The sequence below is a fragment of the Acanthochromis polyacanthus genome, chromosome 1 (assembly GCF_021347895.1).
Source record: "Acanthochromis polyacanthus isolate Apoly-LR-REF ecotype Palm Island chromosome 1, KAUST_Apoly_ChrSc, whole genome shotgun sequence".
Lineage (NCBI taxonomy): Eukaryota > Metazoa > Chordata > Actinopteri > Pomacentridae > Acanthochromis > Acanthochromis polyacanthus.
Genome location: NC_067113.1, coordinates 10,389,464 through 10,461,552, shown reverse-complemented (window position 1 = coordinate 10,461,552; position 72,089 = coordinate 10,389,464). Strand labels below are relative to the sequence as shown.

The following is a 72,089-nucleotide window of genomic DNA, read 5'->3' as shown; positions in this document are numbered from 1 at the left end:
TCAGTTCAAACAGGTATGCAGTCAAAAGGAAAAAGGATGCTTCAACATCGCAAAAAAAAGGCTGCAGATTACTGTTAAAAACAAGCAAAAAAAAGGATGGTGCCAGGGTCTGGGACAAAGCTCATTACTGTGTATACTGTAAAAAGGCTCAATTGAAGATAGCCAGACATCTAGAAAGAAAGCATAGTGATGAACAAGATGTTGGCTATGCTTTTAGTTTCCCAGTTGGCTCCAAACAAAGGAAGATACTGATAGAAGGCCTTCGTAAACAAGGGTGACTGGGAACACAATCTTAGTGTCTTAGAGGATGGATGTGGTGAAATTGTAACATGGAAACAGCCCTCCGGAAAGGTAGACATAGAGAGCTACCTACCATTGTCAACACTGTTATGCAATGTCAAGAGGACTGAGCTCTGGAGACATGAGAAGTCATGTAGAGAACGGAAAGAGGAAAGACAAAAAAGGCAAAAGAGCAAGAGTACAAAAATCTTCCTCACATTCTAATTCCAGTCAGAGAATCATGCAATGGAGTACAAAAGATCATTCACTCTATGCTACAGGATCGTGTAACCTGTCATATCAGGACTGATGAGATGATTTGTGCATATGGAGATGCATTATTTGCAAAAAAGGGCCGTGAAGGACTCTCAGCACAGATACATTGCAACAAAAGCTGAGAGAAACTGGGACGGTTTGTGTTGGCTGCCAAGGAGATTGACAAGCATGTCAGAGGTCTTAAAGACATTTGTGATCCAGCAAATTTTCAACTGGCAATTAAAGCAGCTAGGCGTGTGTCAAACTACGATGCAAGCAAGAACGAATATGGAAAGCCATCTACAGCTGTTAAAATTGGTTTTTCACTCAAAGGGGCAACTGAGGCCTGGATAGGCCACTGCTTGATGAATGTCTGATGTCAAAACTGAGAATAAGGCAAAAAAGTTCAAGGAGTTGCTGGAGAACTCGTGGTCCACTTACGTGGCAACTAATGCTCACAGCACAATGGAGCAACGGAGGTGGAACAGAGAAGACAATGTACCTCTGACAGAGGATGTAGTGACTCTACAGAACTACCTGAGGAAAGCTGAGGATGAGGCAAAGGCAGAGTTGACAGAGCATGCGAGTACTACAGCATACAGAAAGTTAAGTGAGAGCCTTCTTGCACAAATAATCGTGTTCAATAAGAAGCGTGAAGGAGAAGCATCACGTTTAACTCTCGAGACATATCTAAAAGCAGACACTGGCCCTGTGAATAAGGACATATATTGAGACTCTGTCGCCTGTGGAAAAACAACTGAAGCCAACAGGCTGACACGTTTGGTGACACGTGGAAAGAGAGGGAGAAAGGTCCCCATCCTACTTCTTGAGCGCACAAAAGCTTCGCTTGACTTCCTGATTGAAAAACGAAGGGAAGTTGGCATACTTGAGGAGAATCCATTTCTGTTTGCAAGGCTTGGTACAACAACCAATCTTCGTGGGTGTGACTGCCTCAGAAAATATGCAGAAGAGAGCAAAGCCAAAACCCATGAACTGCTGAGGTCAACAAAGTTAAGGAAAGCATGTTGCTACCCTATGCCAGCTTCTTGACCTCAACAATCAGGAACTTGAGCAAGTTGCTCGTTTTATGGGACACGATATAAGAGTCCACTGCGGAGTATTATCGGCAGACAGATAAAACATTCCAAGTGGCCAAGATTGGCAAACTTCTGTTTGCAATGGACATGGAGCACAGTCACTGAAAGGGAAGAGTCTGCAAACACTGGACTCTGTTATCAGTGGTATGTGAATTAATATTAATACAATTTTAAAAGTCATCACTCTTCCAACTACACTGTCTTCTGTCTGTCTTTCTGTCTGTCTCCGTCTCTCTGTCTTTCTGTCCACTGTGTGTATTTGTTGTATCTTTCTGCATAGTTTGACTTTCATTTCATTGTAAAAATAAGTTTACTAATTTCCTACTGTGAATATTTTCATAGGCAAAGGACATGCAGCCAGCCCAGCCAAAGGTCTGAAAGGTGTCAGAAAGAGAAGGACGTCAGATACAGGCAGACAACGGGAAGCTTATGATGGTATGCAACAAAAATCACATCAGTGTCACATTAGGAATAGGGATGTCAGCGTCATAGTGTTAATGCTTGTGATTGATTTGCAAACCTTGAATATTTTTTTTTCAAATTAATCATATTCAGGGCTGCACAGTGGAATTGTGGTTTGCACTTTCGCCTTGCAGCAAAGATCCCCGGTTCAAATCCCGGCCTGGGCCTGGATCTTTTCTGCATGGAGTTTGCATGTTCTCCCTGTGCATGCGTGGGTTTTCTCCGGGTACTCCGGCTTCCTCCACAGTCCAAAAACATGCTGAGGTTAATTGGTTACTCTAAATTGTCCATAGGTGTGAATGTGATTGTGTGGTCTGTATATGTAGCCCTGGACAGACTGGTGACCTGTCAGGGTGTCCCCTGCCTTCACCCGAGTCAGCTGGGATTAGGCTCCAGCACCCCCTGCGACCCCTAGTGAGGAGAAAGTGGTGTATAGAGGATGGTATGGATAATCATATAAGTTTCACCTAAAATTTACCAGATGTTCTTGTTCCGACAAATATCTGTTAAAACACCAATAGGTCCCAGTTAGCAGTGCAACCTCTGACAACTGAACCAATACTTTCCATAGTAACGGTACACAAAAGCACTACATACATGGCGTACGTCCACTCTAAGCGGGTTTTTTAATGCGATTTTTTTTTTTTTTTCATAGCATCTTTTTTCATTTGACAGCTAATTAAGATTTCTGTCTGTCTGAGCTCACAGTTGAAATTCAGCTACCATGCATGCTTGAGCATGTTTGTTAAAAATAAGAAATGGAACAAATTATTTGCTTGACTGAGCTGAGGTTTGAAGGTTTTCTGTACATGTACAGTTTTTCAGAAAAACTTAGACATGTTCTGAATGATTGTCTATATGGTATGTTTCTAATATATGCTTCATCAGATGGAAACAGCTACTCCACCACAAGTTCATCAGCTCAGAGGCACAAGAAGACTGTCACAAGACTTAGACATGATGGAGATGATGATGACTCTGGTAATTCAAGGCACAACTAACACAAGTGAAGAGTCTCGAAACTGAGCTTGGTATTTACATGGTACAAATGTCATTTTTCACAGATGGAGAGGTGCCACATTCAGCTGCAGCAAGGTCACTTGCAAAAAGACAATGGCAGAAGGAAAGAAGAAAACATGATGAAGATGATGGTGGTGCTGATGATGGTGATCGGAAAGATGACAACACCAGTGAAGGCACTGAAACACAGGTAACACTCTGTGTGACTTGAATCTTCTTTCACTGCACCATTGTCAAGATTCTGAGATGTAAGCAATTTCATTTGACTGAAACATCATCTTGCACAGTTGGAGAGTTGCAAGAAGGCACCAACAGAGAGCCACAAAAGATGACTACAGCAAAAGAAAAACGTGATGATGACAGTGATGATGACGGTGATGTGAGTGATGGCAAGGCTGGTCCAGGCACTGAAACACAGGTAATGTTTTTTGTCTGACTTGGACCTTATTTCACTGTAGTATTGGCATATTCCTTACAGATGTAAGGACTTCAACTCTATCAAAACATGTTCTTGTATAGATGGCGTGGTGCACCAGGAGACAGGTGGAAGACCACCTGTTAAGCAAACAAAGAGAACTACAGAAAAACATGATGATAATGATGATGGTAAGTCTGTAACATTGGCACGAATGAAGTGTTCTAAATCAGAGTTCAGTATTTTTACTTCGTCTTTTTTGGTTTTCACATTCCAAAATATCAGCAGTCAAATACAAATGTGTATCCTCAAAGCATATACATCCAAACTTTAAAATACTGTACAGTCTAAACATTATGGAGTTATCGTCCCTCCCACCAGCCTTCTCTACTGTTATTGTTTGTAATACGCAAGTGTCAGCAATCAGTATGGTTGAGTTTTGCATTTTTATGGTGGTAATGACATCTTTTACAGATAGACAGGAGCCACACTCAACTTTAGGAAGCTCAGCTGTTGACCAACCAAAGAGAACTGCAACCACAAGGCAAGCTGATGGTGACGATGAAGATAGCAGTGACTCTGAGTATGGTAAGCAGAAGCAAAAATCTCATTCTGTTAAGGTTCAGTCCTTTTTTTTTTTTTTTTATTATTAATCTGGTCCTCTTAAACGTGCAGAGAGGCTACACTTGACGAAATGGTGTAGTTTTGTCTTCACCTCACTACTGGTAATGTTGTCTTGAACAAGGTTTACTGATCTTGGTCTAGTGAGTCAGCTCTACTGTTAATATGCATGAAGTAAATTGTAAGACCTTGTAGAACAGTTATCTCTTACCATGTTTACATACAGTGGGTACAGAAAGTATTCAGACCCCTTGAAATTTTTCACTCTGTGTCATTGCAGCCATTTGCCAAAATCAAAAAGGTTCATTTTATTTCTCAGTAATGTACACTCAGCACCCCATCTTGACAGAAAAAACAGAAATGTAGAAATTTTTGCAAATTTATTAAAAAAGAAAAACTGAAATATCACATGGTCAGAAGTGTTCAGACCCTTTGCAGCGACATTCATATTTAACTCACATGCTGTCCATTTCTTCTGATCCTCCTCGAGATGGTTCTGCTTCTTTATTGGAGTCCAGCTGTGTTTAATTAAACTGATTGGACTTGATTAGGAAAGGCACACACCTGTCTATATAAGACCTTACAGCTTACAGTGCATGTCAGAGCAAATGAGAATCATGAGGTGGAAGGAACTGCCCAAGGAGCTCAGAGACAGAATTGTGGCAAGGCACAGATCTGGACAAGGTTACAAAAGAATTTCTGCAGCACTCAAGGTTCCTCAGAGCACAGTGGCCTCCATAATCCTCAAATGGAAGAAGTTTGGGACGACCACAACTCTTCCTAGACCTGGCCGTCCAGCCAAACTGAGCAATGGTGGGAGAAGAGCCTTGGTGAGAGAGGTAAAGAAGAACCCAAAGATCACTGTGGCTGAGCTCCAGAGATGCAGTCGGGAGATAGGAGAAAGTTCCACAAAGTCAACTATCACTGCAGCCCTCCACCAGTCGGGGCTTTATGGCAGAGTGGCCCGACGGAAGCCTCTCCTCAGTGCAAGACACATGAAAGCCCGCATAGAGTTTGCCAAAAAACACATGAAGGACTCCCAGACTATGAGAAATAAGATTCTCTGGTCTGATGAGACCAAGATTGAACTTTTTGGTGTTAATTCTAAGCGGTATGTGTGGAGAAAACCAGGCACTGCTCATCACCTGCCCAATACAATCCCTACAGTGAAACATGGTGGTGGGAGCATCATGCTGTGGGGGTGTTTTCAGCTGCAGGGACAGGACGACTGGTTGCAATTGAAGGAAGGACGAATGCTGCCAAGTACAGAGATATCCTGGAGGAAAACGTCTTCCAGAGTGCTCAGGACCTCAGACTGGGCCGAAGGTTCACCTTTCAACAGGCCAATGACCCTAAGCACACAGCTAAAATAACAAAGGAGTGGCTTCAGAACAGCTCTGTGACCGTTCTTGACTGGCCCAGCCAGAGCCCTGACCTAAACCCCTTTTTTTTTTCTTTTTTTTTTTTCTCCCCCCTTTCTGACCTAAACCCAATTGAGCATCTCTGGAGAGACCTCAAAATGGCTGTCCACCAACGTTCACCATCCAACCTGACAGAACTGGAGAGGATCTGCAAGGAAGAATGGCAGAGGATCCCCAAATCCAGGTGTGAAAAACTTGTTGCGTGATTCCCAATAAGACTCATGGCTGTAGGAGCTGAAAAGGGAGCTTCTACTCAATACTAAGCACAGGGTCTGAATACTTCTGACCATGAGATATTTCAGTTTTTCTTTTCTAATAAATTTGCAAAACTTTCTACATTTCTTTTTTTTCTGTCAAGATGGGGTGCTGAGAAATAAAATAAACTTTTTTGATTTTGGCAAATGGCTGCAATGACACAGAGTGTGGAAAAATTTCAAGGGGTCTGAATGCTTTCCATACCCACTGTAAATACAAAAAAGTCATCTACCTTTGCCTAGCAATTTTCAAATTTTGCATTTTTAATGAAAGATTTGATTTGTTTTCACATCTTTTGAACATAAATGACCAAAAACCTATATTGACAAAGGAAGTGGCCTTCAGAGGAGTTTCTGAAGCAGAAAATTTACAGCTAATGGCCAGTAGTGAAATTATGCATGTACAATTGTTTAAACAAGGTAAAATTTAAAAACTACTAATTAGTGTTGTCACGATACTGGATTTCTAACTTCGACATTCGATACGATTTTCGATACCACGCAACCATAAGATCTCTGTCCAAAATGTTTTCTTTTTATTTAAAGAAAATGACAGAACAAACTGTAGTGCACGTTTTCACATTTCATTCAGTCTATTTAGTCCTTAGTAGTACAAATAAAATATCAAAAAATCAAATAAAAGATGTGCAATCTGTCTGTACTTTCAACAGTTTCCAGTTCCAACTATAATACAGTCAGAAAGTTAAGTATGTTTAATGGATGAAGATTTCACACAAATCCCTGAAGCAGTAACAATGCTCAAATTCAAAACAAATACAAAAAGCCTTAAGGCAGGCCAGGCATTTAAGTTCAAGTAAAAATAAAAGCAGCACAGTCTTCTATTTTCAAGTAACAGTCAAGTGCAAGTAGTACACTACAAAAAAATTATGAACTGTCTGGACTCTGGAACTGGAGTAATACTAATGATAACTATTCTCTCTCACAACAACAGTGTGCAATTTGTGCATGCAATAATAATTAAGAAATGAAAAATATATCAAGGAGGTAGTGTGCTTATCACAGTAGTGTGCTTATTCAAAAGCTTCAGATTGTCACACATTCAAAAGGCAGTTATGGCACTTTTTACAGAAATTGAAAAAACAGGGAAAAGGAAATCAGTGCAATCTTAAGCATTTTTAAATTCAAGTACAAAAACTTCTGTAGCTACTAGCTAGATTTTCTTTTGCTTTCCTTCTGGCCCTCTCAGATTTTTAGCTTGGAACACCAACATGTCAATGTGCTCCTCTGTAAGTTGTGCCCTTCTTGGACTGCAAATGAGCCCAGATGTACTAAATACACGCTCTGCTGCTCGACTTGAAGCAGAGATGCACAAATACTTCTTAGCAAAGTGGGCAAGGTGAGGTAGCAATTTATCATTTTCTCCCCACCATTTGAGTGGGTCCTTTTTTTCTTCAGGGATTCTTTCATACATCATGAACTCTTTTTTTAGAGTCCTACAGTGGCTTCCTCCTCATCTACGACATTATGACATTTTTACCCCCCTGTATGCTGAATAGCAGTCCCTTCAGATCTGTTTTCTTTTTCTTTGATGGCTGAGGGAATTCTGGAGGAGGTTGTGCTTGTGAACTTGGGCCTTGGCCTGTTGGCAGACTTTCTACTGCATTGCCAAGAGTTTGTTTTACCTCTTCTTTCATAGTAACAAAACTGTCCTTGAATCGTGGGTCAAGAAACGTGCCTATGTTCAGTAGTAGCTGCAGACTCTGCTTCTCATATCTTTGTTTGAGATCCCCTCCAATAGCTTCTTTAATTTGACATTTTAGGTTACTGTCACTTTCCTCAACTGTCAAATGATTGAATATCTTCCAATATAGGGGAAGGACAGCGGAGAGAGTGATATGATTTTCACCACTAAGTGCATCGGTGTAACCACTGAGGGGGCTCAATACCTCTTGCACTGCCTGAAGAGCTTCAATGTCCTCATCTCTGGGTATGAGGTACCATTTTTTCCGATCCTCAGCTAGAACTGCACAGACTGCTTGCTGTTGCTCTAAGAATCTTTCCACCATTTGATATGTTGAGTCCCAGCGCGTGGGCTCATCGTGGATCAATTTGTGCTCTTCTAGCTTCAAATCTTTTTGTTTTCCCTTTAACTTTCGATACATCTTTGGAGACCTGCTGAACACAGAAACAGTCTTTCTTAATCTGGACAGTACTTCAGGTACACGGCTTGTATTCAGGCCCTTGTTAACAGCAAGGTGAATGTTGTGGCCAAAACAGGGGACCCATGTGAAGGCCTCCTCAAATGCGTTCTTATTATTTGAGACATTATCTGTAGTTATACCGGCCATGTTCGACATGTCCAGCTTCCATGTTTCTTGTACCATCTCCTCCAATGCCTCCTTCAAGCTGTCCCCTGTGTGATCCGAGTGCATCCCAGCACAGCCCAAGCACCAGCTCTGCATCTTCCAGGAGTCTCTTATGAACTGTAGAGTTACTGCCATGAAACAGGAGTTGGCCCTGCTGGTCCATAGGTCAGTGGTGCAGGAAAAGAAGTGATTCCCCTGAAGACTGTCTGTGACAGTATTTTTTTTATTTCATTGTACAGGGCTGGGATTTCAGTGTACATGAAATAATTACGTGATGGAAGGGAATATTTATTGTTTAACTGCTGAAGAAGCTGTTGGAACCCAGGCTTCTCTACAGTGTAAACAGGGACCTGGTCCATGCAAATGTAAGTCGCTACAGCTCTGTTGAGCCTCTTGACCTCTCGAGAGTCTTTGTCATAAGGCCTTTGTCGTTTCAAGGCTTCTACAATATTTAGCTGTGACGGTGATGGACAGTGACTGGCTGCACGTTGAGATTCAGACACCTCAGGATCTGTCTTGCGCTGAAAGAAATATAACAATCTATTTTTAGAAGTTTTATAAACTGATTTTTTTGCTTTGAATCAGGCTTTTATAATAACTATTATCTATCTATCTATTAATCTTAGAAATAAACCAAAGTAGTATACATTTAAGTAAAGTAGTGATGTACTTCACTACACTACTTTACTTTTGTGTACTTTGGTTTATTTCTTAGAAGATTAATTGAGATGACAAAGTTATTTTAAAGGCCTGATTCAAAGAGAATAACTTAGATTGGTTGATATGAATAGAAAATAAGATGATGCAGTTAACTTAGACTATGGTAAAAAGGAATTAACTTAGTGTTGTGGCTCGCAGGTTACAGCATTTAAGTTGTTAGTTTGAATCAGGCCTTTATAATGACTTATCAATTTAACTTAGAAATAAATAAAAGTAAAGTAGTGAAGCACAACAGCATCGAAGTTAGTTTCTTTTTTTATCATAGTTGTCGTTCAGTATAGCCTTCTTTAACCCTTTCCTCAGGTTAAATCAGGACCAGCTCTCCGTTTAAAGGGTCAGATTCTATCTGCCTATTAGTTTTCCACCTAACAGGTTTCAGCAGAATAATTAAGCTGGTGTCGAGGAATACTCGCCTAGGTCCTAACTGTCTTCTTCCAAACGTCTTACCCCTCTTACTCCAATAAATACTCTCTTACTAAGCAGCCCACCTAAGTAGTAGAATTGATTTATTGACCACGTTTGTTAACGACAGCTTTCCTCTTAAAACTGTGGCACTTGTTGATATTCCTAGGTTCGTTTTAGAGGTTTGGAAAACTAACCTCAGGGGTAATGTTTAATTAACTAGTTGGATTAAAGTAACCTTTAAGAACCATTAGATTTAATGCACACAATCAACTTAACTTTTTACCACTATGCAGAATAGGTGAATCATAATCATTTCATTAGACTTCTCTTTAAATGTAATATAGCGTTTTATTAAGCAAGTTTTAGCAGGGGCACAGCATTATTCATGATTAAACAATTTAATTATTTCTGATTATTTCTAACTTAACTAAATTAAACTAAGCTGAGCGTACCTAAGAATCTTCTCTAATTAGTAAATTTAGGAGAGAGAGCGGACAACCAGGCCTTAGCTGCCACGCCCGGTCTTGACCTGCGTCTAGTTGAACTCCTCCGTGGACCAGCAGACTCGGTACGAAGTCTTCTTTGTGGATGGAGGGTGTTCTTCCTAGGCAGGGGGAGTGGAGAGGTCCCGATAGCCAATCGCTGGTCTGGCAGTTATCTTTTGTAGCAACTGGAACACAAGTGCAGGCGTCTCAGCTGTCTTCTCAGTCGGATGGTGGTGGTGGAAAGCCCCCGTCTCATCAGGCTGTGGTGGGTCACTGGGTCCTCCAGCCCCTGGAGTGGAGCAGCCCTCTGCTGCTGCCTCCTGCGCCTCTCTGGATGCCATGGGTGCTTGCCTCTCTTCATCTCTTTGGACAACTGCAGACCTCTCAGGACTCTCCGTCTGGCAGAGTGTGGTCCTCGCTTGTTGAACAAAGTCAGACAAAGACTTTGCCTCCAACGATGTTCTCAGCGAACTCTGGAGCCTAAGTCCTGCGTTGTCTTCACGTCTCTTGGGCAAAAGGGTCCGGTGTCGACTCTTCAGAACTTTGGCAATGCTCCCCGGCAGCTCCGGCGAGCAGCATCTCTCCCCTCCGGGGGAGAACTCCGAATTCAGTGTCTGTGTCTCTGGGTTTTATACCCTAGCTCGACTTCAGCTTAGCACATACACATTTCTACACACAATTCTAACTAGTAGGTACGCCCAGGTGATTAATTCATAGGTTTAAGACACAACCTTCTTCCTATCACGCATACATCATTCTTTCCATCTTTTCTGTTAACACATCCACTTGTTACACACAGTTCAGTTGTCATGACAATGTAGGCATGAGCCCATCCTGTCATCCTGTGGAAACTCCAAGTTCCTCATTTCTGAGGAGACTTCTGCTTTTCCCATCCTGTCTGCATACAGCTCAGAACAGCACAGATTACTTCCATTCAAAACTCAACTTAGTTACACTGAATCACTTCTTTAAATCATTTTTCTTAGCATGATCAAATAACTTATTTTAAATCATTCTCTTCTATAGCAATCATCATTTTCAGAATATATATCAGCCTATTAAAATCATTCTTGCATCAAGCATAAGCATAATCATGTGGTTAACTTATAGTGTTTCTCATTTTAACTTTTCATTGGTTTGCTTAAAGCTTTTATTTAGGTGGTGGTTGCTCCTGGGATCTCAAATAACTAGGCCCCACTTGACATAGTCTACTCCTACATCATCTTGGTTTCTATTCATATTACAAACGTTTACTGAGCTCGCGGGCCGATTTTAATGACTCATTTAAGCTACCAACCTCTTTAAATTCCTTGTACAGGTCCGGGTGTTTGTCCTGGAGGTGTGCTGCATGGTTGCTTGTGTTGGCTCCCTTTGTCGGTACAATTCGATTGCATCGCTTGCATCTCAGCTTGTTTGTGTCCTTTGGCTGTCCGTGTTCATCGGGTTCATAACCAAAGTATTTCCACACAGCACTTCTGGCGTTTCTTTTGTCAATTAAAACGGGTGGCGAAGGTCCTGTACATGCCATTGCCATCTTGATTTACATACCATTTACTCGTTTACATACCGCAAAAATAGTAGCGAGTGAGCGAGTCGCGAGCACCTAGCACGCAGCAGTAGCAGCACTCACATGGTGCGTGGAGACAGGGGAGGGGCAGCAGCGTGTGTGCTGTGCACGGGTGGCGCTGTTTTGTGACCAACGGGAGAGGTACGGTATATGGGAAAATTCATATTGAATCGTTTTTAGTTCATAATTATCGATGTTTATCGATAAATCGATATTTTTGACAACACTACTACTAATACATGCCTAAACATAAAGGTTGCTACGTCCATAAAACCTGTCTGAGGCTCATGCTCTTATGCATTATTGACCTTGTTGTAAAACTGCACCTACTTTATCACTATTTTACCATATGCCTGTGTTCTTTAACAGATGAAAAGGACAGAAAAGGATGTGTTAAGAGGCCAAAGAAAGCTGTACATAAACGAAAGCATCAAGGCGATGATGACTGGGGTGAGTTCATGCAATAAATTGAAATGAGAAGCGCTAAATGCAAAATGTTATGTATTTTCATTATACTAACATTCCATCTCTCTCAGATGGAGAGGACAGACAGACTAATGCCACCAGATCCCCTCAGAAGGGCCGAAAGAAGACTGCAGTTACAAGAGAACGCAGTGATGTTGGTAAGATGAATTAGACGAATTTCTGTTAAGTAGATGTGAGATAGAAGATAAAAGTAAGTGGGACTTACTGCACAAGTCACTGTGACTTGCAGTTGAAAGGATTGGTGGTTAAAGTGGTGTTACAGTGTCTATACTCAATTGAAACATTAACTTAAATTTCTGTTGTATAACAATTTCTGTGAAAAGGTAATTAATTGGTGTTACAGTAACAGTGACTGTAAATTAAGCCAACTTAGAAATAAGTGTCTAACCAACAAGAGATATTTAAACTTTCCCAAATTAAATCAGTTTTGTTATGTGGACTTTAAGAATACATTTACAGGTTGCATATTTTACATTTGGCATTTCAATAAATATCTGTAGTTATAAAATAATACATTTAAATTCAAACAAAAAAACAGAAACTGCAATGAGAAAATGTATTGTGTTGAATAATAATCACCCCATATGTTCGCTCTGACACCACCACAGCTTTTCAGACTTTGACTATAGCATCTAAACATTGTCAGTCAGTATAGCCTTCTTTAACCCTTTCCTCAGGTTAATTCAGGACCAGCTCTCCGTTTAAAGGGTTAGATTCTATCTGCCTATTAGTATTCCACTTAACAGGTTTCAGCAGAATAATTAAGCTGGTGTCGAGGAATACTCGCCTAGGTCCTAACTGTCTTCTTCCAAATATCTTACCCCTCTTACTTCAATAAATACTCTCTCACTAAGCAGCCCTCCTAAGTAGTAGAATTGATTTATTGATCACGTTTGTTAACGACAGCTTTTCCTCTTAAAACTGTGGCACTTGGTGGTATTCCTAGGTTCGTTTTAGAGGTTTGGAAAACTAACCCCAGGGGTAATGTTTAAATGACTAGTTGGATTAAAGTAACCTTTAAGAACCATTAGATTTAATGCACACAATCAACTTAACTTTTTACCACTATGCAGAATAGGTGAATCATAATAATTTCATTAGGCTTCTCTTTAAATGCAATATAATGTTTTATTAAGCAATTACTAGCAGGGGCACAGCATTAATACATGATTAAACAATTTAATTATTCCTGATTATTTCTAACTTAACTAAACTAAGCTGAGCGTACCTAAGAATCTTCTCTAATTAGTAAATTTAGGAGAGAGAGTGGACAGTGTGACCACCGCTGTTTCACCCAGTCTTGACCTGCGTCTAGGAGAGCCACTCGATCGACCAGTAGACTCGGTACGAAGTCTTCTTTATGGGCGGAGGGTGTTCTTCCTAGGCAGGGGGAGTGGAGAGGTCCCAAAAGCCAATTGTTGGTCTGGCAGTTATCTTGGTTGCTCCTGGGATCTCAAATAACTAGGCCCCACTTGACAACATGAATATCAAGTGATAGTGGGTTATTTGTAGAGGGATCGGTCACTGGTCCTCACACACACACTCGGAGACAGATCTCTCCTCTGGATCAAAAATAGCAAAAATGTATCTCAGAGCAGTGTCTTAAGCAGAAGCAGACTTTGTAATGGAGTGAACAAAATAATGTTTTAATAGACAACCAGGTTCCATAAGCCAACGACAACATCAGCTTAACATTAAAAAGAAAACATAACTTACTGGATACATTGAGGACGCTGGAAATAGATGAAAGGGGGCTGTTTTTATTCATGTATATATTACTTATTTTGATAGAGAATGGCCTATGAGTGAATGCTGTCGTTTAAACAGCTGATGAGCTGATCCTCCCTCTGCTCTGGCCAGGTATCTGTCGTAGTCACAGTTTGTGTGTCTCTTCCTTTTTTTGTCTTCTCTGCTGTAATGAAGCGGAGCATACAGAATACTAATACTAAACAATAGAAAAGCAAGTGCAATGCATAGAACTAGACTTTTAACTATTAATCAGTGTACACAGAACTATTTGTAAACTATTCGGGTTAATCAGTCATTCTGAGTTATACATCTAAGCATCTAACAACAAATTTGCCTCTTCAAGCTTTTATTTTAGATGTAAATATTGTAGCAAACATATGAACCTATCTGTATTCTGTTAATGCATAAACAGGCAGCATGGTCACTGTGGTGCTTTTTTTCCCATTCATGTTAGCATGAGGTTTGCACAAGCTTAGAATGTGAGGCGGTAGCATTATCTCAAGTGTACAGCCCCTCACTGGTGCTTTATTTCAGTATCTGTAAAGTTGATGTTGACAGTTGGTCCTAACTAAATATACCCCGAATATTTGGTCGTTTAACCAGCTATTTTTACTTGCTTGGTAACACGTAGCATTTCCTGTATCTGCTTCACAATAGAAGCCTTCCTCTTGTTCAGAGATGTAAAGCTTTTAATAGTAGTAACTTTATGGGTTTGCTTCAGCAAGAATTTCAACACCTCTGAAACGGCTGACAGGGATCAAACTGTGGTAATTTAAGACTGATGGGAAAGTATGGACAGAAACTAATCCCACCACTCGGTTACAAATCAAATGCAGGCGAAAGGAAACATCTTTCTACCTTATTCGAAAAACGGAGTGCAACCTTTCTGCTGAAATTATCTGAAGAAATGTCGGGGGGTCAAGTGGGCTCACAGATGTGCAGTCTGATGTGTCTGAATCTTCTTTGGGGTTTAATGGCTGCTTGCATTTTATTACTGCCACCTTCTGCATGTAAGAATGATCTGGATCCTAATTTAAATGTTTATAGATCAAACAGCACATTAATATTTGTGACAGACAAGGAGAGACACAATTATATGGACTTCGGTAGAAAAATAGTGAACAAATACACGAATCATCCCTTGAGTGTACTTGTAAGGTGTCCTTTAAGTCAACTGAGATGTTTTTATGTTGGCGCTTAAAATCAATGCAACTTTTATATTTTTTATTCTGTTACTGTTATTAGTCAATCAAGGCAGGGTTCAGATGGCAATACAACATCGATAAAGTCTCAGTTTATTATCAACACAACTGCTAATAAGCTCATTTTGTTTTTTGTTTTATAGATGCTCCAGAAGTGGAAGTTGAGAAACGAGGTAAGAGACCCTGGAATGACCAGGAGAGGACTGCAGTCAAACGACACCTTGGCAAGTTCATCGCACTGAAGAAGGTTCCAGCCAAGCGGGACTGCCTGCTGTGTATTGACAAAGAGTGTCCAGCCCTAAGAGCGCGGACATGGAAAGACGTGAAATATTTTATTTACAATGAAATTGTTAAAATCAAGAGAAAGCTTGCATTCTGAATTAACAGAATACAACAGAGGGAGGAAACTGAGATGAGGGGCTGGAATTAGGGAGAGAAGAGGGAGAGAGTAAGAGGGTAATTATTCCTGTCTTTTAATGGCTTCGTTATTGTCTGTTCATATGTTCATTTGTTAGACACTTTAGCCATGCCCTACAGCACAGCAATTTTTTTTTTCCATGATAATTTGTGTTGAGCAGGCACTGACACCTGCCGTTTATTACCTTTCAGAAAGATGTCTCAGGATACACCTGGATGTTCTATATTGTTCAGCGCTTGATTTAGACGGTCGCGGCGAGCGCCGGGAATCATGGGAGGTTGATGACATCATACAAAGTGGCTGCCCCCATGAAGAAAACATGATAGGCGGTTCAGCTCGATCGAGCGCTCGATTTAGACGGTCGCCAGGTCGCCATTTGTTTATAGTCGCAAATGGCGACCGTCTAAATTGAGCACTCGATCGAGCTGAACCGCCTATCATGTTTTCTTCATGGGGGCAGCCACTTTGTATGATGTCATCAACCTCTCATGATTCCCGGTGCTCGCCACGACCTGGCGACCGTCTAAATTGAGCGCTGTTGTTCTTTGAAACTGCTGCATTTTGAATTGATGCAGTAAGTTAATATCTACTGCACTTTGCACAACTGAAGTCTTGTAACTGGAGTATTTGGTTGCAAAGACCGGGTATTAAATAATCCAGTGTTCACCAGTTGGAGCTATTGTTGTTCATTGTGGATTGAGTCAGCCATGTTTGCGTTTAACACTGCAGAAAAGGAATAGCTTTCTGAAAAAGAAGCATACACTTCTGAAGTAGACATTCGATTTATTATAAAAGGTGTCTCCAGTTTGGCCTACTATTCTAATTCTGCTTTACATAGATAAATCACACTGAATCGATCTGACTTAAAAAGAAATTGTGCTATCTTTCAAACTGAATAGATAAAATTAGGTTTAGTTGTTACCTTAATGTCTTAAGAAAATCAACATTCTATGGTTTATCTTTTGACAGCCAAACTGGCAATAAAACAAACACTTCTCCCTACTGAAATAAGTAATTTGCTCTTTAATAAATAATATTTTCAATAAATGAAACTGCCCTGTTAATGGTGATAACATCTTTTGTAAATTTAACATTTGTCAATACAAATTTACATTACTAATTATTCAGTAAATGGAAACATCATCCTAGTTGACCTACTTTAAATCATGAAAAACCCAAAGCCAGTGCCTGGTCCTCACTCAGCTGGTTCAAAACTTTTTTCTAAATGTTGGTGTTAAATGAAATCTAAGGCAGTGTGTTGGATAAGGGCACCACATAGTGGCCAAAAGTAGTTGTTTCATGTTTCTACATCTAACAGAACTGGTGGTTCTCACTCTGTGGGCCTTTTCACTCGGTCCTCACTATGCAGCAAGTACAGGAATGTGTGTGTGTGTGTGTGTGTGTGTGTGTGTGTGTGTGTGTGTGTGTGTGTGTGTGTGTGTGTGTGAGAGAGAGAGTGAGAGTGAGAGAGAGATGCCTGTCACTGGAGATGTACTTACTCTGCATCTCCTCTGAATTCCCTGTTGGACCCACAGTCCACAGTGAGGGGCAGAGACACACACACACACACACACACACACACACACACACACACACACACTGAGCTGTGTAAAAGCTGTCAGGCCTGCAGCCATACCATGCACTGCAGGGTGCATACTGAAGAGCAGTGCAGTGTTGCAGTGAAGCATGGATTCTCTACACCTCCCCTGTGGTTTGTGCATGTGTGTGTGCGAATGTGAGTGAGAGACCGACAGCAAGCGAGAGAGAAAGTACGCACAATGAGCAGATATGGAAAGAGAGCGTAAAGAAGAAGGCAAAATGATTGTTAGTGGTGCTATTTGCTCTTTCACAGTCCAGGTTAAAAGCCGGCCGTCTGCTGGTAGAAAGACGTGAACTCAGCGTCATGAAAACACGGTAGCCAGACAGACAACAATCCTGATCAGACAGACAACAATCCTGATCAGACATCACCTGACCAGGAACAGTCTTTTTATTCCACCTATTTAACAGATTTTGCAGTGCCGTAATGATAGGGTAGCCAAGGTAAACCATTATTCAGATGCCTTTTCCGTCATATTTTATTCACATATTCAAATATGGCGGTATTATGCAGAAAGTGTTGCCTATTAAGAATATTGTATTTCACATTCAAATGCGGGCCATTATGCAAAAGATGTCAGCTGTTCTTGAAACAGTAGTGTTCCATATGCCACTGTTGATTTGAGGGTGACCTTTTGAACCCCGCTACTGTCAAATCGATCATCTGTAACCTTTTCCTGCGCGCCGAGTCCCCCCTCCTCAGAAGACATGAACCAGACATCATACTGTAACTCTCATAATGGTGTGGTCGCGACCTTATGCAGACCTTGAAATTATAGAGTAGAAATGAGCAAGAATACCTTAAGATTTACGACACCGGCCCATCACCCTGCCTGCGATGCCTGTCGGTCTTTACAGTACACGTGTGCAGTTATAATCATAAATGTGGTGAAGTTATAGCTTGTGTTTCTTGAGTTTTTTATTACTTGATTACAGACAAAAGTAGAAACAATTGAAGTTTGTTTTTTGTTTGTTTTTTTAAGGAAATGAAATGACAGTTGCTGCTAACCTTTTATCAGCTTCACAGAGCTATCTAATTAAGATGATATTAGCGTTGAGCTGTTTTCAGAGACCCTAAAGTGGTCTTCAATATGTACTTGGTGGTTGCACGCGGGCAACATTGCTGTAGAAAAATTAATAAATAGAGTAAAACTGCTTACTGTTACTGCTCTGACTTTTGGTAAGTCCTAAACTAAGACATCTTTCATTACAATTGGGTCCAGATGACAGAAGTTTTTTTAAGCTAAGGTGTGATGTACTTTTTCTCTTTTTGATTTTTTGGAGCACTTCATGCTAACCGTGATGATCTACCCCATCATTTAGGTTGCTTGATGTAATGATCCCTTACTTTTTTGCATGGGCAGACTCCTTCTCTCCCTCTTTCCCTCCCTCCACCTGCCTGCCTCCCATCTTTCTTTCTCTGCCAGCTCCATCTCAAAGCCAGGCTTTAATTTTGATCAGCGATGAAATGATTGCTCTCCTCTTTCGATTTTTCTTTTCTCCCCCTCCCTTCCCACCGCAGTTGTCATAGAAACAGAGAAGTGTGTGTGTGTGTGTGTGTGTGTGTGTGTGTGTGTGTGTGTGTGTGTGTGTGTGTGTGTGTGTGTGAGAGAGAGAGAGAGAGTTTGTGTGGGACTGTGAGCGTCTGTGTTCCAGTCGATCCCCTCAGCAGAGAGATTTATCACCCAGAGTAAGCCAGGCGGGTGTGTGTGTGTGTGTGTGAGACGGCCAAATGTGTGCTAGCCTGTCTACCTTTGTAGCTTTCTTCTTGCACACCTTTATCTTTTTTCTGTATTTACACACAGAAATAGTATTTGAGAGTGTGTTTTCCTAGTTTTATGTTTGTATCTGCTTGCGCCTAACAGTGTGTGTAATAGGTCCCCTGTCCCCTCATCAGCCCCCCATCACACACACTTGCTCTCAGACTAGCTGGCTGGATGACTTTAGATTGAGTGCGTTTGGTGGCTTAGGCCGACCACAGCTCTAATCCTCTGCACTCGTACCAACGTAAACACACACTTGCACACACACACACATGGAGTCCCAGGTCTCTCCACTATTAGCCTGGGCCCAGGGAGTGTTTGCGTGTCGCTGTGTGTGTGCGTGCTTGGAGGGGATTGCTCAGAGACACCAGAGAGGGAAAGAGTGAAACTAACCCAATTTCCTGCTCCATTTCCTTTTCACGCGGCGGGTGCGTCCCATTCCACAGTGGGCCGGGCTGAACAGCAGCCACCCTACAGCCCGGGGTCACGCCTTTTACCTCAGAGTCACACTCAGGAGTGGGAGGGAGCACTGTAAATAAATCATGTGCCCCAGCTCCAAATTACACATGAAATTGCAATTTGAGTTAAATTGAAGTTCACCAAAAGTTCTACGTTGACTGAAATGAGAATGCTTCTGTTTGATAAGTGAGATTTGGATGCATTGTAATTATTCTCATCAATCGATCAATCAATCAGGTGATCCTTTCTCTCCATCTGATCTTTTTCTTTTTGAATTGTGGCTGTTGATTGTTCTGTGTGTCGCCATGATGTCAGTCCCTCTGTCATTTTCATTCTCTGTCTGCCTCGTCCTCACTTTACATTCATTTTCCCAGTTGTGATAATATATTCCAGGGTCTCTTTCCTCATGATCTGTCCAAAAAATGTTGCTTGCTGTTTCCTAATTTTGTTCAGTGGTGTATAATTTATGTTGAGTAATTTTAAAACATTTTCACTGCTTATTCTGTCCGTATCAGATATACGTAGCATCTGTAAAGCCATATCTCTACTGCAGTCATTCTGTTTGAGATTTTATTATTTGTGTTCCAAGATAGGGCTGCACGGTGGTGTAGTGGTTAGCACGTTCACCTTGCAGCGAGAAGATCCCTGGTTCACGTCCTGACTTTCCCGGGATCTTTCTGCATGGAGTCTCCATGTTCTCCCTGTACATGTGTGGGTTTTCTCCAGGTTCTCCGGCTTCCTCCCACAGTCCAGAAATGTGCTGAGGTTAATTGATAACTCTAAATTGGCCGTAGGTGTGAATGTGAGTGTGATTGTTTGTCTCTGTGTGTAGCCTTACAATAGACTGGTGACCTGTCCAGGTGTCCTCTGCCTTCGCCCGAGTCAGCTGGGATAGGCTCCAGCACCCCATGACCGTGATGAGAATTAAGCGGTGTATAGAGAATGGATGGATGTTCCAAGATAGGCTGTGGCAGCTGAGAGCCCTTATACAGATGCTAATTGCTATTTTCTTATTTTTCTCAGTATATTTTTCATTTTCATAAATGCTGTTCTTGCCATTTCTGCTCCACATCTGATGTCTGTTTCACTCATCCCATCTGATGTCATCCATGAGCCGAGACATCTGAAAAGATGAACTGGCTTCGGTGTTTCTTGGTCTAATTCTGTAACAGGTCGGGATGTTACCATTACTTCTGTTTTCTTTTTTTTTTAAAGACAGACCAAGTTTTTTGATCTCTGTATTAATTATAGACATTATGGTTTGCAAGTTTTCGTCACTGTTCTCTATCAGCACAGTGCCATCTGCATAATGTTTGATATTTATGTTATAACCTCCAATGAATACTTCCGATAAGCCTTGTATTTTCCTGGTGATGTTTTCACTGTAGAGGAGAACGGGTCAGGTGACACATCCCTGTCTGAGTCCTCGTTTTATTGGTTGACCACCGATTTCATTGTTTAATCTCACTGCTGCACTACTGCACTGCATTTTTTTTTTATCATTTGTAAATCATTTCCATCTTTGTTTATTCTCATCAGTGACCTGTTATTCTTGCATCATAAAGATGCATCAAATACTTGAATATTTCAAACAGAAATTGTCATGAAACAGGACGGTGCAAGTGAATATATAGCTCTTTAAGAACGTATTCCCACTTAATTTTAAATGAATAAAATAGTCATTTTTACCCATCTGTATCCACTCAATCGCCAATAATGAAAGCTGAAATCATGTATTTAGAATTTTTTGTAGCAATTAAAAACCTAAACATTTAATTACAGCAGTGTTCAGGCCCTTAAAGGGGAACTTCGTTTTTTTCAACCTGGGGTCTGTTTTCATATGTCATTTCATACATGTGAGTGATGGAGAAATGAATTTTCGACATAGCTCCAGTATTTAGCAAGGCAGGCAGCTTAGCAGCCCAGCTAGCAGCTCAGCTAGCAGCTCAGCTAGCGAAAAGTATGGGGCAACTTGCCCCCCGCGTCAAAGTCCGCCCTAACATGCTTTTTTCCCCACACTGACCGGCTCGGAGCTATCGCGCGATTTCGGAACGAGATTTGCTTTCTAGCGTCCTGAGATTTGGATACAGACCACAAAAAAGAGCGATCGCCAGGTAATGTGGAGGTTTTCGTTCACTTCTCATCTCTAGTATGTTGTGGGACACTCGTTGAGACTATCTGAGCCGGTCAGTGTGGGGCAAAAAGCACGTTAGGGCGGACTTTGATGCGGGAAAATTCATTTCTCCATTACTCGCATGTATGAAATGACATATGAAAACAGACCCCAGGTTGAAAAAAACTGAAGTTCCCCTTTAATTCAATACTTTGTAGATTTAAATGCATTTAATGAATTGCCAAGGCACTCCTATAGAGTCCTTTACAGTCTCTACAAACTTGGATTTGATGAGTTTATCTCTTCCTTTCTGGTTGATCCTGTCCAGTTTTGGTAAATAATCCCACTTATAAAACACCTATTTAGCATGAGCGAGGTCATACAAAGCGCTTTACGATGTGTTTCACGTCACACACCATGGGTTATGGAGCCATCCAAGACACTCACCGACCATAGGCAGCAAAGAGAGAGCCGAGGATTGAAATGCCAACCTTACAAATAGTCAAACAACACACTCTCAGGTCTTTCCACAGAGATTTAAGTCTGGGTTTTGGCTAGGACACTCAGGGACAGTCACAGACTTGTCCTGAAGCTACACCAGTGTTCTCTTTTCTGTTTGCTCGAGTCATTGTGGTGCTAAAAGGTGAACCATCACCAGGCTTTCTTCTGGTATCTCTCAGTATTATACTGCATTCATCTTTCCCTCAGTTCTAACAAGTCTCTCAGAACACTGTTTTTTTGTCGAATTGGTACAGCAATCAGCCACAACACTTAAACCACCTACCTAATAATGTGTAGATCTCTCTCATGTCTCAAAACACCCCTGACCTGTCTGGAGGTGTTTGATGTGGATTCTTTGAGTCCTCTCGGTTGTGGTCTCAGGTTCTGGAGCATCCCATAGATGCTTGATCAGTTTGGGATGTGAGGAATTCACACGTTTCTTCAACATTTTGAGTAATACTTCAGTACTTGTTTTTTCATGGTGTGGTGGGGCGCATTGTCCAACTGCTGTTTGGGGTTTCAGTTACTATGAGGGTTTTTGTCACAGTGTTCAGATGAGTTGTAGTGGGTGTCAAATAAGATCTACATGTCAAGACCTAACATTTACCAGTAGAAAATGGCATTTTATTGAGATTATCAGTGTTATTACCTTCAGCTGTCTGTGATTTTATTGTTTCATTAGTAGTGCCTGGTGTCCATCAGTCAAGTTTTTGACTCATCAGATCAGTTTCCTCATGCCTCATAGTCCTTTAGTGGTTTGGCTAACAAGAAGTGGACATTCTTTCCTTTTACACAGGATGGCTTCCATCTAGCTGTCCTACCACAAAGCCCTGATTGATGAAGTGCTGCTGAGATTGTTGACCTGTCAGGTTTGGTTTCTTATCACGTCCCTCGTTTCTGGGTTTATCTGTGTGGCCAGTTTTAGGAAGAATCTTTCCTTTTCATATTCATGGAGGCTGTTGTGTTCCTGGGAACAAAGCTTTAGAAATAGTTTAATTTCCTTGCCTTGATGAGTGTCTCTCTACAGTTTTGTCATGGGAGTCTACAGAGAGTTTCTGGACATCATGGTTGCGTTTAATCTTGACATGCAGTGTGAATTGTGGGATCTAATATGCACTGACTGACCGCTATATTAGGTACACCTATGGAATCCAGTGCAATCCAATACAAGGGTTCTGCTATAAATTCGGCATTTAGCAAGCTTCTAAAATATAATTTAGATATAAGAGTGATGAGAAACACAGTGTTTGATCAGAGATCTGTAGGTAGTGTTGTGTTAATATAGAACTGGATCCATTACAGAGCCGGTTGTCAGCAGGGGCTCAGTGATACGGTCACATCACCGAGCCCCTGAGCTACTATAAAGCAGCAGCATCACGGCTGCAGAGAGGAAGAGACTAAACAAACTGGTAAAGAAAGCCAGTTCTGTCCTGGGCTGCCCCGTTGATCCTGTGGAGGTGGTGGGAGACAGGAGGATGATGACAAAGCTATTGTCTATCATGGAGGACACCTCCCACCCCCTGCAGGAAACAGTAAGACCACTGGGCAGCTCCTTCAGAGACAGACTGCTTCACCCGCGGTGCCTAAAGGAGAGATACCGCAGGTCCTTCCTTCCTGCTGCAGTCAGACTTTACAATCAAGCCTGCTCCCAGTAGTTCAGTTCACCCTCTTACAAACTGTGCAGTAAAAATGTAAATAATGTAAATGATGCTGTGCAATTTCATAAAAATTTTGCTGTAAATACCGCTTTCTTCTCTTCTTCTGAAGAAAATATTTTTATTTATATATATATATATATATATATATATATATGCACTGTGTGCTGCACTCTTTCTTTGATTCAAGTGTTCCATTTGCTGCTGTACACTGTAAATTTCCCCGTTGTGGGATTAATAAAGATTTGATCTATCTATCTATCTAAACTACTGTAATTTCATGTAAACTACCCTGCTTGGTTAAATTCAGAAACAATCTACAGTGTATTTGTGTACAGTTAAAAACCTTGATAGAGATCTAGCAATAACTTAACGCTACTGCCATATTGAAATCAGAGAAGTAACTGAATAGCAAGAAAGACATTTATTCAGAGTTTTAATACCCCGTTCCAAAAGTGATTTCAGCTTTGTAAGGTATGGAAGAATGAACTCCTTCCCCAGCTGCACACTAATATGAGTACACAGTATACAGACAGCATGTTGAACAAAAACTTTCTAACCAGGGTGGGGAGGATCAATATTTGTGCATGCTCCAGCTAATCAGTGGAAACCAGATATGAATTTCTGCACACTCATTTGTACAGAATTAGTAACTGAGACCATGAATGTATGCTCCCTCTAAGCTGCATGGAAAATATGTGTTTTCAGTGAGAGTCTTCTTTATTTGACGTTTTCTGCCTAACTCATATGCAAATAGCAAAGCAACGGTCCAGCGGCAGTGACAGCATGTACACACAAACACACACACACAGAGTCACACACAGAGTCACACACAGTCCCTGAGTTGTCTTGACCTAATTGAAGCCCAGCGGTCTGCCCCAGGTCATTCTCTTATACCTCCCTTATTTTAATGAGATTTTTAATTAGCATGTTAATTGCCTAACACGATCAGCAGGGTGACTAGCTAGCTGGCTAGCTGCTGTTGGCATCCAGCTGGGCCATAACACTGAGGCTTTCCACTCTACTGAACAAAACCAAGCAAAACGGAGCTTTCCTAGGCTGGCCCGGAGAGGAAATGGTGTTGAAGAAAGCAAGGAGTGATTTTTATACAGACTCGTGTTGAATTTATGGTTCAAGCAGAACTCTCGATCCAGTTAATTACCAGTTTATTCAAATGGGTTTCCATTCCAACCCCCAGTTATTTGCTACTTTCTTCTGTTATTTAGAAAACGGCATCAGGGCACAGACTGTAGCCTAATATTAGCAACAGAACCATAAACATAATCATATGCAAGTAGCTTACAAGTCACGCAAACACAAACAGAAGGTCTTATACAGAAACAGGACTTTTCATTGTTACTATAGTTTGTTTTTATGATATTCTTTTCACCTTATATTCTCCAAAACCACACTGGTCAGTGCTGTCAGGTGCTCCAACAATAAGCTTCAACACTGGAACACAACAAATAATCAAAAGCTAAATTCGCATGCCTGTACCCCATTATACAATGGTCCTTTTCATCTGTCTCTATTAATTCCTCATTTTAAATTCTGGTAACACGTCACAAAAAACTGACCAGGAACTAAAGACCAGCCTGATCTGCCTATGTGTGTCTCTACACTCCGAGTATCTTGGATTGGCACGCTCTGCAGATTTCCTGCCAAGAATTTTATTTACAGTTTCATTCCTCTTACATATTTTTAGAATGCCAGAGATCATGGATTGAGTGTTTTATGATTTAAAATCATAAAAAGCAAATTCCAGTGCCGTTTTACATTCACACTGTGCAGGACGATGTTTTCTCAAAGCTCCAGATCAACACTGGTTGAGTTCCGACTGCCAGTTACATTTTGGATCTGTTTCCTACTTGGCAGAATGCTCTTTTCAGTTAATGTTTGCAGGCTTCTATTTAAATCCGGACTGTTTCTCTCAACCGTTACAGCGACCAAAGTCAGCAGCGGTAGATTGTTGATCACTTGTTGATTCCATAACGACTTCACTTAAACTCTCATTCTGTTGTTGTGCTCTCACAAACAATCAAAAATCAAAACAATCAATATCAACCAACAATGAGCATTTCATATTTTCACATGTTGAGAAATTTAATCAGGATAGTACTTAAAATGCCAGCATTCTTACTATCCTGATTAAATTTCTCAACGTGTGACATTACATTGTTGATTGTAGAGTTTATTTTGACCTGATTATATGTGAATGGTGGGAGATAAAATGAGATTTGATGAGAAATTTGAAAGAAAACTTGGATTTAATAAATGGCTTTATTACTCGATTAGAATATCAGAAAAGAAGATAGATATAAAATCCCAACTCCACCTGTCTTAAAATGCAATTTTAGATCAGTCATTGAAAATAGAGCACACAACACTCAAAACGGCTACTGTAGTATTTAACATGCAAGGAGAAAATGGAACAAGCTGGAAACATCTGGTATATTTTTACCTTGTAAAGCAGTGGTCCCCAACCTTTTCTGTACCACGGACCGGTTTAATGTCAGACAGTATTTTCACGGCCCAATCTAAAGGTGTAGCAGATAAAAACAAAATAAAATGATAAGATCGGCATTAAAAACTGTGGTATTTTCTCTATAATAATAATAATAATAATAATAATAACAATAATAATGAACGTAAATCCACTGTGTAATCATGTGCAACTTTATTAGCGGCGTCCTCGTAACGTCACACCAACAACAGAACAAGACATGAGCAACATCCTTTCTGCCCCAACACAATGCAACACACTCTGGTCGCTATGGTAACGTTTAAACATACCTTCAAAATAAGACACAACACAAAAACAAAGTGCATGAAAATACTCTCTACTCACAGCAGCACTGAATCAGTGGGAGCCCTGAGCTTGTTTTGCTGCAACGACACGGTCCCATCTTGGGGTTATGGGAGACAATGAAACCCGAAGTGTGCTACTTAGGTCCAGTCTGCGCCGTAATTTTGTTTTGGTTGCTGTCACTGCAGAAAACCCTGCTTCACACAGATAAGATGTCGGAAATGGCAACAGGGTTTTCAGTGCTGTTGTGGCGATCTCGGGGTATTCTGCCATGACTTTAATCCAGAACAACGGCAGAGTTGATGTCTCGAACAGACATTTAAGGCCCCCGTCATTTGCGATCTCCAGCAGTTGATCTTCTTCACACATTAACATGCTGGATTCACCTGGTTTGTTGACAAATGGGTCACGGATCCATTTCTTGGCAGTTCGTGGATCTTTTGTGGTTGGGAAATAGCGCTCGAACTCTTCTGACAGCAAGGACAGGTGTTCGTGCACCAGCTGGGAGAACGAAGGCACAGGCTCAGCCTCTTCCAAAATCCCCGCCAGTGTATGAAACATGTCAAATGCGCCTCTGTTCACACGCCGTCCCCACAAATCCAGTTTGGCTTTAAATGCAGCTACTTTATCTGCCAACTTGAAGACAGTTGTCATTTTCCCTTGAAGTGACAAGTTCAGTTCACTGAGCAGGTTGAATATGTCGCACAAGTAAGCCAGTTTTGCGATCCATTCCTCATCACTAAAGTGTGGTGCCAGCGGTGACTTTTTTCAGAGAGAAATCTCTGCAGCGGCTCTCGTAATTCAAATACTCTGGCCAGCGATCTCCCTCGGGAAATCAGATCAACAGAGAGAATCCGGTCACTTTTCAAAATAAAACATCATTACGACTCGGATAATAAATCAAACAAATTATGTGGAAAAAATAATTTAAAAGAAAAAGGAAATTATTGTTTCTTGCTGTGCGGCCTGGTACCAAATGACCCGGGGGTTGGGGATCACTGTTGTAAAGTCTTCAGGCTTGGTCAGTTGCATTTTATGTGGAAAAATGGTGGAGCAACAACTACTTACAAAGTCACAAATGACCCACCACCTTTAAATATTCTAGAAATCAGAAAGATTTTTTGGTTTATATGTTTAGAGGCACCAGTAAATATGTCCACCTTTAACTTGCTATGTGCTTTTTTTGCAGCTCTGTCTGTTGTTGTGGTGCTTTGTAGGAATCACACAATGGGTTTGTCAGAGCTTTACCACTAAAAACAGTTGCCTGCTGTGTCTGAAAATAAGCTTGATGAGAGCAGAGTTTGTGTGCAATAAAAGCAAACAAGCTAAAAGAGGTTAAATCACTGAGGGGAAGTGATTCATTGTGAAATATAATTACTGGTGCAGCTTTTAGTCACTTTAACACAGTAGTCAGAGTAAGCTCACAAAGAAGGTCCTGTTAATAGTAGCTCACTGCAAGAGAGATGTTAAATTGTTGATATAGACCATTACTATTGCTGAATTTGGCCCTGTAACCATGGCCATATGCAAAGATTAGCTGTGATTGTAAGGTCAGCAGAAACAGCAAATAAAAGAGGCACTAGTGTTTTTTAAGTGCATAATTAGGGAGAGAAGATGTAAAAGTACAGGAGATAAAAAGGAAGTGGAGGTGGCCAGAAAGATGGAAAAAGACACAATGCACAGAGCGTCTTCCTCAGTCGTGCCATTCTGTTAGCCTCACTTTAGCAGGAACTCAAGGCTGTGTAGTTATGAGGCTTGCCTTTATAATTTACCACCGCTGGTGTCGGCTTCTTTATTGAGCCTGGCCTTCGCTGACAGACACGGACACAGAGAAGGCTTTGATTTAGCCTGGGAATGTTCTCGCTTGTGTGGATCCAGTGAATCATTGTCTCTCTCCCATATCTCCTATTGTTGTTCTGTCATAACTACCCCTCTCTCTCTCCCCTGCCTCTTATCATTTCTCTCTACCGTCTTATTCTTATCCCTGTTTCCTAATTCTTTTTCCTCTGTTTCTCCTACTCTCTCTCTCTAATCTCTTTTCTCTTCTCCATCTCTCTCTCTCTCTTTCTTCCTTCTCTCCAGTCAGATCTACTGTATAGAGAATGCTCATGGCCAGCTGGTGCGTGACCTGGACTTCAATCCCAACCGACAGTACTACCTGGCCAGCTGTGGAGACGACTGCAAGGTCAAGTTCTGGGACGTCCGCAACGTCCAAGAGCCAGTCAAGACCCTGGAGGAGCACTCGCACTGGTGGGTGGATCCAGAGGGGTTAGACAGGGGTGGGTTGTGGAGTGGGTTTCCACGTGTTTTGGCTGCATCCTAAGCTGAAGTTTGATATTATTTCTATAGTCATGACATGATTTTCAGAGCTGCTTGGTTCCTAAATTTACTGCACTTTGGCCAAAGGAGACAAAGTTTATAGGCTTTGTTCCCACCAGCTGTAAAAAGAACATTTTCATACACTGAACTCCAGTGGTCAAGCCATGCAGATAGTTTTGGTTCTTCTTGCCCAGGTTTTGAACTGTACTGTAAGGGCACTTATCTGTTTCTTTTTGGGTTTTAGGTTCTTTCTGCAAGTGAAGCTAAGTGTTCATGCCTTTTTCCAGCTGGATTGCATGTAACTTAATCAAACATTTCTCTCTCTCTGACCCCGCTGGTCATTGTGTCAGTGTAGGTTATGTGTTGCAGGTACAGACACAAAGGCTACGCTCTTAAAATCCTGCTGTTAAGAGAAACTGTTATAAAACTATTATCTCGAAGAGGATGGAAGAAAACCTCCAACCTGTGCCTTTACATCGTTCTATTCACAATTAGAACTGCAAAAACTGCTGTTAAGTTCTCCTAAAACATATCAGATCCAACAGTCAAGTTCATCTTGTCAACGGTCCAAACCTTTGGGCATCATGTGTTCCAAACAGTTATTTTCAATTTAGAGACTCTCCATGTCAGTGTAGTGTCCATCATTTAGTTTCAGATTGAATGTGCTGAAGCAAAGAACCTGAAGAAACAAACATGCAAACTATTATGTGGGTCAATATATAATTGAGGGACTTCCGAAGTCCATGGGATATATCTGCATACATTTTTATTAAAAGTAAAAAAAAACTAATGTTTTTATGTTCATTATGATCATGTCTTCACAAATTCTATAATTATTTGTTATGGAAACAGTCACTTATTAATAAGAAATGACTGATATCACTAGAATGTCAACTAAAAAAACGTCCCAATTTAATACCATCAACCTTCTAATTAGCTAAACAATAATAAAATGAGCTGATTCAGAAATAGTTTGGATTGTGTTCTTTTTATTAAATTGAGATAATCAGGACAGATCTTTCATTTTTGGCAATATATCAAATTTTATATGGAAAATAACAAATTAAATCACTTCCCACTAAGTTCCCCGATACAAAAACACCTCTCCAGGAAGTGTGTTATTCCAGATCACATGACCTGCTCCACATGATGTCATTTCCTCCTGAAGAAAAGACTGGTCAGACTCCAAGGCTTTCTGAGTTATTTAATATAAAGCAGTCAACAGGTTTAATACAATATCTTTAGAACTAACTTTGAATTTCAATTTTATTCAGTTGTATATCTAATATTTAGAAGAAAAATGCCATGTAAATGTCTGTAAAATGCCATGTGGTGTTTAGTTATAGGCGGCCATGTTGGTTTTAGGCCTGAAAACAGCTAAAATGTCGACTATGATAGAAAAAGTCCTGTAACTATATATTGTCCCATGTGTTTGTAGAAGAACTTTGGGGAGGAGTCTTCCTTGTTTAAGAATGGCAATGCTCCCATGGACAAGGCCAAGTCCATGAAGAAATGCTTTTCCGGTCAAAGACTTTGAATGGCTGGCAGTCCTAATCACTGGTTGACCTCCTGAGTGCTCTTGTGGCTAAATGGGAGCAAATCCCTGCATCCAGTTTTCACAGTCTTGTGGAAATCTTTCTCAGAAGAACTATTATAGATGCATGCAGTACATTCAGCTATGACATGTGGGTGCAATATTTGAAGGGTTTTTTTTTTAGTTGCTTCTTCTATGTGTTAATTTAGAATTTCAAACCAGAAGAACATAGTCAGAAATATCTGCATTACGGCAAAACTAGTGACGGTTGATAAATTCTGTTATTGTAATTTGGGATTATGTTGGAAGAGATTATTCACGTTATTCAGCAATGGAAGCAGAGGTGCTGGATTTGATCAGTTAAATAAAACAATTTTTTTGTTTCTGCAGAGAAAGAATCAATCTTTGTAATGGTGCTCAGCAGAGCTTTAAGTGGCAAACTTTCCTCCAAGCTTGCATTTAATGTTTTAAAACTCAAGTGTGAACATTTATTGGGGTGATTGTTGTGGTGCTATAGTATTAAATCTTTAACTTTATTGTCGTGCATGTATAAATTGACAGGATATGCCAGTAAACTACTTGAAAATGTCATTTCTTTTTCATTGAATGTGAAAAATAATCCTGTTTCTAGCATAATAGTATTTGCATAATGGATCAAAGGCCCCTTACTTAGCATTGGAGGATAATTCCGACACATTCAGGAACAATAATGATAAACATGATGATAACTCCTTCGCTGCACTGTTGATTGGTTTCTGGTTTTATTAATGGCTTTATCTCCTAACTAATGAAATGCCCTAACTACTCGTGGTGTAATAAAAGGTAGTAATACACTCATTACTAATTAAATAGGCAGCCACTCGTTTTGTCATTAAGGAATGAACCACAGCGGGTCCAACGCAACCCAGTCCTGCTCCGGGTTGTCTTCTGTGGAGCTCCAGGTATCGCTGCGAGCTGAACATAGTGTACTGCAGGTGTGTGTGTGTGTGTGTGTGTAGGTGTGCGTGTGTATGGAAGACACACTCTCGCTCCTGTGTGAGCTGAATAGATGATCAGTGTGTCTGCGAGCAAAACTGGGCTGCTGCTGCAGCACACCAATCCTTACCTGATAAAGGCAGACACACACATACACAATGGAGCATACACAAGCATATGCACACACTTATGTCTTTGTGCGCGCACACACACACACACACACACACACACACACACACACACACACAAAAGAGCAGACGTTATCTCCAAAAGAAAGATAGACGTGGCAAACATATCCATAACTGTAGATAGCTGCAGATGGGATCTCTTCTGATAGGAGATGTGTGTGTGTGTGTGTGTGTGTGTGTGTGTGCTACCACCTAATCTTTGTATTGGAAGGGCTTCTTTTTATCCCTATGTGCAGCTACATGTATTTGTGAATGTTGAAGCATTTCTGTATTGCATATGCGTATTATTCACGTCTGTATGTCCTGTATGTGCACTTATCTTTAGTGTGATGCATGTGTTGTGTGTGTGTGTATGTTGTGCATGCTCATTTTTCGAAGCACAGCCAGGATATGGCCTCAGGGCTGCTGGGGTATTAGGGACTATTTTTAGCAGGGAAGCGGATTAGGGGAGCGCAGGGAACGGCGTGGCCGAGGCTGATTTTCTGTCAACAGCCTTGGTTTATCCCTCAATCCCTCCCTGCGAGGGAACTGGGACCGCACTCTGAGCTGTGCCCCGGGCTGGCAAAGAGAGAGAGACACAGACACAAAAAAGAGAGGGAGAGAGAAAGAGGATGAAAAGAGCAAGACAGGGAGGCAGTGGTTGACAATCAGAAATAGAAAGAGAGCTGGGAAATAGGAGAGGGGGAGAGAAAGAAGTGGATTGAAAACGGAGTGAGACTAGGCAACGAATAAAGCCAGGATCATGGAGTTTATGATAATGATCATCAACTCATGTGAACTAAGCTCAACGTAGACTGCAAGGTAGCAAATCCCCATTACTGGCATCTGAATACACATCCAGATAGGCATATTTGGTTATGAATCCGCTGCTTTTTCTGCATGATTTGTGTGGCACAAGTGGTGTGAAAGAGAGATAGACTCAGGCAGCTTCTCTGCAGGCCTGTGTGTGTTTCTGCATGTGTAGTCTGCTCATACGCAAACAGTCGAGGTATGTGGGTTTAAACCCATGATAGGAATGTCGAAATATTCAGCGACTGTCATTGGTTCTTCACCCACATGGAGCTTTGCTCAGAAGAATGAGGTCCATGTATACAATCATGCACGGATGTTAAAATCACTGCACCTAATCACACTGTTGTTTCATTTTTTCATTGTGAATGAACGACTCGTAATGTGTGTGTTTGGTGCCAGGGTGTGGAGCGTCCGCTACAATCACAGCCATGACAGCTGGTGTTGACAGCCAGCAGTGACAGCCGCCTCATCCTCTCCAACATGGTGTCCATCTCCTCAGAGCCGTTTGGGCACCTGGTGGACGACGAGGAGCTCAGCGAGGGGGAGGACAACCACCAGGAGGACAAGTAAGGGCAGCTCACACTAAACGGAAAACAGAAATTGCTCTCAACAATCTACATTCAGAAACAGGTTCTTTTTTCTTCAAGAGTCTGGTTTGAGCTTTGGTAAAGTGATGGCAGCTTTTTGCTGAGTTATAGGTCAGTTTATTTCTGTAAGGAAATTGTTTCTGTGATTTCATGGTTTCACTATACAGTAACATTTTTCCACATTTTTGTATCTAAATAAATGGACCACTTCAGAATTAATGTGTGACATCAAGAAACATTATCATCAGACAGGTTGGTAGAGCAACCAGCAGTTTTAGGCAAAAATGTGTAAAACCAGTTTTATCTGCCATGTAAATTTAAACACTCCAAATTGTTGGTAGTAGTTCTCTCACACAGGGGAACTGTGTTTGCACAAAGCTACAGCCAGTAAATTGTGTACAAGTTCAATTAGAGAGTCTGTATGTTGGTTACAGTGAACTGTAATGAACCTGGAGGCTCGTTGTACCTTTAAAGGAAACTTCTTTGGTTTATTTCAAACTAGCATCTTCCCCATTGATGTGGCTGTTGTGTTACAATGACTTCTGCTAACTTTTGCACTCTCGACCTCCGTTTGTAGAGATCTGGAAATGAGGAGTCCCAGTAAACAGCCAGTGAACAGCAGCAGATTGTGTCTGTATTTACTTTTGGTCCAACTTGGAGGCAAACGTTTAAATGAATCAATCTTTGGAAAGCTGCAGGGAGCTCATGCTAAGTTGGACTCTCAAAGCCATCCACGAGCTGGCTTTGTCCTCACTTCCTAAAATCTCTACAATGATGGTGAAGAGCGCAAAGTCAGTACAACACTCCAACCACAAAAGCCCCGTTAACTGAAACTACAGCAGGTTGAACTAATCTGGATTCTCTCGTGTTTAACTAAAACCAAACAACCTGAACTTGCTGGTCCCCCAGGTCCAACAACATGAATGTAAGTCATGAAACCAATGACATTTTGATTCTTTATTTATTCTTACTGACCAACCACTGGTGGGAAAATCTGAGCAACACAATGGAGCAACAGCATCTACAGTGACTTAGTGCACATGTCAGAGTGAAGCCTGACCACTATAGTTTGTGGTGTTTTTCAGAGACTCCTCTATATTCACACACTCTGAATATTCTCAAGGAAAATAATTAGAAATTTGCTGGTACAGGACCATCTCCACTTCCAATAATTGATGTTTCAAACATCATCCTTTACCTCCTTATAAACATTAACAGGGATGTGATTTCACTCTTTTAGGTACACATCTCCTGTTCACTTTTAAAATTATAGTTGTTCTTTCTCTGAACATCTAGTAATCGATGACCTCGATCATCTTCACAGTATCGGGGCAGTAAAACTCAGTTCTGATGCTATATTATAATTCAGACGTGTAAAGGCACAGCCAGTCAGCTTTCATCACATCAAATGTGATCAGATCCTTTAAGCATTATACCTTTCTTGTACATTTCTCTAGTGCCTAAGGAGCCTAATGAAGCAAACTGTGAGAAACATGCTCTGTATTTTGAACTGTTTATTTGATAATAGTCCTCCCAAGATTAAAGCCGACTGCCTGAACCTTCACTTTCACATTCTTAGACTCTCAGAATGATAAAAGTAGAGAGGTAAAATATTAAAAATATATTACTGTCAAAAAATTTCAGGAGTGTTTCTCTGTAAGATACAGAGTTGATTTTAAAATAGCGGGGTATCATCTGTAATGGTTACCATCCAGAGCCACTGTCCTCCATCCTTTCTGGTCCCATTCCCCCTCTCATCCATAACTACCAGCTCTTAAACTCAATGACAGACTCTCATCCACAATTATCAACTCTTCTTCCTAATCACCAGCACTCAGCTTTAGTTTTAACCTTTCCACTGCAGTCATTGACCCCTCTTCTACCTGCAGTTCGTGTCCTCTCCACATGTACCTGGACAAAACTCCTCCACTCTGAGATATTTGGGATTATGATTATTTTTAGAAAGCAGACTTTACTTTGAGTTTTTTCTCAACAGGAATATATTCCTTTTGTTTAACTTCTTTGTTCAGTTTGAAGCTGCAGGTGGACAAGACATTAGGGAAAAACAAGCATGAGCTGTGTTGATAAGGTCTCTTATCCCAACAGATGTCTCCATAACGGCTTCATTGCTCCATCACAGATTTCACAAATTCTGAGGAGCCACCCAGAGTCTGTGTTTGCACAGCCATCTACTACGTACAGAACAGATCACCCGAGTAGTAGAATGACAACACTATTATTGAAGGTGACTGTAGATGTCCATGTGTAATAATACATAGGTGTGGCTGCATAATTACACTGTTTGTAGTTAAGTAGCACTCATTAATTTAGGGGCTCCATCTCATTTACTGAGAAAATGATCATTTTAGACTACGTCTCAAAGAGACTTTGATTAAAATGAAGTTGATCTGTCTGTTATCTGAAAGTCTTCAGTTCTGATTTCATTGACTTCCAGTCCCCCAAACAAAGAAATATTCAGTAGAACAATGATAATTATACACAAACATTCTTAACTAATTCTACAAACAAACAATAAACAACAGACAGTGAATCAATGAATGAATAAATGCAGATAAACTAATGAACTGATCGTCACTGGAAGCAGTTGGTAGAAAGGAGATGTATTTAGAATCACTCTGAAATTGGAAAACCAGATGTAATTTGTAAATTCAGCCATTTAGCAGACAGAAAGTGATCCCTACATAGCCTTTAGGAGGGAGAGGGAGACTACTGCAGGATGGGAGCTGTGATGATCTGATGGATGAGTTGGTTCAGGAACGCAGAGACCAGGAGGAACTTTGGCAGGTTTGTGTTGCAAAAAAAAAGTGAGCTGAAGAAAAAAAATACTGAGTCAAAGCTCATAGTTATACAGTAAATATTCACGCTGTTGTAGTGTTAAAGTTAACTTAAGAAGTCAAACTTTAGGTAAAATGTAGAAGAACATCCTAGTTAAAAGTTAAGTTACGGTATTTGTTTCTTTAAGCCGTCATAAAAGAACCCAGTTTTAAACCTTTGTTTTGATGAAGTCATCATGAATTTCTCTGAGCTCGAGACCCGGTTCTCAAGACAGTTGCATTCCAGTGGCTTTCTTTTTATAGAAAGTTTTGGAGCCAAATTCAAATTAGCATCTAACCAATCATGGATGTGTTCCTCCCCAGGAGGTGGTGTAGACCTTCACTGTCCAGGAGAGGTCAGATACCTTTAGGACTCACTCTTTGTTCATTTCTTTCATGTACAAACCCAATGGTTAAATATTTATGATGATGAGGGAGTGATTAAAATGACACCAAACACAATATGTTATTTTCTATGGTTCCTGAGATAATAATGAAAGGTGCAAACATTACATGACAGTAAATTTATAACATAGCTAAAAATATCATAACATCTACATTCAATAATTCCAAAAAATATGACCTAGGAGATATATATTATATATAATATATTATATATATATTATATATATATATATATACACAGTGCCTTGTGAAAAGTATTTGGCCCCCTTGAACTTTTCAACCTTTTGCCACATTTCAGGCTCCAAACATAAAGATATTAAATTTTTAATTTTTTGTCAAGAATCAACAACAATTGGGACACAATTGTGAAGTGGAATGAAATTTATTGGATATTTTATACTTTTTTTAACAAATAAAAAACTGAAAAGTGGGGTGTGCAATATTATTCGGCCCCTTTACTTTCAGTGCAGCAAACTCACTCCAGAAGTTCAGTGAGGATCTCTGAATGATCCAATGTTGTCCTAAATGACTGATGATGATAAATAGAATCCACCTGTGAATAATCAAGTCTCCGTATAAATGCACCTGCTCTGTGATAGTCTCAGGGTTCTGTTTAAAGTGCAGAGAGCATCATGAAGACCAAGGAACACACCAGGCCGGTCCCAGATACTGTTGTGGAGAAGTTTAAAGCCGGATTTGGATACAAAAAGATTTCCCAAGCTTTAAACATCTCAAGGAGCACTGTGCAAGCAATCATATTGAAATGGAAGGAGTATCAGACCACTGCAAATCTACCAAGACCCGGCCGTCCCTCTAAACTTTCACCTGGAACAAGGAGAAGACTGATCAGAGATGCAGCCAAGAGGCCCATGATCACTCTGGATGAACTGCAGAGATCTACAGCTGAGGTGGGAGAGTCTGTCCATAGGACAACAATCAGTCGTACACTGCACAAATCTGGCCTTTATGGAAGAGTGGCAAGAAGAAAGCCATTTCTCAAAGATATCCATAAAATGTCTCGTTTGAAGTTTGCCACAAGCCACCTGGGAGACAGACCAAACATGTGGAAGAAGGTGCTCTGGTCAGATGAAACCAAAATCCAACTTTTTGGCCACAATGCAAAACGATATGTTTGGCGTAAAAGCAACACAGCTCATCACCCTGAACACACCATCCCCACTGTCAAACATGGTGGTGGCAGCCTCATGGTTTGGTCCTGCTTTTCTTCAGCAGGGACAGGGAAGATGGTTAAAATTGATGGGAAGATGAATGGAGCCAAATACAGCACCATTCTGGAAGAAAACCTGTTGGAGTCTGCAAAAGACCTGAGACTGGGACAGAGATTTATCTTCCAACAGGACAATGATCCAAACCATAAAGCCAAATCTACAATGGAATGGTTCACAAATAAACGTATCCAGGTGTTAGAATGGCCAAGTCAAAGTCCAGACCTGAATCCAATCAAGAATCTGTGGGCAGAGCTGAAGACTGCTGTTCACAAACGCTCTCCATCCAACCTCACTGAGCTCGAGCTGTTTTGCAAGGAAGAATGGGCAAGAATTTCAGTCTCTGGATGTGCAAAACCGATAGAGACATACCCCAAGAGACTTGCAGCTGTAATTGCAGCAAAAGGTGGCGCTACAAAGTATTAATGCAAGGGGGCTGAATAATATTGCACGCCCCACTTTTCAGGTTTTTATTTGTTAAAAAAGTTTAAAATATCCAATAAATTTCGTTCCACTTCACGATTGTGTCCCAATCGTTGTTGATTTTTGACAAAAAATTAAAATTTTATATCTTTATGTTTGAAGCCTGAAATGTGGCGAAAGGTTGAAAAGTTCAAGGGGGCCGAATACTTTCACAAGGCACTGTATATATATATACATATATATATATATATATATATATATATGCTTAGATTAAACAATCTTTTTCTACATTTTTGGTTGTGGTCTGTGACAGCCAGAAGGAGGTGTTGGTGTCTTGTTTGTTCATCTCCACAAACACTTCAGATTCCATGTGTTCTTCTTCTATTCTGGTCCTGATCAACCTGAGTCCAGATCATCACTCCAGTGAGGCTGCATTTCCTCAATGTTGTGATTTAAAGTGTTCAGTTCATTCTGGCATACCAAGTTCCCAGTGTGAGGTAGTGAGATCAGAAGGTCTCCATGAGAAATGCCAATCCTCTCATCCAGAGGGGTGGTTTTCCTCACAGTTGACACTTTATGACCCTGATTAGATTCTAGTGGAGATAGGACGCATCCTGCTGTCTCAAAGAGAGCTGTGTGTGGTCCTTTAGTAGTAAATAAATGATCAGCAGATGTTCCAATTGGATTTGAGTTTTGGGTTACCTGTCTGCTGAAATGGTTTCTTACCAGATTTACAGTTTTGGGAAAAGATTTCTGGATTCTCTGTGTGTCTCTGAAATGTTTTGCTCCTCAGTCGCTACACATGGATGCATCCACAAGGAAGTAAAAGCAAGGCTGAACAGGTCATTTTAGCTACTGGTAGCCTGCCTGGACAAAGAACTGATTTCAACAATATTTTACAGCTGGTTCTTCAACGTCTGTGTTTGTTTCACATCCTTCAAAGAAAGGAGTCTGACTAGTGTAGTGATGAGAAATAGCCATCTTATTTTTAATAATTAGAATTTTTACCAAACACACAAACACAGATACCATTGGTTTACTGTGCATTCAAGGGAAAACACTGTATCTGGATCTCAGGACCATGAGAAAAAAGATCTTAAAGTTATGGGAAAATATAATTCGATGATGAGGTACAGAAGACTAGTGGGACCGGAAACTTACGTAAGAATCATCAGATTTTTAACATTTTTTCCTCAAAATCAAAGTAATGCGTTGATCGTAGTCAAAACATCCGTTGATCCACTGCAGAAAAGTAACTTTAATAGTTACTTCAATACACAAAATTTTACAAAATATAAGCAAATATTGACAACCGAATTTGCAGTATAACTTGTCATATACACATAAGACAGTAATGAAAACGCTTTAGGAATCATCAGGTTTGAAAGGTTTCTTCATATTGAAATAATTCAGTGATCGTCGTTGGAACATCCAGCTGTAAACAGTAAAAAAAAGAACTGTTGGTTCAACATAGTTTACTTCCTAAAATGAAGAAAATGTCCAGATCTCATGTTGCAGTCGAGGGCAGCTCACTGTGTCCATGGCAACATTACATCGTGTGTTTCTTGTAAAAGTTAATATCTGTTCACAAAAGTGAAGACTCTGTCATGACCTTTTCCAAAATGTTTTGTTGGAGAAAAAAACGCCAACACTGAGCTCGTATTCATTACACTGAGTCAGGAAGTTCCCGGTCCTCCGAGCTAGCATTAAGTACCTGAACCTTTTTTAACAGTTATGAGATCTTTACATGTAGTTATGACAGTTACAGATATGAGATCATCTCTTCATGTTGTTTTTTTCTTATACCCTTCCATAGTATACTGATAAAAATGCTTTTTAATTTCAAATGTTTTAGTACATGTGTGAAAAATCCTTATCATCCATTAATCACTAGACATGTCACATCCTTTGCTTTTTATGGAACACAGAGATGAGTATTTGGTATTCAAATAAAACACAACTACTCGATATACCTCTTTATACAATATTCTTAGATTAAAAAAATGGATTTAAATCTTTGTTTGAACTACCCATCCAGCACTGGCTCTATCAGATTATTCTGCTAAACTGCTTTCCAGCAACCAACTAAATCCACTTTGAGCATAAGGCTGCTAAATGTTGCCCTGCCGTATGATGTATGACAGTTAAACTCTTCAATGACATAATGACATGATGAAAAACCTTGCAATCCTTTAGACCCGGACCAAGCCAGTAAGCGTGAGCATCAGTCAAGTGCTCTCACATGTGCCTTCCTGTTCCTCTCCTCCCCAATGAATCTATACGAGCGATGCACTTAAGAGTGATTTTATTTTAGACTGCAGCCCGGAGGGAGTAGCTCCTGTCAGTGTGAAACATTTAATGTGTAAAATAAATCCAAATATGTATGTCAGAGTTCCCTCTCAGGACTACTTACAGCAGTGGGTTTGGGAGGGATTTTGGATGGCAATAATGCTAGATCATAATTCTAAAATTTTATTTATTGTCACGTTGTTGCAGCAGTGGGAGAAATGTCCCAGCACTGGGGACCACAGTGTTTCTCTACTGAAAACAGGAAGAGGTTTCACTTTCAACAAAAACAGTTATTTCCACAGCAATACACACACTTTTTTAATTGTTTGGCAATAATAATGAATTCTTGAAGTGTGATGCTTCAATTTAGCTGTCATATGTTGAAATCTGAAATCTTGGTCAGGTGTGTGGAGGCGTGATTTAAAGTTCTCTGTCAAAGAATGTTTCTTTCTATAAAGTACTTCTGTAATTTTGCATGTCAACATTGGAGTTGAACAGTATTAAGACCTTTGAGGAAAGCCTCTCTGAAGTTTTGTGTCTTTACCACTATTCAAATGATATCTGCTATCTTGTTCTCTGATATGACAGCTGGATTGTCGTCCCATTTTACCCGACCATTAACACTTGAACCCTCTGACACACACACCGATCAGGCATAACATTATGACCGCCTGCCTGATATTGTGTTGGTCTCCCTTTTGCTGCCAAAACAGCCCTGATCCATTGAGGCATGGACTCCACTAGACCCCTGAAGGTGTGCTGTGGTATCAGACACCAAGATGTTAGCAGCAGATCCTTGAAGTTGCAAGGTGGGGCCTCCATGAATCGGACTTGTTTGTCCAGCACATCCCACAGATGCTCTATCGGATTGAGATCTGGGGAACTTGGAGGCCAAGTCAACACCTCAAACTTGGTGTTGTGCTCCTCAAACCATTCCTGATCCATTTTTGCTTTGTGGTACGGTGCATTGTCCTGCTGAAAGAGGCCACAGCCATCAGGGAATACCGTTTCCATGGAAGGATGTACATAGTCTGCAACAACGCTTAGGTAGTACATGTCAAAGTAACATCCACATGGACAGAGGACCCAAGGTTTCCCAGCAGACCATTGTCCAAAGCATCACACTGCCTTCACCAGCTGGCCTTCTTCACATAGTGCATCCTGGTGTCATGTGTTCCCCAGCTAAGCAACGCACCCAGCCATCCACATGATGTAAAAGAAAACGTGGTTCATCAGACCAGGACACCTTTTTCGTTGTTCTATGGTCCAGTTCTGCTGCTCACATGCCCATTGTTGGTGCTTTGGTGGTGCACAGGGGTCGGCATGGACACCCTGACTGATCTGAGGCTATGCAGCTCCATATACAACAAGCTGATGCTCTGTGTATTCTGACACCTTCCTATCAGATCCAGCATTAACTTCTTCAGTAATCTGAGCAACAGCAGCTCGTCTGTTAGTTCAGACCACACGGCCTTCTTTCCCCATGTACATCAGTAACGCTTGGCCACCCATGACCCTGTCTCTGGTTCACCGCTGGTCCTTCTTTGGACCACTTTTGAGAGATTCTGACCACTGCAGACTAGGAACTCCTCACATGAGCTGCAGTTCTGAAGATGCTCTGACCCAGTTGTCTAGGCCGGTCCTTGTCAAACTCTCTCAAATCGTTATATTTGCCCATTTTTCCTGCCTTTAACATCAACTTTACAGACAGAATGTTCACTTGCTGCCTGATATATCCAACCCATTAACAAGTGTCATGATGAAGAGATAATCAGTGTGACTCACTTCACCTGTCAGTGGTTCTAATGTTATTCCTGATGGGTGAATATAAACCACAGCATGTGATACCATCCAGTACAGTATGTTGGAAAAGTATTTCAGTCACATCAGTTCATTCTCTGTTTTCATGATTTAGTATGCAGTAAAAACAAGACAGAATCAGCCATAGCATTAAATTATTTAACTTTAATTAAATGTAACCAGTCTGATAAATGCAGGACCTCTATCTAGTGGAGGTTGAATATAATCAACTTCAACTTCAGCTTTATTGTCATTCAGCAATGTACGTAGTAAACAGTTAAACAAAATGATGTTTCTCACATCCATTCACAGTGCAGAAATGAGGGTAATGCTATAAAAAGTTAAGAATAAACATAAGGTAAAATCAAATATAAGATCATTTAAAAAAAGACTAAGCTAGATAAAAGAGCAAAACAAAAGCACAATCATACCTGCTACTGGGGTGATAATGGGTGAGATTAATGTGACTGCAGTTTTTGGTTTGGGGGTGATGGGTGCCAGGACTACATGAGTTGTAGCTGCAGAGTGTTCTATATTAATGTAGGTTAGCAAACTGTGACACCCGTCCATAGCTCACCGCCTCACATTATGTGTGTGATCCAGGAGTAAGGAGCCCCTGAAGGACAGCGTGGTGTCCACCTATGAGGAACATGAGGACAGCGTGTACGCAGCAGAGTGGTCTTCAGCCGACCCATGGCTCTTTGCCTCGCTCAGCTACGACGGACGCCTCGTCATCAACAGGGTACCCCGGGCCCTCAAGTACCGCATCCTGCTGTGAGAGGGAGGGACAGGTGTGTGTGCAGTAAGAGTGTGTGAAAACACTAAAGACTCTGCAAACTGCATATGAAGGCAGCAACAAGACTGTGTGTGCGTGTGCGTGCGTGCGTGTGTGTGTGTGTCGTTTCATTGTACTGATGTTTATGTTCTACTGACCGCTGTAACATCATCTGTGTTGCTTAACAGCATTAAAGTAAAACCATAACTTCTGGATGAAAGCTTGAAATGTGCTGCTTAAATGTGAGCGATAACCTCATAAGGAACACGAGGAATATCCTTTTCTTTCCTGTGGCGTTATTCCATGAAGGCGACGGTGTGAAAGCATTCTGAACACTCATATTCTATCATTCTCACTTATGCTGCATTATGTTGGTTATTATTGTTGCTTCATTACTAGTAACAGCACGTGTACTCCAGTCATTAATATTCATTTTAGAACCGTGTTGATTTTGTCAAAAATCAAGAAAAATACATGTTGACAACCAATTTTTTTACATAAAAAAACTACAACTTAGCAGACATGAATATTTCAAGACAGGAGCTATAACACAATGGTATTACTTTCATCTACGAATAAAAACTAAACAATAATGTTGATCAAATTATCCCTCAAAATATTTCTCCTGCAGTAGATTTATCACTCTGACCTGTTAAGTAATGTTACTCATCGACAGACTTTTAAGCTGAACTCATCTACAGATGACAATACGAAGCAGCAACAAAGCTGCAGAGACAAACTTCCAACACTCACACAGCACCAGACATGCATACAAAGGTGAGCTGATGTTGATGTAGTACAGGTGATGTGAATGTAGACATATTTTCAGTCACACATCTTTCATGTTGTCTGAAGGAATGAGTCAGTTCCAGACTTCCATCTAAAGCTTAAACCAATAATACTGGATAAATGCATTCATGTTTTCCAATCAAGCAGTGTCTCTTCTCAAGCTAAACAAGTTAACCAGTGAATCATCTGTCAAACAAGCTGCTGCTCTTCAGCACAGAGAACATGGAGTCATGGTTATGCTGCTGCTAATGCTAGGTGAGCGAAATGGATAGAGAGAGGACAACCGCCTTTAACTGTTCTGTTTAGCTCCTGTATGTTGTTCTCTAATAGGAATGACAGTTATTTGTGTGCAGACGGTGAGAAATGAACTACTGTGTGTCCAGGAACACTTGGTCACCTCTGTTTTATTCTAGAAGATGCATTTTCTTCCAAATTAACTCATGGACAAATGCATATTCTGTGTATTTCCCATTTACAGCATATCCAGGATCAATTATGTTCCATATTTGTTTATTCTCATTGAATTTCAAAGGCTTTTGAATCCATTTATTATGTTTTTTTTTTTTTAACTTCAATTTGGAAATGAAAACGTTAACTGAATTTGCTGAGGAAAGTCTGAGCAGTGCCCAGCCGAGTGACGTGGACACTGAGCCATGAGAATAGATCTTTAACCACGGAGAAAATACCCAACGACTGCTAGAGCTGTGGCATAGAGCGCTCAGATGAGGCTAAATTATTACTGACTAAAAAGGTTTTAGTTGTTGGAACTAAAGCTAATTAAAAACTATTTAGCCGGATAAATTTCCATCCAATTATATTCTGCTTTTTGCTCTGTTTTTGGTCTCAACCTACTTTACTGGGTATTTAGCTACCAAGCGCCCCAGTGTATTCACCAGCTGTTACTTTGGGTGTCCCAGTAGTTCAACTGGTTGAGCAGGCGACCCATAAACAGAGGCTATGGTCCCTGTTGCAGTGATCATGGGTTCGTGGCCTTTTGCTGCAAGTCCTCCCTCCACTCTTCTCTCTCCTGTCCGATATAAATACAGCCTAAAAGGCAAAAATAAATTAAAAAATGACATGTTGACAGTGGGAAGAATGAACCAAAACTTGTAATTTCTATGTGGTGAAACCAAAACTGTGAGTTTACGTGTGTTAAAATAGCCGAGAGCTGAGAGCATCTGCGGAGTTTGGTGATATGTAATTTCATTAAAATCAGCTAATGTATTGCATGATCCATTGCTCACATAAAATACTGATTGGAACAGATTTTAGTCTATAAAATGCTAAGTCCCTGGCAGCTGTGTGTGTTTGTCTTTGTCTTGATTTAGTTTTGCTTCGATAACTAACGCATCTGTTCCCAAAACTATTGCTGGTTTTCAGTCTATTGATTATGAATTGACTAATAATTTTACTTTGGCTACACCAAAGTCCAGATGTTACACGAAGAAACAACTAAAATGAGAGAGGTCATTTGATTAATTGGGGAATGTGACACACATCTGTCAACTTTTTGGTGTTCTTTCATCGTGATGTAACCTTTATTAAGACTGGATTTGTACTGACCAGATGGAATCACAAAGGAACTACCTTCCTGCTGTGGATTTTCACTTCCTCCACCATCACACACACACACACACACACACACACACACACACACACACACACACACACACACACACACACACACACACACACACACACACACACACACACACACACACACACACACACACACACCCGGCTCTTCACTCCTCGCTCTCCTGTCGTCCTCATGCCCGCTTCCTCCCCTCCCAGTCTCTACTGTGTGTGTTGAGGCTGGTCGAAAGTGACATTCTGAGCCTCTGACAGGCCTTTTAATTGCAGCTTGACTCTATGGATCTCACAGACACACACACACACACACACACACACACACAATAGTGGCAAGGGAGGGGCATGGGCACTTCATTAGCTATGCCAGTCGGGGCAGGCAGCGCTGCGGCTGAATACAGAATATATTCGTCTGTCTAATCAGAGAAGCTGCTCACACACACACGTACACACACTCGCAGAGGGCCCTTGTTACCCTACAGTCAATTATTGAGAGGACGGATCAGGGTGGAGATATATAGGGATAGTGAGCGCTGAAAAGGTAATCGCTGAATCCTGCCCATCTGGAAACTTGTAATGCTTGTCACAGCCTCGCACACATGCAGCGCTCTTTGTCATATCTCTACTTTCTTCTATCAGCGTATGAAAACATGTGAGGCTGACTAGCATGCATGCAGGGGTCTCATGTGGGATAGAATACGTGTCAGCAGCATATGTATCCGTGTTCTATAAGAAGACTGTAATACCAGATGAATGCTTGAGGTGGAAAAGTGGAGAAAGATATTTCTCCATCCAGCAGCTGATATGAAGGCAGCTTTGTGACCAATCAGGAAGAGTGTTGGAGTCAGTGAAGTCACCTTTTTAGCATGCCTGAAAGGTTTTTCTGAACAAATTACATTAACTATGATGCATCGATCGTTAGTGTGGAGATCTGGATACATTATTGCTGATGGTGTGAAGACCCAGAATACTCTGTTCTGCTGCTTTATCCGCCCCCGCTGGTCGACGACACATAATGTACACGGGTGGATGAATTAAGAAACAAAAGCCGGCATTTCTGTCATACAAAAACACGGATTAGATAAATTAGTAATTGTTTAAAGTTTGTGTCATTTACAGAACTCGCCTTTTATGGTGGAGAGCAACTTCTCAGAAAAACACTGTGATCTCATGCAGCTTAGCACATGCAGGAACATGCATTTTACAGGTAAAAACCCAAAGATATCAAAGCAGTTTGACATTATTGCAAACCAGAGTACACCAATATACCACAGCATAAACAAAACATGCACTACCAATCAAAAATTTGGGGTCACCCAGAGAATTCCGTGTTTTCCATGAAAACTCCCACTTTTATCCATGCGCTAACATAACTGCACAAGGGTTTTCTAATCATCAATGAGCCTTTCAGCACCATTAGCTAACACAATGTAGCATTAGAACACAGGAGTGATGGTTGCTGGAAATGTTCCTCTGTACCCCTATGGAGATATTCCATTAAAAATCAGTCGTTTACCACATTAACAATGTCTACACTGGATGTATCATTCATTTAATGTTATCTTCATTGGAAAAACTGCTTTTCTTTCAACAATAAGGACATTTCTAAGTGACCCCAAACTTCTGAATGGTAGTGTAAATACACGAATTAATCCCGCGAACATTAAATTCATAAAAGACTCATTGTTGTCAATAATTTACATAAAATACAAACCTGTTGTACTTTCATTTGTATGAGTTTTCATAACTCATGATAGAAAGGACAGCAGAGAATAAGTGAATTTAATTTTCTGCCTCATTAAGCTCAGAATCGTTCCAGATCCTCTCATCTTCATCCACCCCACACCTTTTGGTTTAAGATATGAAGGCAACAGACCACATCTTATCTGAACAAGTGTCCATTATTTTTAACATTTCCATAAGGCTTAGGAAGTCAAATTTTGCCGTAATCTTGCCTGTTTTAGATGTATTTTCATGAGTTTTTTGGGCAAATCAATGACAAAGGAGAGACTGTAAAACACAGGGGGGAGGTGGGCTGGAGCCTATCTCAGCTGAAGCTGACTCGGGCGAAGGCAGGGGACACCCTGGACAGGTCGCCAGTCTGTCGCAGGGCTACATATACAGACAGACAATCTCACTCACATTCACACCTATGGGCAATTTAGAGTAACCAATTAACCTCAGCATGTTTTTGGACTGTGGGAGGAAGCCGGAGTACCCGGAGAAAACCCACGCATGCACAGGAGAACATGCAAACTCCATGCAGAAAGATCCCGGGCCCATGCCGGGATTTGAACTGGGGATCTTCTTGCTGCAAGGCAGAAGTGCTGACCACTATACCCATGTGCAGCCCTGGATACCAGATCACGTGACCTAAATATGTAGCGGGCGGCGGGAATTGATGGGACTCAGAAACACCCCCACAATTTAATCAGTTGTTCCTTGGATCATTTCTGATGGATAAGTCCTGGAAAGTCCACAGCGATGGATTTGTAGTAGGATCACAATCGTGATCGTCAGCAGAGAGTTGATGTAGTGTTCACTTGTTGTCATGGTTGCAGTGATGTTGTGCCGCTATCCTTCAATGATACAGAAATCTTTAACAAATTCATGGATACAGACTATAAGCTGCATCACTGCCAAAATCTAATCACTTGGTCCTTGTGTCATTTCTGACCTTCCCTGAAAGTTTCATCCAAATCCGTTTGTTTTTGAGTAATGCTGCTGACAGACGGAATAACAGAAAGACAAACCTACGCCGATCGTCACGAAACTCCAACATAATTACCTCTGCCACGTTCCTTGCTGGAGTAATAATGTTGAACTGGTTCAAAAGTCATAACAGTGAACACATCTAGAATGGCTAGAGCCTAACACTGCAGAAATGTTTGATGCAGCTCACTTTCCTCACAGCCAGATAAAGCTTTTACACCCACCTGAGAACACGTCTATGTACCTACACCGACTGTGGCCATGCCTCACACACATTACACATACACATGTGGTTCAACACATTGCTAATAGTTGCATATAGCTGGAGCTCCATATAAAAGGAGATTTAGCTAACAGTAATCATGGGTCAGTGGTTGAACACGTCACACCTCCTCAGAGATCTACTGCTGCAGTGTGGCGTAACTGCGGGTCACATGACTCGGGCACTGTATGTGCCAACCAGTCACGCTTCCTCGGGTCGTGACCCTCTTGACCTAGAATGAGAGATGACAGTGTTGTTGTGGCTGCCGGCAGCCTCACGCTAGTTAGTGCACTCGCTTGGGAAGGCTCCTCATGAAACGGAGAAACTGAGTGAAATATTTATGTGGCTGGGAAACAGAGCGGTGTTTTCTTAAGCAAGGAGACGTATTACTGGACTGTGCTTGTTGAGGCACTGTGGAAAACTGATGGAGGCATTTGCATCTCATCTTCGACTCTAAAATGAGATTTATGAGGAAAATTCCACGGAGACAAAATGTATAAAAGTGATCATCTTACAGCTCTACGGGCATGGCTGTCTGCGTGTATTTATTCTGATCATTGTGTCTCTCTGTAAACCACTGATGCTGGCAGCTGGTTCAAATATTGCTTTACTTTTTACCACACGTCAGAAAATCACATCTTCCACAGGAAATGTAGTACACTTCTAAAACACAAGTGTTTGTGTAACGTCTGGAATGGAGGTAATTGTACCTGAGGGTCACCCGGGTGTCGTCCTCAAAGGGTGGAGGCGGAATTGGATTCAGCTGCTGCGAAAATGAAATAAAAAAATTAGATTTCATTTAATTATTTATTCATGTCAGCAATGCAATATGGAGCCACCTGGGGTGTTGGTGTGTTTGTGTGTGTGTGAGGGGAGGTTTCAGGTGATTATTACCTTGGAGAGTTTGACTCATTTGCATGGAGGAGAATTTATATAACCCCTTGAAATGAACATTATGCACAAACACGTTAGTCTCTGTAGGAAGAGGGGAGTGAAAGACAAAGAAGAGAAAGAATGAGTGATTGCAGGAGTAGGGGGACTTCAGAGGGGTGTTGAAAGCACCCATGGGAGAGCAGAGCATGGCCATGAAGTGTCTGTTCAGGACTGAGCAGGAGAAGAGGGAAGTCAGGCCAAGTGTTCATGGTCCTCCAGAGGGTTCATGGTGAGCTTAACCTTTTAGTCCCTGAGCCGTTTTTGAGGCACCTCCACAGCCCCGGCCGGCGGGGGCTGTAGGGACTAAGGGGTTAATGACTTCCAGGATCATGCGTTTATGTAGCCATTCCTGTGTTGTTGTTTTTTTTTAAAATTCTAAGCTGGAAGCAAGTCGGGACTTGAACGTGAACCTTTGTTTAGTCAAGAAGCTGCCAGCATTGGCCAGACAACGTGCATCCAAAGACAAGATTTCCAGTGCTAAAAGACTGTGGAGAACTAAAAATAAACAGAGCATTTGAAACGTGCAGGGATTTACTGTAGAAGCGGCTAGGCCCGGCAAGAAAATGTGTTCAGTGTTAACCTACTTGCTCTGGAGCTCTAGTGTGCTCTTTGTGAGCGTATTCTCAGACTCTGGAAACCCCGATGAAACACGGTCCCATCACTTTTGATGTTAGCTCGGAGCATGCAAGGATAGCTACTTAACACTGACAACCACCCTGTAGTCGGGGAAAAGCTCCTGTGTGCCGTAAGCTACTTATTTACCGTCCTATCGCTTCTGCAGAAGATAAACTGCTTTGGAACGGGGTGAACAGAGACCATTAAGCCATCGTTGAAATTACAGAAGGAGTCTATATCTGTATTTAGGGTGTGTTTGTAAGGAAACCCTCGCCGTCCAGTATGGCTGATTGATTTGCATATGTTCTCTCCATGCTGCACTTTAAATCTCTCTGGACCAGAGTAGAACACATGCTAGCGCTTACAGATTATCGAATGTCTAACAAAGGCCGCTCTAAAAGGCTAGAACGCTCTTTCCTCTGGCTTGTCCTCCCGTTTTTTTCCAGCCTGCTATTAGAAGCACTCATTGGCAGAACAGTGGCCTTGGAGCTTGATACGTTCCGCTTTGTCTCGCTGACCGACCTTCCTTTCTTCTGGAGTGAAAGCTACCACAGTGGACGAGGTGCGATCCAGCTCTCTTCTCCCTCCTCATTGTTCTTCAATTACCGTACCGGCACGTGGAGTGGATCCTGCGTTATTTATGGGCCCTTGCTACCACAACGCACATATAATTACCTCTCAAAAGCTGTAATTGTGCTCATTTCTCATGTCCGGTGCAGACATCCACTCCCATGCCCTCGTGGCGTCTCCATGGAGATTGAGAGCCAATAGCTGGTGAAGGACATCACAGGCCATAGGTTGGGAGTTGGATTGCAGGATGTGTGTGTGTGTGTGTGTGTGTGTGTGTGTGTGTGTGTGTGTGCCGCAGACAGTGGAATTCCGATACAGCTCCTTGAACATGCATTTCAACAGAGGTGCTTATGTTCCTTTCACTCTGATCTTACAGTTATGGACTTTATAGGTGTAGCTCTGAAAAGTTAATTAAAATGTTTCCTGTGTCACTTTGACTTTAATACATTGCTCCCAAAAATTTCATTTGTTGAAGTACAGTCATGATATCTCAGAGATTTTTCTTTTCTTTCTTTCTGTCTTTTTTTTTTCTTCCCGGAACCGAGTGAAAATGCATCCAGCATCATCCTCCTGCTTCCCTTTGTGACTCCAGCGTTGGATGTGAGGCGGATTGACTAATGATTGAAGTGACTGCTGAGTCCGTCACCAGCATCCTGGCAATACAGAGTGACAGTTTGTATGTGTTTGATCAATGGTGCATAGCTCGGGGACAGAGCGGGAGCAGGGGCTGTGGCAACTCTCAAACCTCTTTGTCAATCAAACGGCCCACGAACGGCACCCCATGAAATCCATTAAAACCAATTTAGCCAGAACTGCACAGCTCAGAGCTCCATGAACGCTCAACCCGTGGTGAATTAATGATGGATTTTCAAAACTTTGGTGGTTTGAGTTGATTGCTGAGTATTATTTCCAGGACCTGGTGTGTCATTCATTATTATGTGTTGCAAAGGGCTCTCAGTGAGGGACCATTTAGCATAGGTTCTATCTGCTCTGACCTGCCATTAAAACCTGTCTTTTTTGAAATTCTTGTTTTTTTTCTCTTCTTGGCTCTCACAAGATAATTCTATTATTGGTGCAAATTAGAGAATCATCTGAATGATGGACAAAATTTCCAGTGATTTCCTCCGACCGTTCTTATTGATTTATCACTCTGTTTGAACTTGAAGTGAAGATACTTTTCCATCACTCAGAGAATTTTACAGCCATATTTAAACTTTCCTCACAAATGTTTTGTGTCCTAATCTAGAAATACATCTGCATTATTCTAGATACCATCAGTCAAGCACTTGTCTTCGTCTTCTGTCCTGGGATTGGTTTTATGGCACTTTATTAGGTTTTGATATTTTTAGTTAGACTTGTAAAGATGTGGCCTCTTTCTGCTCTGACGTTTTAAATATAAGGATCCTGCTGGATGAGTGAGACCATCTCAGGACCCGGTCAGTTGCTGACATTACCTTCATTTTCCCACTGAAAGCAGTTTTTGTGTTTAAAACACTAGATCTGACGTCTAAAGCAGTTAATAATATGTAATTCTGCTTTAGACAGTCATCTCTGAGTTGATCATCACAATTGTTTCTTCCAGTTTGTGTAAAGTTAAGTTTTTCATTTTGACTGGACAGTAAAGCAGCTTAAATACAACATTAAAACCACTGACAGCTGAAGTGATTGACATTGACCATCTGATTATAAATCCGGGGTCCTGACTTTCATGTGGATGCTACTTTTACTCGTACCAAACACCCCTGCACAGCAAACACACTGCTCATGGTAAACTCAGCAGTCTGCTACAGCAGGGCAATGCAGCTGGACTCACTGTAAAAAGTGTGAGTCTGGAATGAAACCTGGATCACCACAAAGGGCCCAAGGCATGGAGCTTACCTCCAAACTATCCATGGACCAATGTGACCAAGCATTCAATTTACCTGAACAAGTGTGATCCACAGAGGCCACATCCTCCAACAGGTCCATGTTGCAGCAGGTCAGAGCTGTTATTTTCTGACACAACGGAGACCTGAACATTAGGAGGGTGTTTTAATGATGTGGTTATTGTCACTGTGGACTTTGGGATCCTTATATGCACAGATATGATTACATTCACAATGTCAATAAATATAAATCACAGGGCTACACATAGAGACAAATAATCACACACATTCACACCTACAGAAAATTTAGAATCACCAATTAACCTCAGCATGTTTCTGGACTGTGGGAGGAAGCTGGAGAACCTGGAGAAAAGCCACACATGTACAGGAGAACATGGAGACTCCATGCAGGAAGATCCCAGGAAGGCCGGGACACAAACCAAGGATCTTTTTGCTGCAAGGTGACAGTGTTAACCACCGAGTCCACTGTGCAGCCCACTGGCATTATACCACTGATTATCGAGCACATCACTCCCCCAGATACCCCAGAGCTCCTCCATCATATACAGCCATGGCCATAAGTTTGGACACAGCATGACTTACTATGTCTGTTTTGATGTCTATTACAGAACATAACTAATATTTTTTTGACAGCACCAGTTTAATTAGTCAACAAATCAACAAGGGATATAATATTATCAATAAATTCTAACAATTGGAACAACTTTGTTCCCAAAACATAATATTAGAAGAAAATAACAAAAAAATGCAGTACTTTCACAACCGAATTTGGTAAGAATAACAAAATGACACCAAACTCTTTTGATGTTTTTTTAAAATATGAAACTTAATATAGTTCTCAGGAGTTGTGTACTGTATTGTAAGTGACAATTTTGTGGTATTTTCTAAGATTCACAAGCGTCATGGTACTTGTGTCCAAACTTATGGCCATGGCTGTACAGTACATGCGTAGTGTGTTTCTTTTTGTTTCATTTCTATTTGAGAGTTCACTCTTGTATGTGTTTTGCTGTACAAACAGAGAGGTCTATCATCAATTAGTTGCTTACTGCAACTTTCACACATTGATGATATCATGTGTTCACCCTAAGGTCCTGCACATTAGGAACCGTTTACGAATGTAACACGGGTCACCTTTACCTCCAAAGCTTCCATTTTAAAGGGATGACACCACGGTTCATCATCGTTTCCTGTATGTGTATTTACAACTCTGAAATTCTTGTGCCAATGTTTTAAGATTGGGAAGTTACCAAGTGTGTTTTTTTCCTCTCAGGAACAGTTGTAATGTACTCATCCAGAAGTTCTGTTCAGCAAAACTGAATGAGCCATATTTCCCAGTCTTCATTCTTTTCCTCTCTGTTTTTGGTCTCTACCACTTCCTGAAGAAAACATCTGTCTGTTCAGCTGCTAAACCCTCTTCTAGCATCTCTGAGCCCCTGTGCAGGTAGCATGCGGTGAGTTTTCTTTATAGAGCTTTTTCACTCAAGCAGCTTTTTGCTCCAGCTGAAGACAACACTGAGAGCGCTGAGACTGGATTAAAAGAGCAAAGTTGCAGGACAGGAGTTCATAGTGAGCTGAAAGTCGACACCATGCTGGAGCTTCACTATATCTCTAAGCTGAGGGGAGCTGCACAGTCAGCTGATAATTCTCAATAGGTTCATACCTACAAGTGAATCCTTTACATGGTCATTGTTTTGACTTTGCTATTTGCTCGCGGTTATTATAAAAATGAAGATAAAGCTGCTTTAGGAGTGGAAGTGGGTCCCCTCTTCTTCTGGGGTAGGTATGAGCTGGTTTCAAACCTACAGTAGAACAAAAGTGTTCACTTCGATGTAAAATTATTCAAATTTTTATCACCTGCAGTCACCGGTTTATCTCTAAGTTGACCAGTAGTATTTTTGCTCTGATATCAAATAAAAAACTAACGGTTTGGACTAACTACATTAAAAATAGAGGTCCTGCAGTCGAAGATAAATGCTGCAAAAGTCAGTACTGTTTCATTACTAAGATTCAGTATGGAGGATTCCGGTGTTGCACAAATTTCTGCAGAGATGCCATTCTTTACAGTTTTGTTTTTGTCTGTGGCTCTCTGCTGGAGGAATTCTCTGACTCTACCTTTCTCTTTAAAACACCCTAAAGTGAGACGAAATGATCAACCAGCTCATAGGTTTCTTTTCTTTATATATATATATATATATATATTTTTTTTTTTTTTTTTTTTTTTAATAAGAAACTCTTGTGTGATTTCAACACTGTAGTTTGGATTGTTGTCATGCTGGAATCATCTTATCAGCCAGTATTTTTGGTGTCTTTCATGGTGGGATGTCTAAAGTTAATCTCTCCAACACCTGTTGCACTCTACCAGCCCCCCATCATCACACTGCCTCCTCTGGGCTTCACTGTCAGGACTGTATATTCACTGTGGTAGTCCATGACAGGTTCACAGCAAACAGTTTGGACCCCACCTGAGCCAAACTCATCTGACTGAATAATATCCTTTCAGTATTAATCAGGCTTCTTGTCTTGTCCATTGAAGTATTTGTCCAGCTCATTTTCAGATCTAGATTCAGATCACTGTTTGCACTTTTGTAATTCTAATTCGTGAGAATAGACACAGCCCAAAAGTCCAAAACTGAGAACATCCTGGTGGTCACATGTAATTTCAGAACCACGTTCATGCAGTTGGGCTGGTTATAAATCATTTTAGTTTAAATAATCACAGTTTTCTAATGTGTCAGTGATCACAGGTGTACTCACTTTTGTCACAAATAAGGACAGCGGTTAACAACATCAGCTTCATGATGGGATGGGAATGAATTTACCTGAACCACATCCCAGTGTGAACAGATATCAGCATACATAGCGCACACTGCAAAACCTGCATTCCTTCTTTTTCTACATCTCCACTACATGCGTGAGTATCCCAGCGCCGATGCACTGATGCATGTGGATTAGCTACCAGGCTGCAGGAATGTGTGTGTGTGTGAGTGTGTGTGACCATGCGATGGCTCAGTCCTCCCCTGACCCCTGGCTATTCCACTGTCATGCTGCACACTCACTCTCTCGCTTTTTCTCTCTCCCTTCCTTGCTCACTCGCTCACATCAGACATGTCATCCACTGCTGAGCGCTCGGACACACTCATGGGAACTGCCTGACCCAGATCTGTCTTCTCCTCTGCCCAGTTGACTACACACACACACACACACACACACACACACACACACACACACACACACACACACACACACACACTCAGCCACAGATGCACTTGACATTTGGGTCACTGACAAGACATCAGGTGAGGACAGAGGAACCCAGGTGACAAGGAGAAGCAGTGAACCTTTGCTGTGAGCCCATGAGCGCGCACACACACACACACACACACACACACACACACACACACACACACACACACACACACACACACACACACACACTCGTCTCCACGCTGTGTTTGCCTGTCAAGCGAGTAAGAATAGCAGTGCTCGTTTCTCTGCTCTGAAAGCCAGTGAAGGCCACGCTATTCAGGATGGTGGCATCCAGAGCTGTGATCACAGCGCTCCACTCTGAGGTGTGTTATTTTCCTGCTTGATATCAGCAGCACTCAGAACACCAACGAAAAACATTACATGAAACCGGAATCGACAATAACGATTGGAACTGTCCTGCTGCTTGTGACTGAAATGTTCACACGGAACAAACTTAAAGAAGCAGTAATAAAGCAGTCCTTTTGCTGAGAACAAAGGTCTTCATTTTATTTTTTTGGCCAGTGTTTGTTTGGTGTTGATATTATGGTGCTTACCTTTTTTTAAACTGAGATCTGGATACATGGCAGCAATCAGATGATCAATTAGAGGTTAACCAGACAATAAAAACAACACGCCTCAGAAGATAAACTAGGGAAGGGATTTTCTGCTCTACTCAGTAACTTTATGTAGACAAGACATTAAATGGTTATACACCACTGTTCAAACGTTTGGGGGTCATGTTTTCCATGTAAACTCCCACTTTTATCCATGTGCTAACATAACTATACAAGGGTTTTCTAACCATCAATGAGCCTTTCAACACCATTAGCTAACACAATGTAGCATTAGAACACAGGAGTGATGGTTGCTGGAAATGTTCCTCTGTACCTCTATGGAGATATTCCATTAAAAATCAGCCGTTTCCAGCTAGAATAGTCATTTACCACATTAACAATGTCTACACTGGATTTATCATTCATTTAATGTTGTCTTAATTGAAAAAATGTTTTTCTTTTCAAAATAAGTTTATTTCTAAGTGACCCCAAACTTTTGAACGGTAGTGTATATGAAGTGAAAGAGGACACTCTGACTCACAGAGCCCATCATCTGTAGGTAACTTCAACACTCTAGAGAATTTGAGCATCTTTTAACTCATTGTCTTGGCTGTACATTCCTCCGTTTTACTGTCTGGTTTGGTCTCGGTGCTCTCACCAATCTTAAATCCTGCAATTTAAGGAAAAAGTACCAATAAGCCCGATGCACTATACCTGGCCAGTAGACTAACCAATGAGTAACTGGCGAACATGTCAATCTTTGTCAATCAAACAGCCCACGAACAGCACCCCATGAAATCCATTAAAACAAATTTAGACCGAGCACAGCTCAGAGCTCCATTAATGCTCAACCCATGGTGAATTAATGATGGATTTTCAAAACTTTGGTGGTTTGAGTTGATAGCTGATTATTATTTCCAGGACCCGGTGTGTCATTCATCATTACGTGTTGCAAAGGGCTCTCAGTGAGGGACCATTTAGCATAGGTTCTATGAAGCCTGATCTGCTATTTAATGCTATATTCTGTGAGGAAATGGATGGATTGATAGACTGTTTTTTTCTACATTTCTTGTTCTGCTTCAAAAAGAACAGATTTTTCACTACTTTGGACTGAAAGTTATTTAGCTGTCCAACAGCAACCAAGACTTGTTTACATGTGTTAAACCTGCTGCATGCTGGCTGCCTAGCAGACTAACCAGCAGCTGAACATGGCGGGGCATTTAGCAGCTTTGGGGCAACATATGTTTTTCAAGAGTTGTTGGAAACCAATCCTTGTTTGTGACTGTGACATGATGCATATTACTCAGAGACTCTGTCATGTAGACTGTAAACTGTGTTCATTTTTGACCTGCCATTCATTCGGCATTGGTTTTCTATCTCTAAAGCTATTTTTTTAATCTCACACCTGCTTACTGTCTGCCAGTGTGCTGGTGTTCATACAGTGACACAGATTTATGGTGATCCTGATAGGTCAGTGCACTACAGCTAGGAAAAACATGTAAACAGACAAAACACAAATTAAGAAAACTTGACAACACAGACAGAACATTACAGGAGGAAAAACTGCAAATACATAAAACACTATTGACCCTCCCTATACAACTCAACTGTGCTGCAAAGAGGAAACAATGGATGAGTTTCCAGGGGACACTAAAAAGTGACAGACACAGTTGAGACATGTATTTCAAGAAGTGAAAGTCTAAACAAACAGGTTGATCCGTGAGAGTCTCCTGCCTCCTGCAGCCAACATCGTCAAACACCTGAGCTCTGACACTGCCCCGGAAATCTACTTGCAACAGCTCAACTCAGCACTGGTGCAGTGCAGGATGGTGATGAACTCTACGCTAAATTTTTGGATACTTACCAAGATGCGGGAGAGAAGCCATCCACTTACCCGCAACGTCTTCAAGTCGCTTTGCAGCACGCGGTAAAGAGGGGAGGTATGGCGGTGAGGGATGTGGACATATGCTTTCTGACCCAGTTCTGTCGTGGATGCTGGGACAATAACCTCATTGTGGAGCTGCAATTGAAGCAGAAGAAACGGAATCCACCTTCGTTTGCTGAGCTACTACTTCTACTCCGTATAGAGGAAGACCAAGATGCAGTGAAGGAGGTTCAGAAGAGGCAGCACCTGGGTGTGGCAAAGCAAAAGGTGGCAAGTCATGCTCAGCTTGTACACCCAGAGGAAGAGACAAACTTGTGTGCTGCTTTAACAACTTTCACTAAACAGTTGTCAGAGCAAATGTCTGCCATTCAAACCCAACTGGCTTTGTTAACCGCAAATCAAAGCAGAACGTTATCTGCCTCTACCCAAAAGACATTTGTGAGCAACAAGTCTGGTTCTTCCAAATCCTCTCTTCTGAAGCCTGGGTTTTGCTTCTGCTGCGGAGAAGAGGGTCACATCAAGCCACAATGTGGGGAATGCTCCAAATTCATCTCTGGTGAGTGCAAAAAGGAAGCAGTTTAACAGCAAACAAAGGGGGCAGAAACCAAGCACTTCTGGACATTTAAACTTGTCTCAGCTCTTGAGAAGGGCCAATCAGGAGCTGCGCCGGACCGATCTTGTCCCGCAAAGACGTCTATCCAGTGTGTGGAAATGCAGTCCAACCTACGCAAGAATAAAAAGCTGCTAAAGGGATTAGTCAGTGTCCTTTGATAATGAACATTTGGCAGATCAACCCATCCATTCACTTAATGAGCTACTCCATAACGAAGGTGCAGCAGGTCAAAGTGTTGCATGTTTCAGTGTTCGCCAACTCTGTCTCCTAAAAATGATGCTTCCAAACCGCTAAACTTCATTCTCATTTACACTGTGAAAGAAAGATAATTTTGCTTTGAAAGAAGCACGCTTTCTCCCCTTCAAGATAAAACTGTGACATACTAAGAAAAGCTTCCAGTATCAAAGAGCCACTAAGTCCAGGTAAGGCAATTCATGCGTTCAATAAGGGTACGATTGAAATAACTCTTGTCATACGTTAAGTCCCTGAAGCTCCTCAGGCGCCCCTCTGTGGATGCAGCTCAAAATCTGTGACCACACAGACTGAAGAGCGTGGGAATATTCTCTGTCATCCACACAGTTCATCATTAAAGGAGTTGGAACTGAAGTAGTCACTATCGGACTTTGCAGGTACTTTTACTCGTACATGCTTTTTAGCAACAGTGCCCAAAAACAGGAGGAAGTGCTATGCTATGTCGGCTCACTCTGAATAACTACTCCAGGCTGATACAGTCCAGTGTGTGACTAGCCTCTTTGTCATGGAGATTCAGAAGCAGGGTCACACCTCAACAACCCCCCTTCCTGTTGTACACCTGTATAAACCACTCTGCCCTTCCTACTTGTTCGTTCTTGCTACTCGTGTCCCATCCATCCTCCCTATACTACTGTCTCCTCTTCCTGTCTTCTAATTTTCCTAGGGGGTCCACCAACCTGATCTCCAACTAAACTTTCATCTCAATGCATCAACTCATCTCAGTTATCACCAACATAATGATCCTTTGCACCCAATACACAATCGAGCTTCACATCAATGGTGTGGTCATTGCTAGTGAACTGTAGAAAGTGTAAAGTCAGTGTCAGCCTTTCAGAAGTATCGGTGGAAGCTCAGTGTGTTTTTTAGTTTCTTATGAGGGACAATACGATCGTCTGTGAGAGTCTATGATATGGTCCATGTGACATACATTTTACCATTACACCACGTCTACCAGAGTCTGCTCTGACCCATATCCATGTGTTGTCTAAAACCTGTGTCAGCGTGGACAGTCCACATGGCAACAAGAGCAGCTCAATAAGTTGTACTTTTCTAAGATATTACAAACATGACATGACATTAGGTTTCTATCGAAGACCTTTAATGATTTTTCATGAAGTGATTCTATCATTTTTCATGTATTTCCACCTGTCAGCAATCAACATGTTATGTAGTATTCAATGTGTAATAATATCATGGAATATAGAAATATTCTAGCAGCACCAAGTGATATCAAAGTTCTAATTTGTCTAAAATTAATAATATAATCAGGTTAAATTTCACTGTGTTTGATGTTGTTTTAATATGGCTCTTGAAACACAGTATATAGACTATTCACTGTAATTGAATCTTTCTGTGCGTATTGTTTTTATCTGTTTTGTTGTATTTGTTTCTCTTGTAAAGTGACCTTGGGTGTCGAGAAAGGAGCTTACAAATAAAATTTGTTTTTATTATTAGTGTGGATTCAAGAGTCCCACCAAAATATTTGAATTCAAAGACAATTCCTAGTTCCTGTCCTCCCAAAAAAAAAGACTCTTAAATGTCTGATGTCTGATGGTTGCTTTGTGAACATCATACAAACAGTTTTAGTTAAATTAAGAAGCAGGCATGATTTTTAAAAAGCCACTCATTTACAGGAACCAGAGCTGAAGGAAGAATAGAGGAGGCTTCTTGAGTAGGTTTGGCACTGGTGAAGATGACAGCATCATCGACATACATCTGACATTCCACATTAGCGCATGAATTTGGCAAATCATTATACAAAGAGAATAACAGAGGGCCAAATACTGAGCCTTGAGGTAATCCATCAGGGACATCTAGAAAAGTTGATCTGACACCATTAATGCAAACACACTGTTTCCTGAGTAATAAATAAGATTTTATCCACTTAATAGCATCCAAAGAAAAATTCATCCATCCATCATCTATACCAGGGGTCGGCAACCCGCAGCTCTGGAGCCGCATGCGGCTCTTTTGTCCCTCTGTTGCGACTTCCTGTCGCTTTGGAAAATTAATAATCAGCAGGCTATTTAATTAAAATGTCTTATATTTTAGTTTGTTTTAAAAATTTAATTCTAAATTTGAAGACTATTGTGATCTTGTAACATCAAAAAAAAGTCTTAATTTTTGTCTGTCACAATATGCGTCCCAGCCGTCAATCTCCGACACTTGCCGGCCTGCGTGTTATTATGAGAGAGGGAGAGAGAGAGAGCAGCGTGTGTGTGTGTGTGTGTGTGTGTGTGTGTGTGTGTGTGTGTGAGAGAGAGAGAGGGGGAGAGCGAGATGTCCGAGCGACCCTGAATGCAGCGCGAGCGAGGAAGACGACAGTTGGTTCGGGGAGGAAGAGAGAAGAGGTGTGTTGCTGCTGGGTTAGCGCGACTGTATGGTTCAGCCGCTGTTAAATCGCAATAAAGGCTGCAGTATTCTTCAATAAGGCCAGGCTCCTGTGTCTTTGCCTTCAACGACTGCTGAGGAAGTGAAGGGGGTTAACCCCGAAGTAACAACAGTAACTTCAGCCCTGGAGAACTGTCCTCCCCTGGGCTTCCAGACCACGATCGGGAGCTGAGCAGGAAAGGTTAACAGTGTATTCATTTGGAGTCCTGTTGATCTTCGGATCCCAGTGTTTTCTCTTCATTCATTCAGCAGCGTCGGGCCACCATTCCTAAATCCTAGCCGTTGCTCCTTCAAATTTCTCTCTTTTTTATTGTCGCAAATACACCACCGCCACACGTCTCCGCCTTCACAGCAGAGTCCCGCACAAGTATATTTCATTTATATTTATCTGTCTACTACATTTACAGATTACTGCAAACTCAAAGTTCATTTGTCGCGATTATATACAATATTTTAAAGCTTTTTGTAAACTGAAGCATCTTTAGCATCTTGAAAAGTGGTCTGTTATGGGATGGATACACTGGCTTGAAGTACTGTGGTGATCAGAAAACTATTTGTTGCACAATTTCCAAATAACCACGTTTTTATCCAAGCTGCCATCAGGAAGATTTTTAAAAGAAACTTTCTGCACAACAGAGTTTTCTCGTCTTCAATCACTGTTCACCAAACTTTGTTGTGCGCTGACAGTGCATCCTGTGAATCTTCTTCACGGCTGGAAAACAGACTTTAGGTTCATTAGCGCTACCTACCTGGCTGGAGTGTTCATCAGTGTTATCGGTGTGCCAGAAATTTGGGAACTGAGAGAGGTGCGGTTAAATACATTATTTTTTTTAATAAATTATTTTTTAAAATTAATTAATTAGTCAAAATTAACAAGGGCATAGAGGTAAAAAAGCGTTATATGCAGTGTCGTCTTCATTTTAAATGCCAAAAGGTTTTTGCGGCTCTCTGTGTTTTCTTTTCTGTGGGAAACGGGTCGAAATGGCTCTTTGAGTGTTAAAGGTTGCTGACCCCTGATCTATACACTGCTTCATCCTCATCGGGGTCATAGGGGGCTGGAGTCTATCCCAGCTGACTGAGGGTGAAGGTTCACCTGGACAGGTAACAGTCTATCACAGAGCTACACATAGAGACAAACAATCACACTCACATTCACACCTACAGACAATTTAAAATCACCAGTTAACCTCAGCATGTTTGTCAACTGTGGGAGGAAGCTGGAGAACCTGGAGAAAAGCCACACATGTACAGGAGAACATGGAGACTTCATGCAGGAAAACCTTGAGAAGGCCGGGACAAGAATCAGGAATCTTCTAGCTGCAAGGCAACCACACTGGAGTACAAAAACAGGTGGATGGAGGTAGAAGCCATCATCAGGGTTTGGGGTTTGTGTGGGACCATTACTCTTTGACTTAAGTTTTTTTAAACTCACTGGTTATGTTTATTCACCAATGCTATGTGGCTTCGTTTAGGAAGGAAATACAAATCCTTTACAAGAAGTGTGAAGCTTCTTCTCTGTTTTCTTGGTTACCAGAGTGAGGAGTATTGTCCCATCTGATATATGAGTGGCTGGTTAAAAAAATACCTACAGTCAATACAGCAAAAAATGTGTTTCCTTGAAAACATAATTAGGAATGCCGTGTAGTCGTATGGGAACAAGAATTTTGAGGAGACAAGGTTGATATTTGCAGCGTGTCTACGGTATGTGCAGCAACTATTTTCTGTATTTGTAGCTTTTTTGTAAATGCTGTGCTTGTCTTGTTAATTTGGTGAATATCTCTCTTTGATTTATTTGTATTTTGTCTATTTACATGTCAGTCCTAAAGGTGCAGTGAGTTTTCATGGCTACTGTACATGAATGCTGGAACGGGATTGGTTGTGGGCAGCATCAATCTCATTTTCCAGATGTGAGTATATGTGTATACTTTTTCATTTAGTCCACTTCACATGTGTTCACTGCAGTGGAAACGCATGTACAGCAGGTCAAAGTGGAGCCAAGAAATCAGTCTATAAATTGCAAAGGCTGTTAATAGCAGCCATTTTGGCCCTTTATGTTGTCAATTGCCTTTGTTTTTTGTAAGCAGAACTGTTGCTAAACCTTTGGGCTCACGTTTTTAGGCAGAGGCTATGTCCGTAAATCTTATACATGTGAGTACAGTCTCATCATAACTGCTAAAAAATACTGACTGGAATATCAAAACTAAGATCCTAAAAGTAATAAACCATAATTAACATTACAGTTTAATTATTTTAGCCTCCAGTGTGCATTTACCTAACACTTAGCTTTTCCTTTTTCTTTCTATCGCAGCCACATGACTGTGCATACTTAACCCTGATTGTATGTAGGCCTGATGAATATTTGATGGAATATATGATCAAACTACATGTAAATGTGTATCCATTTCCGTGCATACTGTATGCCGTATGTTTAGCACAGAGGGGGGGCTCATATGATGAAATGCTGGCCATCTGATCATTTCTTTTAGATCTGTGGATGCAGGCCTTGGTGCCACACACTCACGAGCTCAGTCTCTCCCTCGGCCCTCTCAGCAATGAATTAGTATTACGTTGTAGCAAGAGCCACTCTGAGCTTCATTCATAGCGGTGACAATCTACTCTCAGAGGTGTACGCTCCTTTATCTGCTGCGGCCTCTGTTTCTCTGTGTGTGTGTGTGTGTGTGTGTGTGTGTGTGTGTCTGCTATAATAAGCATAACTCTCTGTCTCCCTCCCTCCCTCCCTCCCACCTTCCAGTTCCACTTCTCTGAGCGATGCGGGTGGAGGAGGAAGTGACCTATATAGGCTACATCTCTCTCTCTCTCTCTAGTCTGCTCCAGCTTCCTGCATTTCAACGAGTGTGTGTGTGTGTGTGTGTGTGTGTGTGTGTGTGTGTGTGTGTGTGTGTGTGTGTGTGTGTGTGTGTGTGTGTGTGTGTGTGGGAGAGAACGTGTGCGATGGAAGGCATGTATGAATAATTCAGCGGATGCCTCAACACGACCGCCTTCAATAAAACCATCCCCCTTAATGAGTCTTAATGACAGGCACGGCGTGGAGACAATCAAAGGGTGTGTGTGTGTGTGTGTGTGTGCGTGCTGGCAGCGCGTGGGTGGGTAGGAAGGAGGAACACGGATGCTTGAATAACCGTGCATGTGTTGCAGTGAGCGTACCTGCCACACGCTCGCTCTCCTGTGTGTGTTTGCGCAGGTACAGAGCCGAGTGCTGCCTTTGCCCCGGGCTCTGTCAAGGTTGCCCTGGGTAATACTACCTGAGACTTTGAAAAGAACATGAAAGCTGACTTCTCAGCAGGGGAGGTGAGAGGAGAAGCTTGCTGGGGTGGAGCAGCTGAGGAGAGGAGCAGCAGCATCCTCACTTCCCATCAGCTCTTCAGGCGTGTTTGTGGGTTTGAACTCCAGAATTATTTCATCCCGTCTCCTCCTCATAGTGTTTACAGCATCTCTTTCCCTTTTTTCCCACTTTGACCACTTTATCCTGCTGACTACAGACTCCTCCTTTCTTCATTGTTGCCTTTCAGTGTTAGGAATCCACACCTGACATCAGCTGGGGCTTCTTCCAGCTCTGTTCCTACAGATGTTTTGTCTGTAATGTTGATATGAACATAACTTTCTGTCCTTTAATAAAGTGTGATATTTTAGAAATCTGGGTAATTCAAGCCATACAAAGAGAAAAACTGATATTTTAGAAGATAATTTTATTTAACTTGACAGGAGGATGAAAACATGTTTTCTGTTGTGTGTTTTGGTATAAAAGAGCTACTCCAAAGGTCAAATAATATTGTCAATATCTTGTTCATGTCAGGTTTCATTAGTGATGATTTAATTTTTTAGTCATTTTTCTTTCAATTAATGACAACATTCTTATGGTAGACTTAGAAATGTCCTTATTTTTGAAAGGAAAGCATTTTTTTTTCAATGAAGATGCCATGAAATGAATGATAAATCCAGTGTAGACATAGTTAATGTGGTAAATGACTATTGTAGCTGGAAATGGCTTTTTTTAAATGGAATATCTCCATAGGGGTACAGAGGAACCAGTGGCAGCTGGTGGTGAAATTTGTTGGGTGGGCTTACAAATGCATAATACCGATTAAATAGTTAACACAGCTGCAAAAGCAACATCACCTATGATACACACAGTTACATCAATTACAGGTAAACTATACTTTTTTAGTGCTCTACATCCTCTCTCTCTCTCTCTCTCTCTCTCTCTCTCTCTCTCTCTCTCTCTCTCTCTCTCACACACACACACACACACACACACACACACACACACACACACACACACATACACCGGTTGTCTCATCAGCTTGCACAGCCACAAATCCACAATTCCTTGTTGAGTCCATGCGGTATCTCCTCCAAAAAGTAAGAATGGGAAACAGAAAAGTGAATTCTTAGCTATACTTGCCGTTAGCCAGTCCTTTCTGTCAAACCAAGAAACGCAAAACTTACGATTTTGTCGTTTGTCCCGTTGAGTTATTTGAACATCGTTTGGCCGACGTGATCCCAGTCTCTTAACTTCCAGCTTTTCCTCCAAAGACATTGAGGAAAATGGACAAGAAAGCAAAAAATAATCCACCTCGTTCATGCTAACGCCCGTTATAGCTTAACTTTCTCTCCCTCCTTCCTAACTCTGCCACAAATGGCAGCACAGCTGCATTAACTCGCTGTTATTGGTCAAAAGTCAGCGGCCTGTGGGCTTCCTGAAGTTAGCCCAAATGATAAGTAAATCACGGGGGCGGGACATGACACCTGTCAATCACTTACAAGAACGAAATGAATGAAAGCGGACTGTATCTGCTGGGGCTGTAAAAAATAAGCCCATTTAGAGATATTCTATGTTTTTCTTTTTACTGATTGGTGCTGTTGCTACCTTTGTTTTCACCTAAACTTAAAACAATCTGTTGTAAGTTATTTAAAAAAATAATTTTCTCATCTTTTTTGTATTTGCTTGGGAGGGCTTAGCCCTGTTAGCCCATTTATACCAGTCGTCCCTGAGAGGAACATTTCCAGCAACCATCACTCCTGTGTTCTAATGCTACATTGTGTTAGCTAATGGTGTTGAAAGGCTCATTGATGATTAGAAAACCCTTGTGCAGTTATGTTAGCACATGGATAAAAGTGGAAGTTTTCATGGAAAACATGGAATTGTCTGGATGACACCAAATCTTTCAACAGTAGTGTATAGATACCCAAAATCCAAAGGCTATAAAGCTATATTGAAGTGTTTTAAGTGCCAACTGTACAGGGAGTACCACGCTGCGAAAAACCTGAAAGGTCAGACCAAGAAGCCAAAGTGAGCCCTGCATTGGAAAGAATGGTAGTCTGAGAAATGAAGAAGAATTTAAGGATCACTACAAAGAAGATCCTGACGAATCTGAACAGCTTTGGTTCCAGCATATTAAGGCAGATTCTGCACCAGATACTGATTAAGGCTGGTCTGCATGGAAGAAGATCCTGTTTGTTCTCTCTGTAGGTGTCTCTACACGTCTCTGATCTGCATTTTCTGGCCTCACCGACCTCCAGATTGTTCATTGTTCTGTTTGCATTCCTTGCTCTCCATCTGCCATCGCCACCCCATCTCCTCCAGCTGTCCCCATCTCATCCCTACATCACCCAACTGGTCAAGGCAGATGGCCGCCTTCCCTGGGCCTGGTTCTGTCGAAAATTTTTTTTTTTGGGTCCTTCCCACCGTCGCTCATAGGGAATCCAAAGTCAACTTTTGGATTGTTGGATTTTCTGTTCTTTGTTCATAATTTGTAAGGTCTGTACTTTACTATGCAAAGTGCTGTGAGATGACATGTTGTGAGTTTGTGCTATATAAATGGAACTGAAGTGAACGGAATTGGCGCAGCACAGTGGTTTGGTAGTTAGCATTGTTGTTGGCAGCTTGAAGATCCCCGGCTCTTTCTGCATGGAGTCTCCATGTTCTCCTGTACATGTGTGGCTTTTCTCCAGGTTCTCCAGCTTCCTCCCACAGTCCACAAACATGCTGAGGTTAACTGGTGATTCTAAATTGTCTGTAGGTGTGAATGTGAGTGTGATTGTTTGTCTCTATGAGTAGCCCTGTGATAGACTGTTACCTGTCCAGGTGTTCCCTGCCTTCACCCTCAGTCAGCTGGGATGGACTCCAGCCCCCCATGACCCTGATGAGGACTAAGAGGTGTGTAGATAATGAATGGACAAATGAACTGAACTGAGGAAGACTCTACTTTTCCAAGACAGACACACAAAAACTCACACAGTCTTTGCACATGTTGACCTGGACAAACAATAAAGCTGTGGGTCATCATTTTAACCACTGGATGAGATAAAAACGTGGCTCTTTGGACACTGGGACAAAATAATGACAAACATTCATGCATCAAACATGGTGGTGGGAATCTGATGCTCTGCGACTGTTTTTCAGTGAAAGTAAACAACATCATGAGGACATTTAAATTCTGCAGGTAAACATCAAACAGCCTGCAGAAAAATTTGGCCTTATGCTGCAACTCTTGGTAAAAATGTAAAAGCAAACAAACCAAACACAAATTAGTTAATATTCATCATAAACATCTCCAACACAACATCTCTGTTTCCTGTCTGTCTTTTTCAGCCTGAAACAAACCTGCTGGTCAAGTCGAATTTCAGTCTGATAATGACTCATTTTTAATTCAACTATCCCTTGAGTTTACTTTGTCTAACACTCGGCCTCATTTTTAAATATTATTTTCCTCAATCTCTTTTAGCTTGTGTGCCCCAACATAGATTCATCAAACTCTCTTAACTGCACAAGATAAAATGACTTTTTTATTTTGCAAATGCCACAGGATTACAAGCATAACTTACACACAAAACACAACAACATAATCCACCTGCAGCTTCATTTATGAGAAGGCTTTGTTCAGAAATGTAAACCAGGAGTAAAAAGAGCTTCACACTGATGTCTATTCAACAAATGAGAACATTTAACAGTGTCAGTAGAGATATCAAAGGACAGGAAAAATGTGAGAATATTTTAAGGCCATCACCGCTGTGGTTGTAAATCTGTACAATGACACACGTGAAGAAGGACTGATTTGAAATTACAGGAGATTCTAAAGAAATGTCTTGCAAGGGCGAAGTAGTCTCTAAGTGAAACGAGAAGTACTCGAGGGTGTACAACAGTCATGAATGAATGAGAGGATATATTATTAGAAACAAGAGAATTCAAGACAAAGAACTGATCTGTAAAACCTCAAGAAACTACAGAACGAAAAACCGAGCCAGTACAGATCGGTTTACATTTCATCTTCTTCTGCTGGCTGTTCCATTTTCCTCCAGATAAGTAGAGCAGCAAGCTGACGTGAAATCAACTTAGATCTCAAACTCATTTCCACCCAAAATATCACTTCCAGCCCTCTGACCCAGTGTTTTGTGTCTCTCAGTCCGTCTGCTGCCGACAGCGTTACTCTGACTGTTGTGTTCCACAGAGACACAGATGACCCTGTCAACATCCACCCAGCAGCAGATGTAGAGGCCACGGCTGGCACGCTGGTGTCACTGCCCAAACAGCTGTGCCACCAGAGGTGGGTAGTCTCCAAAGCAATGATGGATGACTTGGACAAGTCTGGCCACCCCCACCAGCCCACACAACTTCTGGACCCTTGAGTTTCAAAACAAGACATATAGTAGAGTAATGGAATCAGTTTTTTAAAAGTTTTGTCATTAACTGTACTTTTATGACACTATCATATCTTTCCAGTCAGAGACAGGACTGTCTGGTGAAATAACTGCATCAGATACTCATTGGTGATGAAGACAGAAGGAAGCATCCACAGAATCACACACATCGTTTACATCATGTATGGTCTTTAATATAGGTCAGTGAATAGAAGAATAAGACAGAGTAATATGGAATTCATTTGTTTAAAATTCACAAATAGGTAAAATGATCGGAAATGGGAATTAAAACTATCTGTCCGTCTAGTGCATTTATAAACGTTGCCCAATGCAACACCTCTGAAACAGCATCCATAAACCATAAATGAATGTAGCTGTTCTTTTTCAACATGTCTCATGGTTTGACCGAAAACAAACACTAAGGAAGACCTTATAGGGGACCTGTTATCCTTTTCCCTTCTTTCTGTCATATATAAAATGTCACAGTATCAGGTGTTCATATTAAATGCGGACCAAGTTTAACATATTGAGGTAAACTGATGTAAAAGTAAACCCTGTGAGTCAACAGCTCAGACTTCAGGCTGCTCTGAACACTCCTTTTCAATGTTCTTTTTCTACTTTCATCAGCATGTTGTGCATTTCTCCTTACAGTCATCTGCTCCAGAGGCCTAGGTCTTCTTCATAAAAGCATGCTCACATTCTCACACAACAGCCTACAGGAGTAGTCTTAAAAGCATTTCATGTATTCCAGCATATTGAAAACCGAGATACTATGCAATTGTTTGGTGACAGCAGAATAGCATTTTACCAGCTACGATACCTGTAGAATCTCCTGTCAGCACAAGCTGCAGTTTCCAGCTTCATATGGCATTTCAGTCCATTCCCCACATGTACACCAAATCAGAGGGGCAAATACACTCCTCTCCAAAAGTACTGGAACAGTGAGGCCAATTCCTTTATTTTGCTGTAGACTGAAACATTTGGATTTGACATAAAACGATGAATATGAGACCAGAGATCAACAGTTCAGCTTTTTTTCGAGGTGTCTACATCTGGATCTGATACACAATATAGAAGATAGCACCTTTTGTCTGAACCCACCCATTTTTCATGTGAGCAAAAGTACTGGAACGTGACTGACAGGTGTGTTTCATTGTTCAGGTGTGTCCTATTACACTGATTATTCAAACAATAAATACCACTCAGTGTGTACCTTCAGTTTCAGATTTGGTTTTTTTTTCTGTGCAGACTGCATCTATAGTTAGAGGTGTAACCAACACGAAAGCCAGAGAGCTGTCTTTGGGGGGAAAAAAACAAGCAACTGTGAAGCTGAGAGAAAACAGAAAATCAATCAGAGCCATTGCAGAAACATTAGCCATAGCTGGTACAACCATCTGGAATGTCCTAAAGAAGACAGAAACCACTGGTGTACTAAAGAACAGACGTGGAAGGGTAGACCAATGAAACCAGCAGCAGTTGACGACAGAAAAATTGTGAGAGCTGTAAAGAAAGAACATAAAACAATTGTTAGTGACATCAGCAGGAACCTCCAGAGGGCAGGAGTGATGGCATCACAATCTACTGTTCACAGGTGACTTCACGAAGTACGAACAAAAGTACAGAGATGAGCCTCAAAAATTCTGGGACAAAATTTTATGGACTGATGAGACAAAGATGAACCTTTACCAAAGTGATGGAAAGGTTAAAGTCCCGAGAAAGAAGGGATCTGCTCATGATCCTAAACATACAAGCTCATCTGTGGAAGACAGTGGAGGTAGAAGCATGGCTTGGGCTTGCATGGCTTCTTCTGGGATGGGCTCATTGATCTTCATTGACGATGGAACACATGATGGCAGCAGCAAAATGAATACAGAAGTCTACAGAAGCATTTTATCTGCCAATTTTAAAGAAAATGAAACCAAACTGATTGGGAGATCCTTCAGCATGCAGCAAGATAACGACCCAAACTGCACCGCCAAAACAACAAAGGGTTCATCAGGGACAAGAAGTGGAACATTGTAGACCGGCCAAGTCAGTCTCCACACTTAGGGGGGTTGGAGGGTTGTTGACCTGCAGTGTTTAGGTGGTGGTTCAGGTCAAACATCCACAGGAATGTCAGGACTCAAGGTTTCCCAGCAGAGTGTTGTTCTTTACTTCACCTGTCAGTGGTCTGGATGTCGTGGCTGATCGGTGTCGAAACATTTTGATACGCTGCTTGTGACTGAAAGACTGAATCCACCTTTATGTCACATAACTAGCAAGTAATAACTAAAGCATTTACCAAGTTTTGGTAAATTGTTTCACTCTCACAGTCCAGATCAGGCTGGCACATGTGTGGATGGATCTGAGAAGACGACATTGATAATCAAGAACAAAAGATGCACAGTAGGTTCATGGTGCACTTTTGGAAACTCTATACCAGCAAACGGTGGAGGTGGAGATCACAAGCACTAGGTTCTACTCCCTTTGACATACAGGGTTAACGTTTCCATTTGGTGTTTTTATATGCTGGAAGACTCATCATGAGAAAAATAAATGTGGTTAGGGCTTTCTGTATCGTATTCTTCTTCTGAACCAGTTTCCAGTGCAACATGTTTGGCTGAATTCCTCCAACGTCGTCATTGTGCAGTGTACGGTAGTTTTATAAGGCTTGAGCAGGGTCGTAGGCGAGCTGGTGTGCTGGAGCTGCAGTGAGTGGGGAGGGGTGAAGAGAGAAGTGGAGACTTCAGAAATCTGCACATTTTAAAGAATCAACAATGTAGAGTTCCTTCTAAGCCGTTTTAAGGCTGGAATGGATTATTTTCATTGAAAAATATATAATTCTGTTCCACAGAGGTAAGTTTTTAGGGGTTTAATCAATGAACAGAGAGGGAATTTAAAGAGCCTGGAGCTAAGATTGCATGTATCAGGCTCTAACTCAGGCACTGCAGAACAGACAGTATGAAATAAATTAGGATTTTTTTGAATTGTGAATCATGCAAAGCTACTCCAGGAGTCCATGAATAAAAATATAGCACTGGAAATGAGTATAATAGGTCCCCTTTGTCAGCTTTTTGTCCTCAGTGTGTGTAGGCTACATGTCTGTCCCTTGAATCGGACTGGTTCTGAATCAGCTTGTGAACTACGGCTGAATGGTTTTTACTTCTGACTTTCAAATTTCCTGTAATTTTCTGGATCTTCGTGTCAAAGTAATGGGCTGTTGATTCCTCAATGAGCAGTTCCTGCAAAATGATGGATTAGTCCAGTAGATGAACAGGGCAGTTTTCTCTAGCAGCGGAACAGCACCTTACCTTTTAAAAGCTCACCTGTTAACTTGACACCAGTCCAGGTGATGAAGCTGGTTAACATTCTGCCACCAGTGTGCAAAGCTGCCATCACTGCAACCAATGGCTTCTATGAGGAATCTGAAATGTGAAACATATTTTAGTGTAACACTTTTTGTTGTTTGTACAATTTGATGTGTGTTTTTTCATATTTTTCTGTAGTCATTTGCTCTTTCTTTACATTAACTGTGCTGCTGAGTAGTCCATGCTCCATGTGGTCTGCATGTCCCAGGAATTTAAAGTAGTCTTGGTATGAAACTGTATCCAAACCACAGATAGAGGTGTTCATTTCTAATACTGGAAATTATTATGTAAGAAAAACCTACATCAAATTGTTTTTTTAATTCCAATCTACAGGTCTGGAAATATCTCAACCTTGCAAACGAGCGTTGGGATTTTGGGATCTGACGATTTAATAGAAAGATGCTCAAATCTATTTAATTCTGGAAATCAGAAGTGCAAAGGGCTGAGGAGGTTTGCACTCTAATTTCTCTTTGGGGACAAGGCAGGAAGCATTGTTTCTCTGTGAAACATGTCAACAAGATACGACTGAACCCAAAATGGAGGTCAGATGTACATTTGT

The 72,089-nt window shown here is 41.2% G+C and overlaps 1 protein-coding gene and 1 long non-coding RNA gene across 2 annotated transcripts; both read left to right on the top strand.

Annotated features, from left to right (window-relative positions):
• Positions 1 to 3,595: 3,595 nt before the first annotated feature.
• LOC127534822 (uncharacterized) lies at positions 3,596 to 15,502 on the top strand. The gene is made up of 5 exons (XR_007943399.1): positions 3,596 to 3,719; positions 4,003 to 4,116; positions 11,698 to 11,778; positions 11,865 to 11,951; positions 14,909 to 15,502. It is a non-coding gene; the product is annotated as an uncharacterized LOC127534822 (long non-coding RNA).
• Positions 15,503 to 26,188: 10,686 nt separating this feature from the next.
• On the top strand, positions 26,189 to 50,720 carry LOC110951678 (EARP-interacting protein homolog). The gene is given in 5 exon segments (XM_051945500.1): positions 26,189 to 26,210; positions 28,119 to 28,329; positions 32,287 to 32,318; positions 32,321 to 32,453; positions 42,055 to 50,720. Coding segments are annotated over 5 exon segments (573 nt in total). The 3' UTR covers positions 42,230 to 50,720.
• Positions 50,721 to 72,089: the final 21,369 nt, after the last annotated feature.